The sequence below is a fragment of the Cupressus sempervirens genome, chromosome 1 (assembly GCF_028749045.1).
Source record: "Cupressus sempervirens isolate cs-2001-9-10 chromosome 1, ASM2874904v1, whole genome shotgun sequence".
Classification (NCBI taxonomy): Eukaryota; Viridiplantae; Streptophyta; class Pinopsida; order Cupressales; family Cupressaceae; genus Cupressus; species Cupressus sempervirens.
Genome location: NC_143118.1, coordinates 238,041,091 through 238,113,179, shown reverse-complemented (window position 1 = coordinate 238,113,179; position 72,089 = coordinate 238,041,091). Strand labels below are relative to the sequence as shown.

General features: G+C 33.7%; 2 pseudogenes; both read right to left on the bottom strand.

Annotated features, from left to right (window-relative positions):
- Window positions 1–19,215: 19,215 nt before the first annotated feature.
- On the bottom strand, window positions 19,216–40,038 carry LOC149577041 (DNA (cytosine-5)-methyltransferase DRM2 pseudogene; annotated as a pseudogene).
- Window positions 40,039–41,151: 1,113 nt separating this feature from the next.
- On the bottom strand, window positions 41,152–44,987 carry LOC149577040 (AP-1 complex subunit mu-2-like; annotated as a pseudogene).
- Window positions 44,988–72,089: the final 27,102 nt, after the last annotated feature.

Sequence of the window (72,089 nt, the reverse complement as noted above, 5' to 3'; positions counted from 1 at the left end):
AATGTTTTAGGTAGGTTAGATGAACACTAATCCCATAATAGAACTCTTTCTCTATAATCATTTGGGGCATAAATGTTGCATACCCCAATTATATCCTCCTCATATTTAAATGTCACCAAAGTACCCTTGGACATCTTGAGCATCCATGTTACAAGATGGATTTAGCCTAATTGGGACCAATTAAAATGGCCACTCCACCTTTTCCTTTCTCATGCTTAGAATGAAACCCTACAACTTTATCCCATAAAAAATTATTTATACAAGATGCTTGAAAATTGACAACATTAATTTCTTGCAGACATATGATATCCTTATCTTTTAACTTATTATACCACTTTCCAACAATATATTTCCTATTAGTCATTTCCAATCCTTTAACATTCAAACTATGAATATTGATCATCATGAAGGGGGTGGAATAGAGGGAGTCTTTGGAGCCTTATAGAGCCTACTGAAACAATTTGGGATGGAATTCTTACCACCAAAACTAAAAGAAATCAATCTTTTCTCATATGTTTTTCTTTTTCTTTTAACAACATTAATGAATTCCACCCCTCTCCCCTGACTCTACATCTAAAGTTTTTTGAATCACAAGTGAGGGAGAACTGCTCTCCTTAGGGATACCAACCTTACTTTTAATAGCATGTGCCTTTTCCTTAATGGATTTGACGGCAAGCTACTGAGCATTCGATTTGGCAGGGATCCCCCCAAGACTAATCTTAGTCACCTCTAGGGTTGTAGCAACACATGCCATGGGATGAACTTTTCCAGGAGTATGAAAGGCTTGCATAGTTGGTATCACCTCAAATTATTTATCATATAAAGGTTTATCTAATGAAAAAACCCCACCACATTCCAATGAATCAACTTCAAAAGAAACTTTTGATGGCATGGACTGGTTAGGCACACTGCTATCCAACTTTTCCTTTGGAGTAGACGGTAAACCCTCCTTGTCTGATACTTCAACAATATTAACCCTCTTCAAGATTTTTTTTTGGTATTATCAACTTTCACCTTAGCTTTCTCAAAATGCATATTACAAGTCAAATAATTTTTCTTAATATGACCATTAAGTTTATAATGAACACATGCATGTAAATTTCCTAATAGAGAAACATCCCAAGAGAAATTTTCTTCTTCTAATTTTAAAGACATAATATTAGGAAAAATCACATCAAGGTCTATGGCCACAAGAACACGCACATTTAAATGAGGGAGAGTAACTGTAGACTCTTGAATCTATAAAATTGGCCCTAAGGGTTTCAAGATATGAGAAACAAATGGACAAAATTCAGCCTGGAGATTCTTAATTTCTACCCAGTTCAGCATGAATCTTTTTTTAAATTCTTCAAAAATTACCTATAGATGACCATGGATATGTTCTAAATAAATAATGATCAACATTCCAAAAACCCTTTTTTAATATTCTTTCCTGCATATTATGGGTTTTTAAAAAAATAACGAAGAGCTCTTTTTTAATCATTCTACAAAAGTTAACATGTAAACCAAATTTTTTTCCCCACACAAAATTTAACCAATCATCAAGAAATTTATGTGAAGGAAAAGCATTATCATCTAAAAAATTAAAGAATATGGCAATATTTCTTATCCGACTCTGCTATGCTCTAACAGCTTTAACCATATCCTTATTGGGAGACAAGGTTAGGGTTTTCAAATTGTCAAAAGGGCTCCCACCATCTTCATGTTCATGAGTGGCTCCTCCACCATCTCTGACATCCTATCTATCTCCATGGGTTGTGGTCCTTCCAATTCCATTAGAACGCTCTTAAATTGCTATCCTTTTGAACCTGCTTTAAAAACAAGTTGACTCAGGGAAAAATGGCACTAAAATATTAGTAAGGACCGCCTTATATGAAGGTTTCTCAATCTTCTTCTTAGAGCAACCATTTCACATGATAACTTCATCAAAATCATCCTTTCCATCATTACCAAATATCATTGGTTTATCATTGTTTGGAATGTTATCCTCCCTCAAAGTTTCATCATTTCACACATTGGTTCACCTGGTGACTCACTTGCTGCAGCCTCATCATTACCTTCCATCTTCTCTACATCACATGCACAAGCCAATGAAGGATCCAAATAGCCTACCCAAATTGGAAAAAAAATGACGCAAAACTACACATGACCTATAGGCAAGTGCACACAAAAAAGGAACACAAGTTAAAGATACACAAAACCAAAGAATCACGAAAGACCACAATCATAAAGAAGGAAATGATAGACAATATCATGCAATGTGGCAAGCCAACAATGCCATACAAATTTTGATGCATTGTATTTGTACAGAGTTGTAAACTGCCCTCTTGTCTAAGCTCCAAATATAAAAAATTCAAAAAGGGAGATTTTTGGAAATTATAATTGAGACAATTCTTATGTTGTCATTGTTGTCAAACCTTATTGGTAAGAAAATAGTATTTTCTTTGAGTTACATATCAAGATGATTGATGAAGAGGATTTGAGTGTAGAACAAGAATTAGTATGCAAAGAACATTAACAAATAAAGTAAACATTCACAAACCAAAAACTAAATTCACATATATGCTTAGACTAAGAAAGAAAACAAGAAGTGCAAACCTCACAAGAGGAAACACTCCATGTTTTCTTGATTCTGTAGATGTGTCCTTTTGCTGTGGATGTATGCTCAAGATGCTCAAAAGCTGCTTCAATGGAGATGGGTAATGGCAAATTGGTAGCTTTGTGAGCTCTCAATTTGGCATTATAAGGGTATGGTTGATGGCTTTGGTTCTCAAAATAGCATGGTAACTTTAGCTCAAAGATTGTTGATGAAATGGCTTGGGATGGGATTCAATTTATAGGCTAAGGGCTTGAGAGATGGAGGGCTTAGATGCAAGGATGAGGAGATGGTTAAGGAGGGCTAAGATGCACTCAAAGGGGAGCACATGGATTGTGCTTGTTTAGCACCAATGGGAAAGTGACACTTGTCACAAGGAGGATGAGTGTGAGAGGGTAGGGTAAAGGGTTGGTTAAAGGCATGATGAGTGGGGTTGAGTATGTAAGAGGGATGTAAGAGGAATGAGTGTGGAAGAGGGAAGAGTGTGGAAGATGGGTGTAAGAGTCATGAGTGGGCTTGTAAGAGTCTTTATGTTTTGTAAGAGCACTCATGACTTAGTGGTTGGGTTTTTTGAGGGGAGACTTTGGTTTGGATTAGGAAAGTCTTAAACTTGATTAAGGAATGTGACAACATTAGGGGGCGGATTAGGCTTGGGTTTAGGATTATATTAGGGATGTTAGAGATGTGCAAGTGGATGGCATTAATGAAGGTGGGTGAGTTAGTGGCTAAGCTTGGTTAGTATGGGTGGATGGGGTGGATTAGGCTAAATGGAGGTTTAGAGATAGGTTAGGGGTTTTTGAATTTGAGGATTTCATTTATCAAATAGATTTATTTAATAAATGGGGATTTTTGGAATTAGATAGGAGAAAAGGATTTAATTGATAAATAATAGATTATTTGATTTATCAATTAGGACTATAGATGATTAATTAAATTAATCAACTAGGGGATGACAAAGGATTAATTAAATAGAAATTTAATTAATAATGCCTTTTTAGATAACTAAATAGGATTATTGAAATAGTGTAATCAAATTTAGGTGTCTACATTGAGAAGATGGACCTAACAAAAGCACCTAGAGGAAAGGTTGATTTATGAGGAATTACAATGTGCACATGATTAGTTAGACCTTGACAAGATAAACTGATTGTTCAATCATGCTACTAGTGAAGATAGTTGTACTAAAGGCTAGAAGAAGTGATCAAAGATTGACCAAATGCATAGGCTTGACCAAGAAAAAGAGTGGAAGATTAAGGAACTTGAATTTTATGTCAAGTGATGCTAGTGTCAATCGAGTGCTAGTATAAGCCAAGCAAATAAAGTGTTGACCAAGAATCAATATTGATTAAGTGTGAGTATATGTATCAACACTAGTACATTTGCCCTTGATTTTTGACCAAAATTTTTAACCAAAGGTCATTTTGGCTTATGATTTCTTATTTTTTTGTATATGTCCTAAAAAGGTCAAAATTTTGACCTTTGTAAAGTTTAATGTTGAAATTATTTTTTTGATTTCTTCATGCTCGTTGAGATCACTCTCCACTCTCATTAGATCAAGCCATTTCATTCTTCTTTCTTTCACCTCCTATGTTTAAAGGAACTTCCTAATAAGTCTTCTTCTTACAAAGGCTCATCATTTGGAAAAGCTACATTTTCCATTTACTTCAAAGTTTCTTAAAAGAATCCTAGTGGATCACACATCCTTTCATGTCAACATTTTGTACTGCCTTAGGAACATGTACATGTCATTTGATGCCCACTTTCCTATTGTAAAATCTCCTACAACACACAACCTAGGGAGAAAGTTGCCCCTCTTCTTCCACGAACATAGATATTCTTTATCCATGCTAATGTAAGTTTCCAAATAAATTCAATTATACCTACCCTACATCATTTTTTTTGGAAAAATATAGGGTGTCATTGGATAGGCATAAATCCTTATCATAGTGAAATGTTAAAACATAAAGATATGCCCCTGATTATGTTTATATGGAAAATTACTATCTATATGCAATGGTTTGATTATTTTCTGTAGCATTGCAAGAATACTCTCTTCCTTAGTACTGGTATGTAGTATATATCTAAGAAAACTTGGATAAACAACAACATTGCCAACCATTTCTATGTCTTTGCATCTTCAATTTTTTAAGGCATTTGTGGATGACTCATATATTTTTCAATAAAAATTCCTTCAACTAGCTTTGTATCCTCTAGCCTTCCACCAACTTTTCCTTCAACTTTAATCAATTCCAAGTTAACATCTTTTCTTTCCAAATCTGCAACAACAAGAACTGTTTTGACTATAATCTCTACTAACATGCATTTGCATCTATTAACACTATATCAAAGGACAAAAAACACTTCAATACCAAAAATTTGACACTCAGAAGAATCAGTTGTTAACATAGTTGTAGGTATAGAACTTATTCCTTGTGAAACGAGCATACAAAATTATAAGACATCAGTATCTCCAAATGTCAATATAAATATATCAAAATTAGAATCACATCCAACATATAGTTAAAGTTTCTCTAGACTTTGATAAAAGAGAATTTGCAAACAACATGTGGGCAATTAAATATTTGCAACTGACTTTTTACCATTTTTTCTCTTCATATAGCACTTCACTAAGCTATTGCACACTTCTATGGAACTGGAATATCCCTAATACAATTATGATAGGATTAACTATCCAATTATTAAAATTAAGGAAAGAAGATACATGAGTACCACTCCCCCAAATACTGGTCCATTTTTTAACTAGCATAGGTATACCCATATTTACTTTCATTAAAATCAACTCAACATATATGATATCAAAAATATAAAAAATAGATACATAAGGATAGAATAAAGCATGAAGCCTATTTTAGTGGAATCAGAATCTTATGTCACACTCTTATCACAATCCATCCAAAAACTTTATCTAGTCACTAGTACATTTGGGCTCATTTTTTGACCTTTATTGGTCGAATTTTTGACCAAATTTGACCAAGCCATTGGCCAAAAATTTTCTTGTCAAAATTTTGACCAACATATTGGTTGGTCAAAATTTTGACTAATCCATTGGTCGAAAACCTTCCACATCCATTGTCCAAGTTCAATTAGGAATTGGTTGAAATTTCAACCAATGAAGGTAGAAATTTCAACCAACAAAGGTAGGAAAAATTCATGCGTTGGTGGAAATTTTGACCAATGAAGGTAGAAATTTCCACCAACAAAGGTACAAAAAATCTAGCCATTGATGGAAATTTTGACCAATGATGGTGGAAATTTAGACCAACAGCTAGGTGTAAATTTTTTTTTAGGCATTCTATAAAATAGTTCACATGCCTTGTGTATGATATGACATTTTGCATGCATCTTGCACTCTCTCATCCAGCTGATGATGGATTATGTAGAGTGATATGAAACCATGATTCTAAAAAACACACACAATCAAATCCAAAATGAACTTGCACTACAAATGGCTTGTGGACATCTGATATTGTTAATTTTGCATGCATGTCTACTAGGACAAATATATGTTTAAGTTGTGATTGTCCTAGTAGACATGCATGCAAAATTATCAATATCAGATTTCCACAATCCATTTGTAGTGCAAGTTAATTTTGGATTTGATTGTGTGTTTTTTAGCATCATGGTTTCAGATCACTTTGCATAATCCATCATCAACTGGATGAGAGAGAGTGCAGGATGCATGCAAAATGTCATATCATACCCAAGGCATGTGAACTATTTTATAGAATGCCTAAAAAACACCGACAGTAACTAATATGAAGAATATATAATTAGTTATATGATTCAGACAAATCATGTACATTGTATGAAGGTAGTCCATGGCTGACAAGGCCCACCAAAAGATAAAACATATGATAAAAAGACTTGTTTTCATGTTTTGAACATATGGGGTACACATAACATGACTTATTATTGCACAATTCAACTAAGTTCAATTAATTTCCATAGGGATTGTCCCCATTTAATGGTGAACATTTTGTCACATTTCAAGCCTTTTGATTATATAAAGAAATGGATAGCATGAAAAGTTTAAGTAATGTCAAGCCATTTATTTACTTGATATATAATGTGAATATAACTATTATGTTGCTCAACAACAACCACCAAATAAAATTATCATCATGTACCCAAAAAGGGATGAATGGAATGTTGGAACTGACCTCCAACTAACTACTATCACCATCCCTCTATATTATAAGTTATAGTGGTGCTCTAGATTTGCTGTATTCCATCATACACTTACATATCATACACTTTACCATAGTCCATATCAACAAGGTCAGAGAGATCAGTTTCATTTGATTTGTATGTGGAAGACCTTGATGTTGAGAAGTTGTGTGATTCACATGGAGTGGAAGGTGTTTTGGCCCCTTGGAAGGAAGCTTCATCTCTTTTACTAGCTTCTTTATTTTTACTTGGAGAAGCATATTACTTTGAATTGTCCCCATGGCTCCTTGCAGATGATTCCAAGAATGTCCTTGCTATTTTCTTCTGCCATAACATAATGTTCACAAAGTGTTAAAATTGTCTCTAGATGAAAAGAAACTATAGAGGCTTAATTGACACATGATCTTTGTTAATGTAGAAGATAGATTATGAAATATCTTCTGAAAGGTTGATACAAAATTCTTCCTAAAATAAAAAATGTAAACTATATCAATTAGAAAAATAAAATGTAAACCATATCAATCCTAAAAATTATTTATATCATTAATCAATGTAAAAGAGAGTAGAAAGAAATCATAACTGATACCTGAAATGTGAACATTGTGGGCATTTGATCCTTTGAAATGAACATGTTTTCCTGATGAAGGCTTAAACTAGTCTAGATCCCTGTAGAAACACATGACATGTAATTGAATGGATAAAAAATTATGGTACAAGCACTTGAAACACTTAGACTAGATACTGCAGCTCAAGTTCCAAGGTCTTGAAAAATGTTGAACACATTTACTTATTGGTGAAATTTATATGCAACATCAAGCAAAAGTTTTTTATATGGTGCAACACATTCACTCAAAGCCAGTGATCAAAACAACAATCATCTTATAGAAGAATACCAATCACATTAAAATTGCATAAGATTAATGTTAAAATTGGCCATCTTCCAGGTAAAATATTCTATTTAGCAAGAAAAACTCTTTACTATTTTTCCCATTGTTCTTTGCACCATCAAGTTTTATTTTAACTATTCTCTATGGAAAAAATGTAATCTGGATAATAGTTTTTGTTCTACCAATAGGTTCCATATAAAAAAATGTCAAGGATTTTATATTATTCCAATCTAAACTGATTAGAAAATTTACCTCAAAGTTTTGCAGATCTATCTTCGACCAGGTGGAAGCTATGTAATAGACTAGTTAGAGCTAAAGCAAGCTTCCATATTAAGATGTTGAGGAAGATGTTGTACCTCTATCACTGGGAGCTTGTGTGTCTTCCTCATTACATGCTTGGGCTGAATATGTGACTATAGAATCACATGTATCACCTATTAAAAAAATATAGTACATCAGCGTGGCAAGAGGGCTTCCATCTTTCGACAATGCATTTAATGAATTGAACATCTCAATTGCAACTAGCACAATTTTGAGAGCTATGTCGGTGCAAATAATCTCGCTAGAAGTTGTGTTCCAAGCCCAGATGCTGCAAATAACAACCTATTACACAATGTCTTTCTAGTTTCTTTCTACTCGCACGCCCATTTCATTTCATATGATCATCTAAAAATTGTTTCACTCTAAGCTCTCAACTGTTTCCTCTTGATTGATCATCTGATAACTGCTGAATGAGAGCTTTGGGATAAGCTATAGGCATCCATCAAAGCATAAAGGATTTTGTCAGATGGTATAGATGAAGTAGTAGCATAGATAAGTCATGTGAACTATTTGATAGGATGCTTGAATGTAATGTGGTCATCAAAAGTCATGGTTGTTGGATATGCACAAAATAGATATATTGAGAGAATATATTTGTTTAAGTTGCAATTGCCCTAGTAGACATGCATGCAAAATGTGGAATCCTAGATGAATAGTTCAACTAAATTCTCCTAGAGGAAGGTGATGCAACAACATCAAGGCCAAGGATGAAGGCATAAGAAGACCCTAGAGGCAACAAGATGTCAACATGACCATGATGGGTCATTGGTTGTAATAAGACCATGAAATGGTCCTTCAAATATGTTTTATGATCATTTTGTATTAAGATCAATTATGTAAGCCTTAATGGCATTATGAGGGTTAGAATGTACCTAGGGGTCATTTATAATATGTTAAGGGGATGGGAGTCCTAGAATATACTAGGAAGTATACATGAGGTCAAAGAGTTATAATGTACATATAAAATGCAGTCAATTTAATGTAATGGCAAAATATGTCAAATTGTCAAAATGGTAACAATAGGACACATACGGAAATCCAAGAGGAATCAAGAGGATAAGTGAAGTCCTTAGGTTATTTTAAGCATAGTTAGTCATTTAGGGAAGTTTTAAAAAGTTTCATATTATCAAATGTTAAAACAAGAGCAAATTAGTAAAATGTTAATAAAAGGTGATAAACTGTCAAGTGATTGTTATGAGATAGTTAGGGAGTTTTTGGTCAGTTCTTTGAGGTTTGGGCAGTTAGAAGGAGGAAAAGAAGTCAGTAAATACAATTTATTTTGTGTTTAAGAGATATTATGGTCGAAGATCTCATGTAAAGGATTGAAAGAATCAATAAAAACAACCTCTTTTTCATTGTTATGTTCAGACTGCTGTAAAACACTGACTATTCCTTTCATTATTTTTTGGATTGGAGAAAATTTTATTTTGTTTCAAAGCTTTATCTTGAATCTAAAAATTATTTAGAATATTTTAAAGATTCCTTTCGTTTGAAACAGGCCATTTGTTAAAGGATTTTGTACATCAAATAAGTAACTGCCACTGTCACGTGACATAGAAGTTAACTATCTCAAATAATTTAAGATTCTCACCTCTCCGACTACTTTGATGGATATGTAACTCATGGGAGAGCATGTTATAATTTCTAATGCACTTATATAATGAGTTTGTATATAGGATATGCAAGAGATTGAATAAGGAGGTCTCTAATTGAGACAAAGTGTTGTCTTGGGGTTACATGGTGATTGAACTAGTCAAGGTCAGGAGATTCCATCCACATAAGGGCTACATTTTATTGTATAGAAGGTCAAGATATGGCCATTATATGGTTTTAGATTGATTAGGAGGATTTGGAAGTGAGTGGAGAAGTGAGTTTGGCAAAACCCTAGGCTTAGGCACCTAAGAAGGAGGGTTTGATGATTGGGCAAGAAAAACTTGATGGAATCTCCTGTGAATGGGAAAATCCTTTATTTGGGATGGTATTAAAACTCTTTTTGAGGTTAGAATGTTTGTGGGATGAGACCTATTAGTGGTTTCTTTGTGATAGGAGGGCTAACAGAGGGCTAATTGTGGAGTAGTAGTGATGGTTTGGGCATTTGGTCCAAAAGAATAGTATGAAACTTTAAAGTATGTTGTGTAAATAGGGAAAGGGTATTTAGATATGGTCTTATATTTCTAAGTGTTTTGGGAAAAAGTGGAAGAAAACCTTATAAAACTGAATAGGCAGGGCTAATTAGGAAATAGGCCTAGTGAAGGGATATAATTGAGTTTTTGTATTAGATGATGAGTTGAGGGTTTTGGAACCTTGGGAACATGTTAGTTGAAGTCTTTTGAAGTGTGTGGTGGAGGAAACACCTAGATAAAGAGAAGACAAGTTTGGAGCCTATTGAGGCATTGTAGGCATTTGATAGTTGTTGGAAAACATTGCTTGGGTGAATCCATTTGAGGGACTTGGGGATGATTTCTAAGATGTAGAGCCTTCGGTGGCACAAGAAGTTATATGTGCACTTTGATATGTGAACTAGTTCAAATGGCCATAACTCATATACATTTGTCAGTGGCAGTGAGCCTCACATAGTTCAAAAAATTCACACTCTTCAGTAGACTCGCAATCAAATTAAATTTTTTTATCAGCCCCATTTTAGCCCTTGAACTCTGACAACATTCATAGTATTGGCTACTAGCTTGTATGTTCATAGTTAATGTTTTCATGGTATGATCACATAACACGTACTAAAATAGCTCGCTTCCTACCAAAACATGAAGAGCCTGCCTGTAGTTGCTTCTCCACTAGCATCACCAATAATCACCACAAGAATAGATCCCATCCTTGAAGTGATGAAACCGGTTACTATCCCTTAATACAATTTCTTGCTTAACAATCTTGCACATAAACTTGATAGTAGTATGGAAATCACCACACACGTGAAGGTTTTTCATTATTTTAAGGGGTGTACCAGCCGGGGTGTTTATGAGCCCAAAATCAATTGCTAGCTTTTCACTATGGTAGTAAAGATATTGTTCCTTTTCATCCATCTCAACTTTATGAAGCACATAGTTTGTATCAGGCAAGTACCCTACCTTCTTCATTTCTTCTATCAATTTTGCCAACTTGGCATATATTTCCTCCATTTGTGGGTTCGAGGGGTCGCCAACCATGAAGAAATGAACCTTCTTTTTCACTTCAATCCAGCTGCATCCTGCTTCCTTTCTAATCCCATTATCTCTCATAGTTTCCTCACTTTTGCTACTTCATCCCATTTCCCTACTGTAGCATAGATATTAGCTAGTATCACATGTGATACATGGTCTTCTGGATCAATTTCAAATATATGCTTTGCAACTTGGGGTCCAAGCTCTAAGTTGTGATGGATAATTTTGTTGCAAGAAGTGCTCATGGTAAAGCTAAAATGCATTAGCTTAAAGTTGGTGACTATGCATTCAAAGAGTTCTTTCTTTTTCTTGATGAATTCCATTCTTTGTTAGGGATAATTTTTTTTAAAGAAGGCTAAGTGGTGCTTTTTGAGCTACCACATATTCACCAAGGTCTAGTTAAATGTTATGGACTGCAAAAAATCATTACTATCCTCAACCTTATGCTTACATTCTCCTTATGCAATGATGTCTTTACTACTACCTTGGGTGTATGCCCTAGAAGAAGTTCTTGATTTTCTTCAATCTACTATCTACATAACATTCAGAAAAGGTCTAACAAAGTAGATATTCAAGACACTAGAAGCTCCTAAATATTTAGGTAGTACTCCAAAATAACTCTGAGTGTCCTTGCTACTTTTACTTTTTCATGAAAACTAGATAAAATAAGTCTTTATATGCAAGATCTACATCAATCTCCATAACATCTAGTAATTCATCCTTGTGATTCCTTTGAAAATTTTCAACACTCACTTGTACCACCCATTAATATTTTTGAATGCTCCCTTCTGAACCCATGAAACTCTGTCAAGATCTAACAATAAATTAATCATACCAGAAAAATGTAGTGCACTAAAACATATAATTAAGAAGGTATGGTCAATACTCACTGGTTAAGTGTCTTTACATCCAGAGCCTTTTCATCTACCAAGTTGAAAATACTTTGATATAAAGTTTTGGTGTCAAAACTATGATGATCTACAACCTATCATATAAAACCATAGGATGTGTCAACCCCCATAGTATTCTTAAATGATATTTTTCCTCAAATAGTTCTAACAAAAAAATTAATACCCATGGATGCACTTAAATTTTTACTAAGATGGTTAAACGAGCATGTTAAACAAGCATGTCCTTGATGGATGCACTTAAATTTCCATTATCATCAAAAGTTGTCTACTATTGTTATCATCATCCGTTGCCTATTGTTGCTAGAAGCACTGCAAATATATAATTTTTCAAGTGTCAAAGGAAATGATAGAAACATAAAACATGACTAAAGATTTTTTTGCATTCTTGTGCTTTGCCAGTGCATCATTCTATAACATCATGTTGGAGAATAATGTTGAATCATTTTTGATGATCCATTTTAAAGATATTAAGAGAAATTCTTTTTTTTTCTATCAATTCATTATGGTAGTTAATAGAGTTAACCTTGACTATTTATGAAACAAGCTCACAATCAAATGCAAAAACATTTCATGTTATAACATATAGAAAATCATTGAAATAGAATAAATTTTGTGTTTTTAATTAAAAAAACTCTTCATACATATTGAATCTTTCAACAATCATAGCTAAAAAAATTATTGTCTTGCCCTAGATTTTATGTACTCAAAGATACAAAACAACAATGTACTTGAGCTAAAATTATTCTATTGGGAACCAATTGAAAGGAAAGAAGACCTTTCATTTTGTTCAACTATAAAATTATGCATAGAAAACAATAATGAATTCATTGGCATTTACAATAAGAGAGGGTTTACATTCTTACCAACTCCCAAGCATTGGTTGCATTTCCTGAGTCTCTGCATGTAGATTATATAACCACAAAATTCCACATTTTAAGATCTAAAACAAATGTTTGTCGATAAAATTACAAGATGGTTAAACGAGCATGTCCTTGATGGATGCACTGAAATTTCCATTATCATCATTCATTACCTAATGTTGCTACAACATTTACCAATGGAATAATAAGACTAGTTTCTTTATCCTTTCATTATAGATGGAGGGAAAAGTAGAACAGTTATAAAATGGTTTAGTTTAAATAGAACATTCTAAGTATAGCATATGCTATGTTTTAAATAGTTAGATGAGATATATGTTATTAGAGAAGTCCTTATGTTCCTTGATCACCTTTTATGAATTCTCCTATTTCTAATATTTTAGGATATCCTAGTTTCTGTTGAATATAATTTGATGAAGCCCCATTTTTCATTCATTAATTTTTTCAACTTCAGGTTTAATCACTGTATGATATCATTATACTTAATTTTTTAGGATGCCTTAGTTTCCACTGAGTATTACTTGATTGAGTAAAATCCACCCATGATTCAGAAGCAAGAATAATTGTATGGAAAATTATGAATAAGGAGATCATCAAACATGACCATGGTCAAATCAATAGATTTAACACTCAATATTGAAAAGGTGGCAAAGAAGCTAGCTATGAGGCAAGGAATAGAGAATGATACCTTAACTATGCCAGGTCAAGCAATTGGAAGAGTATGGAATTTCACAACATACTCCTATGCTTCCAGCCCCTGGTAATCTGTCAACAAAAGATGCCTTGAAGATGAGGCATGACCTACCAAAGGTCAGAGTGAAGAATAGAAAGCCATGCTGATATGTATCCTGAAGAGTATCTATATTAGAATGATATTTTCTTATCATTTGGTGGACAATAAGAAAAGTTGACAAATATGATAGATGAAGGGTCCTTGATAAAAAGGCACTTGGCACAATATGGCTGTGCTTGGCAGCACCAATGGTTTTAATTTATCACAACAAATAACAATATAGGATATAATGTTGATGTTGTTAGATTAGGCATGTTTTTCATTGATGCCAAAAGGTTCTATCTCAGAGTGTTGTTTGTGAGATGTTCAAAATGAATTCACTAGTTATACCACCTTATGAGGATGACAACTCTTGGGCAGTGTTTGTGTGTTTCAAATTTGTTCATGACACTATAGAGACAATGTGAAAAGTGTGTTTCAATATTGTTCATGGAAATATGGTGACATCATGATGGAAAGACAAGATCACTGGATGGTTGTCAATGGTGTTGAAAACATAATGTGTTTAACACATGATGTGTTTTTCATTGAAGTCAAAACCAATAGTTCTCAACAAAAGATGAATGGACAGCTGTTGATTATTTTCAAATTCCAAAAATTAGTAGGTAAAGAGTCTCATGGTCATGTAAGGTTTCAACAGAAGCTCTATTAAACCAAACAAATCTAAAACTTTCTATGTGAGAGGATTTTGATACCAAATCTAAAACTTTCTATGCCTAGTTTAGTTAAACTAAACAAATATGAAACTTTCTATGTGAGAGGAGTTTGATACTAGTCCACTCATTACTCTTGGTAAAGTTGATTCCAAGAATCAAGTTTGATGACTCGAGCCCAAATTCTCTCAGGGCAGCTATCACCTATTAGTCATATTCAACAATAACAAGTTTAGTAGGACTCAAAAGTTAAAATTGCTAGACCACAATGACTTTGCCAAATCTACCTTGAGAATGTAAATATATAAAGGGAACAAATTGATAAAATATCAAACATTGTAGGTAGCCACACATAAATCCCATATCACATTTGCATTCTATGTTATGGGCAACAGTAGTTGTGGATCATTTTAGACCTACCACATGCAAAGTGTCCATTTTATGTTAGTTTGAGCTTCGCTTGGTTTCAAGAATACTATAATATTCTCTACTTAACAAGGCCAACCAAATGAAGGTGGAAGCTCATTTGGCCTCACCCCCCTCCCCCTAACATCAATCTAAAGTACCCATTATCATCTAATTACATAATTCATTCATTCATTCATCCATTTATGAACTATAACATTCAATCAATACAATCACATAACATTCATTAATATGATATAAAATTCATTAATACACAATACTAATCAAGACTTCACTAACACATAACAATATTCATTAACATAAAATAAAAATCTGTATTAATATGCATCATTCATACATAATTACTTAAAACAAAGTTCTTTCATTATCCAACAAGGTTTATCAAAGAAGATTTTTAAAACATCATTTCTTTTTTTTGTTTTTCTAAGCTCTCTTAAGAAATGCGCTCATAGGAGCATCCATATCTGCATCATTCTCCTCCTCTTCTGGCACATGTAATGTCAAATAATGATGGCTCCTTCTCTTTGGAGGAGTAGGAGGCTATTGCACTAAAGGGGGCTTTGTTGCAAGAACAAGTGAATGGGATAAATTGGCATACTCTTTTTCTTTTTCTAACTGTTACAAGTCTATAATTAAGTATGAGTACAACATAACATGCATTTTTCTTACCTAACAATGCCACATCATGTACATTAACATTTTGATCCGCCGCTATGTCAACATGTTGAACACTTGAAACATGGTCCACTCCTTCAACATGCTCTAAAATATTCAAAAAAAGGATACACGTCAAATTGCAATTGAAGATGTTAAATTGTATTCATAATTGCATAATTAATTTCCAATAGAAAATTAATACCTCCACCCCTATAATGCACATCATGGCCTTCGTCATGAGCAGGTTCTATGGTAGGATATGAAGGCTGTAGTAAGATATTATGCACATTGTTATTTAGTCAATTTACTTTCAAAACTAATACCAAAAAAAATCTTCTCAACTATTCAATTTCATTTACTTTTCATTTGCCCAATTTACCTATGAGATATCATTTGGTGCACTGGATTTTTGGGCAAGGCTTACAGATTCTTTGCATAGTCGTGCAACCACAACTTTATAGCCTTCCTTCAAGGAAATTTTTCTATCTTCATTTGTGACCTCCACATTGAATTTTGTACTCTGTATTTATATTTATATTTTCTACAATATTTGTATCATAGAATATTTATATTTTCTATAAGAATATCAGTAACAAGCTTATTTACATGTATTTCAACTTTAACTATCTCTGATTCATACATAACATCTTGGTGCTGATATCTAACCAACACATTATTGAAAATAAGTCCAAATAAATGTTTTTTACTGGATTATAGTAGCATAGAGAATATAGAGGTGTCCTCACAAGGAATTCACTTTGTTTTAGCATATGCAAAAATAAGGCCTTTAGCTTGATCAATTTACATCTGTCAATGTACTTATAGCCTGTACACACATTTGGAGCTCTACAATAGGCTATGGATATCCATGAAAGCAAAGACATCTTGTGAGATGTTTTACTTGCAACTACCCTCATATGGGGAAGGGTAGATAAGGCATTTGAACTATTTGATAGAATGCCTATCCAAAAATGTGGTTCTATGAAATGTTATGATTTTAAGCTATGCACAGAATGGGTTTCATGAGAAAGCTTTAAACAATGAAATGCAATAAGAAGGTGTACAGATAGACTTGGTGACCTTTGCCAAAATCTTTCATGCCTAAGCAAATTTAGAGATTTGAAACTGGGTATGGAAATCCATCAAAGCATGAAGAATACAAATATGTTGTCAAATGTTGTAATTATAACTACTCATGTAGACATATATGTAAAATTTGGAAGCATAGAAAAGGGACGTGAGCTGTTTGATAGAATACTAGATGCATTCTTGTCGACTACAATATTTGCAGATTATGAACAAAATGGATTTATTGAAAAGACTTTAGAAACATTCAAGGAAATTTTGATTGTATGGATATATTTACTTGGTTCTTGCAGATTTCAAATGAATGTAGGATTAGGAGTATTCACAATTAATCTACTTTTAAACCCAATTCTTAAAACATATTGAAGCAGAGTGCAAGCTCTGCCCATGAAACAAATTGACTAGGAAAAGCTTCTAGCCCGGATTATTGGTGAATTGATTAATATATAACATTGAAATATAATCAAATGTTGAAGACATGATACATCAGTAATCTTTTAAGGCTGTCAATGTTGCTTGGGCTTCAAACCCTTTTGATATGCAAGCAACAGGTAGAGAAAGGGGGTGAGGTCAACTAGATTTGCTATCCCTTTGTCATAAGAAAAGCATAAATGGTTGATGAAAATTCAAGTTAGGGTAGAGGATACGCTAAAAACAAATCACAACATTTAATAATATTATCAAATCAACTATTGATCGTCGCTCCCAATTCTTCCATGACCCAGCAGATATGGTGGTAAAAGTACATGTGCATTAAGATCCAACCCAAAATCAACATCTTCCATGAAAGAAAACGTAGCATTAGAGGAAGTAGTAGATTTGATCATCACATGAAACAACATCTGGCAACAACCTTGTGAAAATTGTACGGCTTAAACTTTGTCCAAAATAGTATAGAATCTGCATAGCCCTTGCCATACAAGCAATATATAATACATGTATGACCATAATTAAAAGAAAGAAACCGGGTGTCAAATTGAATCAATAATACACCCTTACAAATATTTCCATCAAAAATTTAGAACCCTTAAATCTTCAACGTGTTGCATTCATTCAAAATTGATTTCTTGCCCCACTTACATCTTCAATTACAAAACTTAAAGAAATAAAGCTTAACTCCTAAATATTGTTATAATATTTGAAGTGAATAGATATTTGATCTATTGTATTCAATGATTTCACAAGTAATTATGAACTAACCTATTCTTTAGGAATTTTTTTTTTAACAACTTGAACAAAGACATTCAAATACTTAACTATATGTAAATATAGCACTAACCTACCAATGCCAAACATCCAAACCACAAACCTATAACATAAACAGTCAAATATTGGAAGATTAAGTCACAAACCAGTTTTAGGCACTTTGACCATTCATTCTTTTTTTTTCTAGAGTCCTTCATGTTTTTAAATCGGGTGGTACAAGGAGGCTCCTGTTAGGTGAATCCAAAAACCATGAGGGTAGAACATCTGACAGTAATCCATTTCATGAAATTTTGAATTGAAGATATCAATATATCAATATGAACCAAGATATCAATATGCTTGCAGTTCAAAGATTTACTTTCCCTTTTACTAATACTATGATGTTTCCTCATAAATTTTTGCCACTGTCATTTATTGGATAAATGGCGCAGTCATGGCTATTCCATCTAGTATATCCTCTGCAACAAAAATATGGGATCATAGATAACACACTTCAATCTGATTGCTATTCATTCTAGTAGAGTGCCGAATATTGTTGCTGTAACAAATTTCATTTCTTGATCACACTGAAAACCCTCGCATGTGAGACCCTTGTGAAAACATTGAAAACCCATGTGCGTGAAACACAAAGTGAAAGTAAGGAATGTTTTTTTAAAATTATGTATAAGCCTCATTTTGGTCAAAATTTTGACCAACACGAGGCTTATACATAAAAAAAGAAAAAATTTTCTTAACATTTTGACCAACCTAAACTTATTTAGTTAATGGTCAAAAATTTTGGTAGGAAAATGAGGTTAAATGTAGTAGTGCACTAGTACATTTGACCCCATTTTTAGACCAAAATTTTTTACCATCTAATAAAATGGGGTCAAATTGGTCAAAATATGCAAGGCAGCATTTAAAAAAAAAAAATACAACCCCATGTTGGTCAAAATTTTGACCAACACGGGCTTATAAACTATGTCAAAATAAAATAAAGCTTTGTTTGATGCCCTAATTTCATTGTTACGCGACTGTGGGAAGATAGCTTGTGCACTTAATCATTTCCTACATTGCATTTTGTGGCTAGGAGTACGTGCCAAAAGGGTTTTACAACTTCAGCTCCAATAGAGTTTGACAACTTGGGTTCTTTGGTGCTTGATTGTAGCAAAAGAGAGGTCGTGAATGCTTCAAAGTTGACATTGAAAGAGATTTCAGAAGCGAAGGCTCTTGCAGCATCAAAAAGTCATAGTGAAGCTAAAAGAAGGCAACATAAAAGGATTAATTTACACCTGGCAACGTTGAAGAGCCTCCTTCCCAACGTTAGAAAGGCGAGTTGAAGTTTTGATTTATAGATTGACATTTGATTAAATTTTGGTTTATAAATTTTGTTAATGTTTAGCTATGCATTTTTTTGGTTTGGAAAGCCAATTTGTTGGACATGTTAGCTGGACCACACTAACACAAGCTACATCATTTAGGCTAAGCTTTGGTCAATTCTTGCACATCTTCCTTCTAAATCAATATGCTTGTTTCTTGTGTTTTTTGCCTCCATGAACTAAGTGTAAGCCTATTTTTTGGACATATTTCGATAGATACAACATATTTTAAGTTTATCCCTAATTGATGGAGAGCAACCTCTGCTCCACCTATACCACAAAATAAAGAGAGGACTTTGATTCCACTGAGATAATATGCTTTTAGTGTAGAGAAATGGTATGCTACTGTGTCAATTTGGAATGTATTTCCCAAACACTAAAGGCATTCTGTCATAGATGACACTCCCCAAGTGTGATCTTTTTCAAATCCTAGTACGAGCTCTATCTTGTGAGGTTCCAAAGGGGCCATCTGATCTGGCCCCACCCACATCAAGTTGTTCTTCTTGCACATGTGAAGTATGTATGCTTGCTCACTCAAAGATGGTTTACCATGAGATCTTTTAACTATTGACCTGAGTTCCTAGCATTGTACATCACTGGCTCATGAGCCACATATGCAATTAGTATTTTCCCTATGATCCTAGGAAGACCAATACTTCTTTGTTTGAGGAAATGCTTCATGAATAGTCATAGGAGGCAGAGGCAATAGATGAAATCTACCTTCTATTGGAAGGTCATGTACATAGCCTCTTGGTCTCTTTGAAGCTGAAAAGTACTTGGAGTCAACAAAATCCACCTCTATACCATCAAAATGCCAAGATATAGTCTTCCAAACATCCTTTGGTGCAATGGCAACATTTTTGAAATAGAAGAATGGAGGCCCTTGCATAAACTCCTTCAATTGCTTGGAATGGCCTTTTGCCAGATAGCCAGGAACCCTAAAGCCCATTAACCTCTTATAGAATAAAGGGGATTAAGTTTCCAAGCTACTTATGATAATATCTTCCTTCTTTCTTTTACGAAATTTACTCCTGCATGCCTCTCCATCTTGTTTCTTCTTTCCTTATAGATGAACAAATTATTATATACTTATAATTAAATTAACCACAATGAAAAATAATTGTAATAGTGTTGAAGGACATGTATGATCTTAGAGCATGGAGGATAAGTGGAGTTACTTGATTGCATTGGGGAACATGGATTCTAGCAAAACTAACAAAATTAATAGCATGGATAATTGTACAAACATTTAAAAGTAGTTGTAAGCATGGATATGTTTACATTGCGATAATAACATTGTAACATGTCATTTGTTCCACTTGTTGTGTGTATACAAAAGAATGAAAGTTGGTACCAATTGTATGTAGCAATGCGAGAGAACTAGAGCATTCACAGAATGAAGAAGGGAAGCTTTGGATAACATAAGATGAGGAATCCACTTTTAGCAATGAAAAGGGCTTCATAGTGATTTGTCATGTAGTTTTCATTGTTGTTGTTGCTCAAATATTATATGATTTCAATGGTTGTTTGGTGTGGATGGACACAGTTTTGGCCTTGTAGATGCGATTGTCTTGTAGGACCAAACTTAATACTTTGATGGCACTCAAATTTGAATACTTCTACTTATTCCTGTTCTTTTCAAAAAGCTATGCAATTCCAAAAAAGAGCACTTTATTTAAGTCTATATCTGAAAGTTTGGTTTATGGAAGATGGAGGAAATTACTAAAAGGACAATTTGTAAATATCAAGTGGTAATTTGAAATTGTCGGATCCTGTCAAGGCAGGCTATAATGGCCAAGGCAGTTTTGAAACCATTCAAATGATAATGAAGTTGTATGTTTTCATGAAGGGGGGTTTTGTTGATGACAAATGAAATTTGATGTCAACTATTAGATGTTTGCTCTTCCAAATGCAGTTATAAATTCTTATGCATTGAGAGAATCTTCCAACATCTATTTAAGGACATGAGCAAGTTGAATTGGATACTGTGAGGAATAAAAGGAATCCCATAGTGAATTGGATCATGAACAGATTGTATTACAGGATTCAGGATAGCAAAATACCAAATTACGAAGCATAGTATAGAGAAAGTGAGAGCACAACATAAAAACCATGCTAGGCAGACTATGATGACAACCAACTTGTGTGGTAGAAGTATTCAAAACTCGAGAATTCTTGAAAGATAGAAAAAAAATTGTTTGAATTTCTTAGATGTGTAATTGTTTTAAGTAATCTAAAGAAGCTTGAAAAAATGTGTGATTTCCTTTTCCAATTAGTTGTCCCAATCTTGAGGTTTATATAGTAAAATTTCTCCCTCTTTATAGCTTGATTGTTTCTTTTATCTTCCTATTTTGATTTCTAAATATAAAACTCCACAATCATTTGATTGAAAATTGAAATAGTATGGTTTGGAATTAAAATAGTTTGAGAGCTAATAAGCACAAGCATAGCCCGTAGATGATAACAGATATATATTTGAAAAATGTTTTGCATTTGACTTGATTATTGAGGATGGTGACCTTATATTTATGGAGGATAACCATAGATGAGTTGACTCAAGCTGGTCATTAGGTAGTGATGGAGCGATTTGGGGAGGAGTGATCTTGTACAACTAGAGACGAACAAGTCATTGAAGATAATCTTGTTTCTACCTTTTTTATGAATAGGATGGTTGCAGCTACTTTTATGACATATGTAAAAAATGGCAGGTTCCAACATCTTTGAACCAATTTTGGGAGGATTGGTTCTTCTCAATTTTGTACCTTTCTTGTTGATTCTGGCGACATAGATTTCTAATTCCAATTTTGTATACAAGAAAACAATTTGATGCATAACAAACTTTTCTTTTAAATTAACTTTCAATATCTTATTTTAATTTTATCCCTTCTTGTATGCATGTTTGTATGGTGGATGTAATTGATTAAATTTTGTGTTTATTTGAAATTGATTTAATATGGAATGCATTATGTAAAGTACCTTTTTAGTTTTTTTTGCCCTAAGTTTCTCTATTTTTGAATGAATTAAAATTATGTTTTTTTTTACTAGGATTTTACACAAAGCCTACCCTATGTCAATCAAAATTTTGTTCAACTCTCAAAACTATGGACTTTTTAACAATTTTACAAAAGTTACCCAATTTATTTTAGAAAATGATTGATGATTTCCATATTTCAGCAAAAGGTTTGTCTGAGATATTTAGATATAATAATGTGCCTAAATTTTTTTTATACTTGATAAAACAAAATAATGATGTCAATGTTTTGGATTATCTACAAATAGCGTTAGGGATCAATTTGAAATATAGATCTCCTCATCACCTTGAGACCAATGGTCATATAGATAGAATTGACCAAGCTTTGGCATATTTAGGATGTAATATTGCATGGATAAATATACAAGAGAGACGAATACTTTCTCTTAGTAGAATAACTTTTGTTATCCTACTCTTGGGATAACACTTTTTGAGGCATTCTATGTTATAAAATATAATATTTTTTTAATTCTATGACATGACAAGAGATAATTGGGTAAATGTGATTAAAGTAATAGAGGAACTCAAATTATTAAGAAGAGTTTAGCAAAGAAAATATACAAGAGAAGAACTTTTAGATGTTTTTCAATTAGTTAACAACATTTCATCATGTATCTTCAAAAGTTCTATCATTTCTACCATTGTAGAATGGATGCCTACGACAGTATTGTCTAGTTTCTAGGGAAAATGGTCCAAAAAATTACTCAGCAAGTCTATAAAACAAGAAAAAGCATATGCTTTTGCATGGACCTATGTAGCAGCCAAAATGATTGTAATTAGGATACAATGAATTACAATCGAGATCTACATATCAAGTGATTTAAAGTTTTGAATGAAAGTTTGGTGCACATGCTTTGACTGAAATATGCATTATAAGCAAGCAACCTTGATGTAAACTAGTTTATAGCCTTAAATTGAAAAATCAATTTTTTTGTGGTTAAAAGTTGTATAGCCTACAAAGTTAGAAAATATTCAATTGTGCATGAAATCAATAAGAGGAAAAATAGTTAGTTGTGTCTAAATAATGCTTTGAAGTAAATGGTCTAAATTGGCCTCTTGAATTAGACATGTACATTCTCTTTTCAATAGATAAGGCTGTTGGCATAAAGTTATTTGCCATTAGTGACAACACTCATCTCACAATTCTAACCGAGCACTGAAGACATAGTTCAAACCGAGGACTGAAGACACAGTTCAAACCGAGCGTCGAAGATACAGTCCAAACCGAGTGAAGATGCACTTAGTGTTAACCTAATGAAGATGCACTTAGTGTTAACTGAGTGAAGATGCACTTAGCATTAACCAAGTGAGGAAGCACTCAGTGATGACCGAGTGAGGAAGGATTCAGTGATAACTGAGCTCAGGAGGTCAACGAAGAAGTTAGTTTGTACCGAGTGACACTATATCTACTGAGTCACCAATGGTTACTGAGTTCCATGAAACGTTGTATGACTAGTATGAACCGAGCCCCTACCTCTACCGAGTGCATGAAGATGCCGAGTAATGTAGTGGATGCCGCGTATTAAAAGGTCATCAAGTCTATATGAAGAACTTGAGTTTATTTTACCATTTGGCTGACTCAGTTATATTTTGTTTACTTGTGTTTGGCCAACCTTGCATGAATAATTATTGGAATGGTATATATATAATGTATTATATCATTCAATATATAGATACAAGAAAGATATACAAGATATAGAATATTGCAAAAAGGAGGGACATAAGATATGATATGCGAATTCATCAGCAGAAAAGAATACTTAGCAAGATCTACCAGAAGTAAAAATGATTTCATCAATCACAGAAGGTGATCTACAATAAAGAATCTAGTCAAGTTGTAAGTTGATCTGTTGGTTCATCCTAACAGGTGAATCATTCTTGTAAATCCTTTAACAAGGTAGACTTAACCGCCTTTATTCAAATCTCCTAACAGAGTGCATACTTGTAAAGTATGTTTGTAAATCCTCTAACAAGTTGGATCTAGCAATCCTCTGTGCTCCTAATAGGGTAGATCACCAGAAGTGATCATTGTAAGCCTTAACCGACCAACTTCATACTGTAGTAACAAAGCTTTGTGGGTATCATCCCCACCCCAGTTTTACTTTCTATTTTGGAAGGTTTCTGGGTCACCAAATCTCTGTGCATATATGGTTTAAATGTTTAATAGTTCTTTTATGTAGCAGGCTAGATGAGTAAATGTTGTATATGGTTATTCTAAATTGACTTAAAAGTTTTATTGTTACTGATTCACCCCTCCCCTCTCAATAACCTATTATATCTTGAATATTTCCAAAAATTGGTATCAGAGCTTTTTGGTTCTCAGGACAAAGTTTGACAGCTTGAGCAAAGATCTAAGATATGGAGATATTCAGACTAGAGAAAGTTATTGAAAATGAAAAGTTAGATCTAGAAATGGCCATGGTTCAACTCAAAGAAGAAAAGGATCATCTTTCTCAATCCCTAAAAATAAGAAAGGAACTTGAAGACAAATGAGTGACCATCACTATGTTGAAGAAAAGATTGAAGATCTTTTACCATCAAGTAGTTCAGAAGAAGCTGACAAGGCAATCAAAGAACTCTTAGAAAAGAATGGATCTCTGCAAGAAGAGGTAAGAAAGCTTAAAAGAGAGCAATAAATACAGTTAATTAGGCTATGTGAAGTTTTGGAACAAAGAAACAAAGCACAAGAAGAATTGGAAGATAAAAGCCATAATCAATCCCATCAGCATGAAGACCTTATAGACCAACTCTCTAATGCAAATGAAGAAATCAGGATTCTCAGAGTACAAAATGAAAGTCTACAAAATGATTTAAGAACTAAGAGACAAATCAATCAAAGCTTGGAAAATGATCTAATCTCTGAAAGACAAGTTAATGAAATAATGATGAAATCCCAAGCAGATATGAATCAATTAAATCAACAAAATGAGGAAAATCTGTATAGACATAAAGGTAAAGCTGGTCTTGGATACAAGGAAGAAGGTGAATCCTCCAAACAAGGTGAACAAAGGAATCAAAAACCCACCTGTAATCACTATGGCAAGTTAGGTCATACATCAAACAAATTCTGGAGCAATGGAAAAGAAAAATTCAATGTTAAATGCTTCAATTGCAATCAGCATGGTCACAAAGCAAACAAGTGCAAAGAAAAACCAAAATTTGAAGGCAACTGTCACAAATGCAAAAAACATGGTCACAAGGCATTCCAATGTAGATCCAAATCATTCAATCTAGCTGAACAACTTGTCAAAGCCATATTTGGATGGGACTACAACACCTAGTGTAGATGTCACTATTGTGGAGAATATGGACATATTGGCATAAATTGTGCAAGACATCACCTAAGGAAGAAGGACACTACTATAAGGTGCTATATATGTACAGAACTTGGTCATATAGCTAGAAATTGCATGAGTATAGAAAGAATTGAAGATGAGAAGAAAATCAAAGCAGACAACATTCGAAAGCAAATGAAGCAACAATGGATTCCAAAATCTACAGAACAAGATAAGTCAAGCAATCCCAATATCACTCAAGAAATGAGTGATTCCACCATTTCTGATTAATATTCATAAAAGAAAGTATGGAACTGCATCCTCTAAGAATTATCCTAAATAGTTCCACAAGAAGAAAGATGATCAGAACAGTATTCAGATACACTTTGATCCTAGACTTAACCGAGTTTGGTCGGGTGTAATAAAGTTTCACTTACCGAGTTATATCAACTGAGCAAGGTAGGTTCGTGACCTTACCGAGTTAGGTTGGTACATCAATGTTTTCTTTTGATCACCAAATTGATAGTATCTACCGAGCAAGTGGATGAAAACCTACCATTTCATCTACCGTCGTACCAAGCAATTATGATGAATTTTTTGTCAAAAAGGGCAAAATTTGATCTCATTCTTCACTACAAACTTAGAGCTAAGTTATCTTCTATGATTCTAGAGCAAGCTTAAAGCAATTTTGAGAAAATTTTAAAAGGGCGTAGAATCAATTCAAAATTTCTCTTCACTTACCGAGCAACAATGAAATCTGAAAGTAGCAACTCCAAGGCAAAGAGAGGCTCAGAAATGCTGGTTAAAGGTATGGAATGGAAGGCACCAAACTTCAAATTGACACCAGCAATTGTAGAATCACTCGACCCTAACAGTGCTCAGTCTCAAATTCCTCCAAAGGTACTCCTTATAAATGACATTCGCTCTCATTTCAAATGTTCCATTCAAGAACTTGGAAACCTAGAAATTGATAATGCCATAGGTGAAATGAGCGTAGATAGAAATTTAAGACCCGAGCATAAGCATCTTGAAACAAAAGGGTTAACCCACATTTCACATTTGCCAAGGAAATTTCAAGTTAAATGGGTTAGGTATGTACTCAGTTGGGTTCACAATGAGCAATTGTGGTTAGAGCAACCAATGCTTATCACAAAGAAAATGATTAACAAGATTACTGGCCTTCCCATGTTGAGCAAAGCTAAGACTACCAAAACCCTAGGTCGGGATGAATTGCAAAGGCTAACCCAAGCAGAATGGGATGGTAGAGGACTTAAGCTCAGTACAATAGCTGACACTGAATTAAGATTTGGTATTCAAATTATTGCTCATAAAATTTATAGTTCGAGCTATCCAAATAGTGTACCTTGTGAAGCAGTAGATTTAGCATATAAGGTAGTAAAGAAGAATGTTGAGTTTGATCTGTCTGAATTGCTTTTGTCTCAATTTAAAAAAAAATGGAAGCATAAGGACTTCAAAGAACAACTCCTAAAAATTTGGTTCACTTTTGATCTGTTTATTTTTCTATGTTCAAAAGTCTTTTCCATCAAAAGGATTAGTAGTATGGAGAAAATATATTCCCATTCTTTATCAAATAAATGAGTTCATTGCAGAGTTAGGTGAAAATTTTGATAGTGTTTTGGATAATTACTTTGAAGATTTTAAGGAAAGAATGAACAATAGGTTCCGGATTCCACCTAAACTGGTTGAGGAATATAAAGAAGATGTATGCTTTATGGTAGATTGTGACAAAGTATACATACAGGCAGTCAGGCCCTGAGTTGCATGGGTGAAACCTCTTCCTTATGAGGTCAATATTGATGAAACCAGAGATATCATAGAAGCATTGGTGAATGAACTAGTAGACCCAAAGAAACCAGTCTTTGGAACTTATGATGAAGCAAAGGCCAGAATTGAGCTTTCAATCAAAATCCCTCAGGTCATTAGCAAAGGAAAGAGGAAGATTGCAAAGCTAAAAATAGAACTTGGTCCTCTGATGATTACTAAAGGGAAAGGAGAAGATGATGAAGAAGAAGAGGAAATCGAGTCAGAAAAAGCAGAGGAGCCTTAATGGAAGAAAGATAACGTGATTATCACCAAAGCTAAAAAGCAAGCTACTGCAGTCTTCTCTAGGAGAACAAGATAGGGGAAGAAGGAACCTGTACTTGTCAAGCCTCCACTCAAATTTGAGGCAAGGTTGAAGCAATTACAAGAAGGTACTAGCTTCACAAACTTCAAAGCATTGAAGTTTGAAACAAGGACAGAACAAGAGAAAATACAAATTGAAGAACTAGTATTGAATAAAATGGGAAGATGGAAATACTCTCCGGATGAGATTGCCTCTTAGATCCCTAAAGAGCTATTGGAGAGGTTGCAACCAAAATGGGAAATTGCAATCAAGACTGTTAAGGATATCTTTGAGCAAACCTTGAAAAATCTCCTGCCGAGTTTCACTGATGTAGAAGTGAAGAAATCACTGAAAGATCATGAAGGTAATATGATGATTAGATTCCACACTTGTTTGATACTAATCAAAGACATTGAGCATGTTGTCAATGATGCAACAAACATGTGGAAACATATCTATCATCTACATAAATCCAGTGAGGATATTGTTGAAATCAAGGACAATGACAGTAGCGATGATGATGATATCAAAGATATTCCAGGGGATCTGCATTCAATGATGATAAATGTTGAGGAAGAATTCAAGGAAGATGAAATGGAGGAAGAAGACAAGGAAGATGAAATGGAGGAAGAAGAAGCTGAACAAGCTAAGGAGGAAGATGATCCTGTAAAAATTGTAACCAAAGTCATTGCATCTCTCCCTCACTCTCCACCTAAAGCAGCTACATCGACTGTGGAGATAGCTTCTACTGGTGAGATTGTGTGCACAATAGCTTCATCAATTGCTCAATCTTCACCTGTCTCCTCTCAGCTCTGGGTACCATCTATGCAAGTGTCTACCACTTCATTAACCGAGCTACAACCATCCTCATTAACCGAGTCATCATCAGCTAAAGTAGTAAGTTCATCAAGCATATCAACTTCTACTGCAGAGTGTACAGTAAGTGTACCCACTAGTACTTCAATTTTGACAATTTCATCTGCTCCAATTTTTGCATCTATTAGTTCTCCCGTTCCAACCTGTACATCAATCTTGGGAGGAACATCAATTTTTGATACTGTTAGCACTTCTCTCAGTTTTCCTCTGGCTAGTCCTATTCCAATTTTGTCAGCTAGTCCAGCCTCATCAACTATTGTTTCAGATTCAAAGGGAAAAGGTGAAGTCACTGTAGGAAAAGCAAAAAGATACATGATTTCCAGCAAGGTAGTGGATGAGAAAATAGACTTGGATAAGGACATTTTCATTCCTAAGATAGATCTGGATAATGCATCAATTGATGAAATGAGAATGATCAGTCAGCTATTAGATCATAAGGCAAGGCAAAAATAACTGAGGCATGAGAGAGACCAGGAATATAGTATTATTGAAAGTGCTAAGAAAATTCTAACAAAGGCTATAGGTGTTGAAGTAGATTCTACTCAACACATTTTGATTCAGTTAGAAGAGGCTGTATATAAATTCAATGAGGATATCTCCGACCAAGAAAAATTGATTGGAAAAGCAGAGAAGAAATTTGACAATAAGGTGCTTGAGCACATTGCTCAGCATATTGCATTAAAATAGGTAGAATTGTCTACAATTTTGAGTAATTTTGAACATTCTTTTGATAATGTAACTTCACTTTTAGCAAACTTTCTGATGTTACCGAGTATACTAAGGAAATCAAAGAAAAGTTGAATAAAGTTGATGAGGATATGAAGGTCAGTGCACAAATGTTGCAGCTTGACCACAGTTCAAGTTCATCCCATCATCTCAGAATAAGATTTTTGTCAGAGAAATAGGCAGAATTGTTGAGAGAGGAAGCAAGGATCAGGTGTACTATGATTGACATCCAAAATATGATCCTTCTTGTCATGGACACAATGCAGAAGCATATTGCCCATTCCAAAACATTGATTCATGACAAAAACTTCTCAATTGCAGATCATATGATTAAACTCTCTGTAGAAGTTCAAATAGAACTCTCCACCAGCAAACTTTTGCAAGAAAATTGGGATAAGACATTGGCTCTTATTCTCAAGGTACATTCTGAGTTTATCTCTCATTTTGGAATCTCTGTGTAAATATATATTGTTTAATTTGGCATTATTGTCAAAAAGGGGGAGATAGCACACTCCCAGAGATACTTGTGCAAGAAGTATGCGTAATGACTTGTAAATAATGTATATTGTATGGGGAAGATACATGTAAGAAAGATATGTGTAATAAGACTTGCAAAGATCAATTTTAAAAAAATTCAGAATTGTATGTCAATTTTTGCACATAAAATTTGAACCATAATTGTTTTTGTCACTAATGCCAAAGGGGGAGATTGTTGGCATAAAGTTATTTGCCATTAGTGACAACACTCATCTCACAATTCTAACTAAGCACTGAAGAAACAGTTCAAACCGAGCACTAAAGACACAGTTCAAACCGAGCGTCGAAGATACAGTCCAAACCGAGTGAAGATGCACTTAGTGTTAACCGAGTGAAGATGTACTTAGCATTAACCGAGTGAGGAAGCACTCAGTGATGATCAAGTGAGGAAGGACTTAGTGATAACCAAGCTCAGGAGCTCAACGAAGAAGTTAGTTTGTACCGAGTGACACTATATCTACCGAGTCACCACTGGTTACCGAGTTCCAAGCAACATTGTATGACTAGTATGAACTGAGCCCCTACCTCTACCGAGTGCATGACGATGTCGAGTAATGTAGTGGATGCCAAATATCAAAAGGTCATTAAGTCTATCTGAAGAACTCGAGTTTATTTTACCATTTGGCCGACTCAGTTATATTTTCTTTACTTGTGTTTGGCTGACCTTGCATGAATAATTATTGGAATGGTATATATATATAATGTATTATATCATTCAATATATAGATACAAGAAAGACATACAAGATATAGAATATTGCAAAAAGGAGGGACATAAGATATGATATGCGAATTCATCAGCATAAAAGAATACTCAGCAAGGTCTACTAGAAGCAGAAATGATTTCATCAATCACAAAAGGTGATCTACAATAAAGAATCCAGTCAAGTTGTAATTTGATCTGTTGGTTCATCCTAACAGGTGAATCATTCTTGTAAATCCTTTAACAAGGTAGTCTTAACCGTCTTTATTCAAATCTCCTAACAAAGTGCATACTTGTAAAGTATGTTTGTAAATCCTCTAACAAGGTGGATCTAGCAATCCTCTGTGCTCCTAACAGCGCAGATCACCAGAAGTGATCATTGTAAGCCTTAACCGACCAATTTCATACTGCAATAATGAAGCTTTGTGGGTATCATCCCCAACCCAATTTTACTTTCTATTTTGGAAGGTTTCTAGGTCACCAAATCTCTATGCATATATGGTTCAAATGTTTAATAGTTCTTTTATGCAGCAGGCTAGATGAGTAAATGTTGTATATGGTTATTCTGAATTGACTTAAAATTTTTATTGTTACTGATTCACCCCTCCCCTCTTAGTAACCTATTATATCTTGAATATTTCCAACAAAGGCAACATGTACACATTCTTTCAATGTATTCTATTATCATCTACAAATAGCCATCTAAACACTGCATGTTTGTCATCAATGATTTGAGGCATCTTTGTCCTGCTAGGCTGAGGAAATAGAAAACATCTCCTACCTAAACCAGACTACTTATCTAATTCTATTAGTTGAATCTGCTTCTTTTAGTTAGTTCTTCAAAATGGTAATGTTTCATCTACATTTATGTGTTTTTATATATTGAAAAGAAATTTCCACCTATTGACACAAAATAATGTCAAATCTAGAGGAATTGTGAATGTGTCTAGGCAAGTGTTTGAGTAGTTTACATCATATAGTATGACCAAACTGTCAATATATATAACTCGCACATAGTTGCATCTAGATGCATTCCTGATCAATAAAACAATTGAGGGAAGATTATGTCTGAAAATTCGAAGGACTCTACTTGAATACAAGTGATGGGAGTTTCTATATTTGTTTTCCCTTGTAATTTATTGATATGCAATGATTTTGTATTTCATACTTTTCATATCTCACAAAAATTGGATGAACATTTTACTTCTTATATAATGTCAACTATGCACAGAAATTTATGTTAAACTAGTAATCTGCAGATGAGTTCCCACAATAAATGGTTGGATCACCTTCCTTCAAAAACTAACACTAATCACACAACAACTACAACACAATTTCTTAGTAGGAAAGGCCATTGATATGGGACTAGTTATGTGCTGGTGTCTCAGGGACCTGCCACTACTTCTTGTCAATGTAAGATACATGCTAGAAGCAACAACTTCTCATTCAAATGAAATGAGACCGCAAACTGACATCATTTGCTTCTTGCATATTTTTCTAGGCCATGTGTTAGAAGACATTCAACAATCATTTCCACAAACTTTCTTTTGATGGTAGATAAATGTAAAATGGAAATAACATCTAGTAGTGTATTTCTATCAGTGCAACCATTTCACTAACATAGGCTTGATGAAAACAAAAGGAGTGGCTTATTCCGTGTGTCATCATATACAACAGTCTCACAATTGTGCAATGGTTGTGTTATTCAATTACATTTTAATATTTTGGATTTTGAAATTATATGTGGTAAACCAAGATCAATGAGGTTGTTCCCAATGGATCAAGGGTTGACTTGTTGGTCTAAATATTTGTTTAGAATAAATCCATCCTACTTAACTACCAATCATGGAAATCCATGCAAATGCATGATAGGTTTGTGAGTCAATATCAATGATTACAAGGCCAGTTCTTCACCTGTTCTAGCATAAGCCTTATTGTAAATAAAAGGAGGAAAAAAGAAATAGAGGAAATAAAAGAAATGAAGAGTCTCATGCTCAACATATATCCTCTTATAACTGAAATAGAGCTTTATGAATCATGGATCACTAGTACACAAAAGTAACAATGATAAAACACATATGCATTAGACATTCATAGACACACTTAAGAGTTAGAATTTTGAGAATAGTCATCTACAATGCAAGACACATACACTTAGGTTCCTTTTTTGATTAATAAGGAGTCAAAAAGTGTTATATATATGAGACTCAATAGAACTTTATGAATCATGGATCACTAGTCTACAAAAGTAACAATGATAAAAAAAATACACATTAGACATTCATAGACATAATTAAGAGTTAGACTTTTGAGAACAATCAACTACAATGCAAGACACATACACTTAGGTTCCTTTGTTGATTAATAAGGAGTCAAAAAGTGTTAAATACATGAGACTCAATAGCTCATTTACATGAAGTGGATTCTTGATCAACATCCAATATTGTTGCTTAATAGGGTGCAAATTTGGAAGATCAGCAAAATGTATCAAGCATATGATACTATTGCTAAGATCATTAAAATGTATGTAGCATATGATACCATTGCTAACTTTATTTCCAGAGAGAACCTCTAGTACTTGAAACCCAGAATATTTCAAGAATGAGAAATTTAAAAAATTATATTCTTACCAGTTTCCTACTAGTGAGCCCAGCTATAGCTTTCACACTACCAAGATGATGAATATTTGAGGCAAATTGTGTAGTAATAACTCTTCCTTTTGCAGAAGCAATCTTTCTCGATAATGCTTTGGCAACATCTATTTCACTGGTAGTTCTTCCAGGTGAAAGAATGTTTGTGGAGTCACTCATCATCTGACAATAGAACAAATTTCAGCAAGGAGCATAATCTAACAACTATCAAGTACATTTGATATTCCAAGCACTCTGATGGGCCATAGAGAAGCTGATCAATTCCTAAGCATGGTAAATAAAATAGCAATTTTATAATTCACTGATATAGATTAAATAATAATTATCTAAGAAGTATTCAATTATATTAGATGCAAAACCTTGATCCTTGGGAAACAACCATCTATTCATTGATTTTATGCTAAGACATTGAGTCAAAGGTATTCTATTTTCATTTTTCATTTGACACCCTACTAACAAACAAATAGAAAATATTTTTAAAACTATATCCATAAAAGTCTTCATCAAATGGGTCTATGAAACTTCAATAGAACAAAATGTTATGTGAACTATAGTTAAATAATACGGCTCTAGTTTTTGATTAAGATTTGCAACTATTATACCCCATTACAATTTTATTTTCAAGCTTCTTATGCGAAAGGATTTGCTGGAAAATGGTTAGAGGTCATTCAGTGAACTAGAAATTGAAAGCTTCTTGAAATCCAATCAAAAGATTGATGTTAGATATTTTCTAGGACAATTGAGGGATACAGATCCGTATAATCATCTCAATCCACATATATGATGTGGCTTTGAAGTTTTGAATGGTTCAAAAAGATACACATTTAATGAGTAAGCTTCTCAAATATAGAGTAAAGAATTTTTTGGTTTGGCATCTCAAAATTTTCCCTTGATCCCCTAAAATCAACAACATTCTCATCTTCCAGGGAGCATATATGTTGGCAATCATCTCAAGCCATAAAACATAGAAGACAATAGCATAACATTGCTAAGATACATGTCGGTAAGGATAGATGGGAGAAGGGCGTGTGGAGATAGCCAGACCTTTTATTAGACTGAGATACAACACCCATCCAGAAAAATGCCACACTCTTAGAGTGGTGTAGGACATTTGTGGCATTTTCTACTTGTAATAATAGCATACCCATATTAGCCATGGGTAGAGATAGAGAAGGTCTAGAACAAATGACTTCAAAGCCATGAAAAAAAAAATTGTTTCACTTCAAACCCTAGCCAAAAAAAATTGTTTCAGTACTTACCCTCTGTGATCCATTATATTCAAATTGAAGAATCACATGCTTAGCGACCAATCCTCATCATCACATGTTCTCCCTGCTTGAGGTTCATATCATATCGATTTGCAGGTCAAAGAAATGCAAAGGAAATTTACTAAGAAAAATCTCTCGCACCTATCAAGAATACAATGACAATGGGCATCAGGAAATTACCTTTTTACATATTAAGCTCGTGTTTGTAAAAAATTTGACCAACACGAGCATGTATTTAAAAAAAATATATTTCCTTGCATATTTTGACCAATTTGACCCCACTTTATTAGATGGTAAAAAATTTTGGTCTAAAAATGGGTTCAAATGTATTAGTGAGTCCATATACAATGTATCTCATATGATTATAGAAAGTTTCCAACTCAAATGGTGGTTTGACATCATTTGTAATTAGGGCTATCCTTCTACCAAGTCTAGGCATGTACCTGGGTATAGAATTTCTCTTTAGCATAGTCTTGTGGAGATTCTATTTCCTTATTTTCTCCTCTAAATTGATATCAATATTGGGTGCACCGCTTATTCCAACAACTTCCATAAAACTTATTCTATCAATCTTCACCAGGTTGGACTTGTCCCTTTTCCTTATCAATTTGGCTAGAGGGTAGTAATACTTTAATAGGTCCCTAACTAGGTCCACATCCATGAATAAATTAATCATAATCAATTTCTTCAAGTTTATCCACCAAGAGTTGCAAATTGGTACTTCCCTCACTCCATTATCCAATATATACATGAACAATGACATACCACTAAAACAATATCTATACTGGTAGCATGTGTCCTTCCATGTGTGATCATTTCTAGAGATACTATTAGAAGTTTTTGATAGAAGCTACACAAATTCTTCAGAAACTTTTCCAACCTTAGATCTAGTGCTAACACTTGCATCTGCCATTGTTAAATTCTCAAGAGCTTCTACAAAATGCATGACCATAAGAACTACTCTACAAATTAATCAATTTGAACAAACCTTTACTATCAACACATAAATCTAAGCTCAAGGTTGGATATGGAAATGGTGAAACTAACTTTGCAATCGACCAACATTACAAATTTTCCCATTTCATGCAACAAATATCTTATAGGTTCTTGGCCAAATCCTTTATCAAAATTAGATTTATGGTGTGAATCTGTGCGAGATAAATCTCAAACAACAAGTAATACCTTTAAACCTTCCCTAACTCAAAATAATGAGATCATACAGTCAGCAAGGTACTTCACTTTGAATATATACACAGTTTGTTGTCTAACTAGTGAGCACTGAGATCTTGACAATAAACCAATAATGCTAGATACACCATTAGCATTAACATTAATTGTAGACTTAATTCAACTATATAGAAATCTTAAGAATGCTCACATCGATGAGGTAAGGGAGTGTTGATCTCATATTAGTTTTGACTAATGAGTGTTTATACACTTAAGTCATTTACTTAGTTCATGCCAAACAAGTAGTGTATGGAAAGAACAACATGTATAAGATAGAGCATATTTAGTCCATAGTGAGTGTTGAGTCACTCATGTGCCAAGTCACTCAAGTGCCAAGTAGACAATGTATGCTGAGTGATACAAAAGTTGAGTAAGAAGTATATGCCAAGTCATTTAGATGTCGAGTCATTGTATAGAAATCAATATATGCCAAGGATCAAAGACATCAAATGTTGAGTGACACAATTTTGTCATAATTGTTTGTATTAGCACAAACTACTATGAAAACCATTTTTGAGCTAACTTACAGATTGAGTTACAATATTTTTGTGATAAGGATGAATCTTAAGTTGGAATCCTTATGAAGTACATGCATCCAATTAGGTAAAGGGAAGGTTTAAGTGGCAAAATGGATGGATCATAGCCATTGATTCACACCTAACCCTAAGTCACCTAGGTATTCTTAAGGAGGACAATCCCTAAACTTCATATGCATGTGGAAGGTGTGAAGAGAGAAGTTTTGCATACACAAACAGAGCATTCATGGTGGCTAAGAAATTGTGCATTGAAATTACATTGCAGAATCAATTAAAAGAGAACAGAGGAAGGGAATAGTATACAAAAAAGAGACATATGATCAAGAAGGATCAAGAATACATCAATTTAGAAGTGATTTTTCATTAAGTAAAAGAGTACTAACTATAGGATCAATGCTGAGTCATTCTAATAGGTGAATCAGTTAAATATCTTAACAGAGTACTCCTAACAGGTTGTATTAAAATCCTCTAACAAGGTGCTTACTTAATTATGAGTTAAAGTCCTTTAACAAGCCACATTTTTAATAGGGTGTTGAAATCCTTTAATAGGGTAAGACCTAATAGTCATTGTAAACCTTTAACAAGGTAGACCTTTCACAAGGTAGATCATGTCTCATGATCAAACATTGTAACCTTCATTGGATACACTTTATTATTGTAGTAGTGAAGATTTTTGGGTGTCATCCCCACCCCAATTTTACCTTCTCACTCGAGGGTTTCTGGGTAATCATATCTAGTTTCACATATGTGTGAATGCTTACTTGTTTAGACAATTTAGATGTACATGCTTTACATGGTATTTTAGTTTACCTATTGAATGTATGAGATGGATGTGTGGTGAATGTTTTATGGGTCAAAGTTTAAACTATTGATTCACTCCCCCCCTCAGAAGTGTACCTTTCTTATTGTAATTCCAACAATTAGTATCAAAGCCTTATTCTTTGAAAGAGAAGCTTTGTAGCTTTGAAGAAATATCTTGAAAATGGAAGTCTACAAGTTGGGAAAGATCATTGAGAATTAGGAAAATAAAATAAAACTCATTCTACATCAACTGAATGAAGTAAGAGAAGACCTAAAGAATTTTTTGAAGAGAAAGAAGGAAATTGCTATTGAGGAGAATGATACACAATAAAAAGAGGTGAACACTAATAAACTATTTGCTAATGGAGACTCCAATGAATTTGATGTAGTAGTTGTAGATCTAATGGAAAAGAATTGAGCCCGAGCTAATGAAATCAAGAATCTCAAGTTAGAGCAAGAATCACAAGCCATACTACTATGTGAGATAACTAAATAGAAAAAGAAGTTATGGAAGACATAGCCATGATTGAAGATGATAAAAGAGTTTTGACCAATAGACTAGAAGAGAAATCATCAGAGCTAACTAAGATTTCTAACATGCAATTGGATACTTTGAGTCAAATGATGAATGCAAACTATGAGTTGAATATCAAGGACATTGAGATAACAATACTGAAGTTTTAGAATGAGCAATTGACCAATGACCTAAGAAGAGAAAAGGAATTTGTTGAAAGTTTCAACAAACCAAGTGAAGCCATCAAATAATTTGAGCAATTAATGAGATCCCCTAGACCTAACAATGACACATTTGGACTGGGATACACAAGTATTGAAGAAGGAGAGTCATCTAAAAGTACTAAATAAAGGAGTAACAAAGGTAAAAATTCCAAACATACTTGTCATAGTTGTGGTAAGAAAGGACATACTGCTAATGTGTGTAGGAGCAAGACAATAAATCAAAATGTCAAGCATAAGAGCATGGTTCAATGCCATAAGTACAACAAATAAGGTCATTAAAAACATGAATGTAGAACTAAGACCATGCACACTCAAAGATTTGAAAGATATTGCTATAACTATCAGAAGTATGAATATAGAGCTTTTGAGTGTAGATCCAAACCCATGTGGTCATCAAATAGGAAAACAAAGGTAAAGAACAATGGCAACTCTTATAATTGGGATTATAATACAAGGTGAAGTTGTCATTATTATCAAGAGTATGCACATGTTCCCAAGAAACACACTAATACATTTGGCATCAATTTGTGATGGCTATGTGTCGCAATTACGACAGCTATGTGTCACCACTGCGACAGTAATAAATGTTGCTATTTTTTAGCCTCAAAATATGACGTCTACCCTATTCCATCACAATTATGACCATAGCTGTCGTAATCCAACTGCTTTCTTGTGACACCAACCTTGTCAAAATTTGTGGGGTATCCATCACAATAGTGACGCCTCCAAGATTTTTGTGATGATAGTTGGGGCATCCACTTGTAGTGACTCTAACAGCAACCCTGTCGCAATAATTCCATTTTGTGTCACAATTGCAATGGTGATGGTTGAATTGTGATGGAAGGGGGCATTGCATTTACAACAACCCCATCAAAATTCATCATTTTTGTGTCATAATTACGATGAGATGCGATGGAACATGGCGTCGCCACTACCGCTCTCAAATTGCAATTGCGACGGTAGCGGAGTAAAACATTAAAAAAAAATTGTTGGCTTCCAGCTATGTCAAACAAAATCAGACCTCTTAAACCCTGTGTAAATTCATTTGGTCACATCTTATATTTGAGTAGGATGGTGTCTTATTGGTGCTCCCTCGATTATTTCATGAGATATTATTATCAGGCCATGCAATCGGCTATAGGACAAAGATGATTCCTGAACAATTGAATTAGCAATACGATCGATATACATTGCATTTGGACACTTGGTTCGAGGTTCATCTCATCGATTCCCATTCATCACAAGATCTTTATTTGATTAGAACTCAATAGAAAACATTGAGATTTCTTGAGCCCCAAGCCCAAATTGTGCAGGCTTCAATCTCCACATATCATAAAGCCTGTATATAGAGTCGACCATCCCATAGCTAGAAGCTTCACTTGCATAAGCTCTCAAATGGTGTGAGAATGCTCAACTCTATATACAAGCTTTATGATATGTGGAGATTGAAGCGTGCATGATTTGGACTTGGGGATCTAGAAATCTCAATGTTTTCTATCAAGGTCTAATCAGATAAAGATCCTGTGATGAATGGGAATCAATGAGAAGAACCTCAAACCAAGTTTCCAAATGCAATGCAGATCAACCATATTGCTAATTTGATTATTCAAGAATCACCTTTGTCCTATAGCCAATTGGATGGCTTGATAATAATATATCATGAAATAATGGAAGGAGCACCAATAAGACACCATCCCGCTCAAATATAAGATGTGATCAAATGAAGTTACGCAGGGTTTAAGAGGTTTGATTTTGTTTGATGTTGGAGGTAGTTGAGAATGACGTAGCTAGAAGCTTCACCTCCCTTGTCTCCTCCCTTTGCCTCACTCCTTCTCAGGCCTTAATATGTCATACTTATGTTGCTTAAATCATTGAGTACTAAAATTTTTGCTAAAATTGATTCCTTACATTTCTCTTTTCAAAAGCTTTCTTATAAGGATAAACTATGATAGAAACAATCTCTTGAACATGCACACACTTTTCCAGCTATGGTGGACTAGGAATGTGCAATATATATTTTGTGCACTACAATATCATGTAGTGAAATTGATTATACAAATACAAATATAGAAGTAGTGAAACCATGGAAGCAAAAGCCAGTAAAATTGGGAAGGTTCAATGAAAACAAATATTATGAAGAAAGATTGCAATTATATGGCATTAGATTGAATACATCAATATATGTAATTGGATCAAAAATATCTCTAGATATTAATGCCAGTAAAGTAGCATCATAATTTTTTGAGATGTGTGTATTGATCTCATCATTTTTTATTTAATTAATGTTATTTGAATGATTTGAACAAAAACTTACACAGAATAATAAAGCTACTTTGATTTTTAATCCATGTCACTCAGGTAGAAGAAAAATAGAACAACTTTCTTTTTTAATAATATGTATAGCATACCTGAAATGCACCCATAAAGCCCCATCTCAGTTAATTTGTTGCCAATCTTGGGATGACAACAAAAATTACTGGCATAGTAGGCTTGTACTTAGCAATCAACTTGGGGCAAATAAAACATAAATATCATGCTGAGAATCAAAATTCATAGATGTGTTATCTATATATCAGAAAATCAAATTCACATTGGCATGGCAACAGATAAATCTAGAATTGACAAAATTGCCTGCATTATGAGCTAATGATAATGATAACCAAACCCCAATAGTGGCAAAAATGAAACCAAATTGTAACTTATCACCAATTTTTGAAATTTGATAGTTTCAAATGTCTAAGGAATATATAATGTAGAATAAGAAAATAATTACTTTGCAATTCATCTAGATGTTGTAAATACTTCTATGACAAAAGCTTTCACTTTGATTGCTACACTTCCCTAAAATTATCATACAAATACTTCTATTAAATTTATATCACTTTCCACATATCAAACGAATAGTCAATTACAACCAACATTAAAATTCATCTATAAACAAAACCTAAATCATGGCAAAAGGAATTAAAATAATTTTATGTACTTACTGTAGAGGTTGCAATGCATTCCAATTGAGGCATCGGTTCACTTTGACATTTGAGAGTCTTCTTAAAATAAACAACTTGATTGTACACTTTCTCTGCCTGTATGAAATAATTAGAATATGTTATCTTTTAAGCAATTGTTCAGATCATAATATGATATCACAATACATATATTTAGAGAAAGGGGAGAGAAGGTTATTGGTTGACCTCAATTCTGATGATCAGTGGCTAAAACAATCGACTATAACTAATTTCTATAGCCTCCCACCCAATGCTGAAGCAAAGTTTGTTCCAAAGATTTTTTTTTCCCTTAGAGAGTAAATTAGGTGAGATCGAGAAACCACGATTGAAAGCAATCAGAATATATAAAAGAAAGAATGATGAACACATCAAAACCAAATTTGTGATGGGTTTTTAACAAGACATAGCTATTAGGCGGATAGTCAAATAACATCCTTCTGCTTGATCCTTCATTTAGAAACTGAAAACAACTTAATAAGCCATCAGAATGATCAAATACCACATTCTCTCTTGTTTACAACATTTCTCAGTTATCACTAGTCTAGATCATTCTTAGTTCATATTCACCTACCATTTTAATGTACCCGACCCATGGCAATGCTTGATATCCACTCTTTTCAATGATTTTCAGATACCTGACCTGCAGTAAATAATTGGAAAAAAAGAAAGTTGTTATAAAGTAGCAGCCTAAATCTAAATGAACAAAATGTAAATTCTCAACCATTTATTCAATGCATCAATTTACTTGTGGAGCTAAATATTTAAAAAGCATAATGATTTTCACTAAGGCCAATATAAATATAAGCAATGAGCTTGTTTTCATTAGAAATATAGAAGTGAACACACAAAAGGGTCCAACACTGTGATGAATTTTATGGAGTACGTCAGTCCAAAATGACCTAAAATGACTCAAATTTTAGATAAGTTATAAATCATGGTAATGAGCTAATGATACTCGCAAAAGCAATAATCTACATTTGTAAACTAAAGTTAAGAAATGACCTGAATTCTTGATACAGTAAAATATGGTATCTCAAATTTGACATGAATAGGTGCCTACTTTTCTGGGGTTGCTTCTTCAACAGTTATGCTCGAAAGGCTAAATTTAGCCCTCAATATGTATTCATGAATCAAAACCCACATAATAAGTCAATCAAGAAACTAAAACATTAGGGTCCAGAACCATGGTACTATTAACCATCTTTGAACAAGAAAACCAATGAAAGCTGCAAGATACCTTTCCACCAAGAAATGATTTTATTTTCCAAAGCAAAGCATGCCTCTCTGGGGAGTATGCAGAAGTGCCCATTGATGTGTGTACATGAGGTGTAGATGCATCAGTTGGTACTGGTAATTCAATTTCAACATTTGTTTCCATACTGCAAAGTTAAAGAAAACCATGAGACAAATTAGCAAATACACAGAAATATCAGTCATACTTAAACCATTCCCTGAAGCTAACATGTTAGAAAGATCTATCTAAACAATAGATAAATCAGATCTAAAATAGGCATACATAAGCCAGAGAGATAATTTGAAACCTGCGATCTTTGTATTGGCTGCGTGCTCTCACCAAATATTCTACCTGGCTTCTTGAATGCTTTTCTACTTGAGCTTCAACCCATATCAATGGCTTTACTTGCAAAGTAATAAAAGCATATGATATGAAACCTACTTTAGAAGGATATCCTTCATAACAGAACTTCAAAGATTTGACAACAACTGCATTCTCTTGAATATATGAACAAACCTATGTGCTAAGTCTATAGTTCATAAGATCAAAAGTCCCATCATGAGGTACGAAGGATATAGTTCTATCATTTTCAAAATGAGCAAGATGAACACACCTGATAGAAGAAATAGAAATTAACATATGCCTTTTCAAGGGAAAAAAAAGACCAAGTACAACATTAGAGGAATTTGCAAGCACTTCAATACAAGATAAAATTGATAGTTTAAGGAATTGAATAAGAAAATGAGCTTGATTGCATATTGATGAAACTTGATGTCATCCAAATCAATTGCTTTACCCTTTGACACTTTTCCTTGAGCTTCTAGTAGCACCCTATCATTGAGTCCAAGTTTGCATTCTATCATTCTGCTGAAAAAAAGTGAATCAAAATACACTTTTCATTAACAGCTAGCTACGTAACATTTTAGCAGTCATGCTAAAAGTACATTATAAATAAATAAAAATTAGAAACAACCACATTTTGCACAAAACAAGCTAAATTAACCATGAAACACAATCAATAATTCAATGCCAAATATTAAATCAAAAGTTATAAAGGTTTAATACTTATGGCATATGTATAAAACAAAGAAATCATTAATGGTCAAACTACTTCCAACACTCAATAATTATATAAAACATCTAAAGATATATACATATCAGTATTTTATTCTTTTTTTGCAATTTTTCATACTGTTTTATTTCCAAGATCAGCTGTGGGGATCTAGCTTCAACCTTGATATGGCAAGTGCACGGGTGTCTTGACCAAATTATTCCACATACATCTATTATAGACCCAGGGAAGGCCTACAAACTATATGAATTGGACCTAGTCTGGGTATGGGATCTAGTGCAGCATAATCTAAGCTTCAACATTTGGTCATTACAATTTGACTTTTAATCTATCACTCTAAACTCTCCAAGAAATTGGACTCTATTCAATCATCCACCACAGTTCATTATTCTTCTATATTTGTTTTATTCTCGTTGAAGCATGTAATTTGTTGAAATGCAAGTATCCCGCAACAAATTTGGTTGTATCGTGACCAAAAAATTGTTATTTACTAAATCTTAACAATGAATATGAACATAATATTTGTACTTATAAAAGTTGGACAATTTGTAGATTCTTTGTCTGATGGTAATTCATAATTCTACCACGTAAAAATAAACACAAGATGTTTATTATCTGAACTCTCATGAGCCAATCCCATTTTCATAATATATGTCTATTCGTTTAGCTGTGTATAAGCATACATGGGCCTTTCAGCTTAGAAAATGGGGTTTGTCCTATTTCAAGGTGTTCCACAAGTAGGGTACATATTCAAGAAAATAGGTGTGCAGTAACATTATAATGTTCTCCATGAACCTAGCTGGAGTTCACAGTGTTTCAACTTAGCAGAGATTATGGGAAATAGTTCCATGTTTCCTCTCTATAGTCTATTAGTTTTATTTCTAAAAGAACTCAATAATAAAATTATGCATGGGGTAGGAAAAAACTACCTCAAGTACCCTCTCATCTTCAACGCTCCAACCACATCAGATCGCACTATTTGCCCATTGCTACTCACAAGAATATTTACACTTTCTACTACATCCAAAAAGACCTTTAATAAAAAATTAAAAGCACAAAATTAGTTAAATATCAATTGCCATATTCAAGCAAAGCACAAAGTTAAATCTGGATTAGCCTTCAACCTCATTTTTTTTGTATTGTATTCCTTCACTTCACTAGGAAACTGCATTTGTAATAGCCATTGGAGGTTGTTGAGTGACTTCCATCCTATAATCATCCATTTTGATGAATTCACTAAGAATATTTTCCTCTGTATATTGAGGGTACCCGAAATCCATTATTTCATCTAGTAGTTCATACTACACAATGGTAAATAAAAGTGGTGAAATGATATACACATATTTTAAATTTTAAGTTCGTGATAAAATATTCTCAAATAGTTCATTACAAGGAATTCTGAACCCTCGACCCTCTGTGGCTCAGATTAAAAATAGATGTGTACACTCACAACAATGACAAAATTGTCTCTCAAAGACTCTTCGTCTAGCTCTTCAAAATAGTGCTTGAATACCTACAGAAATAACACACATGACAATCCAAAACTGAACCTAAAGTTGACATGTGAATTAGTTATTGCAACACACTAATCATAGCAGAAAACAAAGAGGAACATTAAAAACTCTTGATTACTGCAATTACACCTAAATATGCATGCAATAGCTACAAATAAAAGAATTATATGCATACACTAGAATCCCTGGCTCTACAGGTTTAGTAAGTTCCCTAAATGTAGTGTTCCATTTAATAATTGAAAATAGAGCCTCAGATAAGAAATAAATTGTTAATGAGAAGTGTAGATTGTTGAACTTACATCCACAACTTGATGAAAAAATAATAGTAAGCTACTTGCATTAGAGTTCTATCTTGATGCTACCATAAGGTAGATATTGTTATGTTGAATGAACATGTAAGTCACCCCATTGTCATAGAGTACTGGATTTTGTAACGTGGGATCACCCTGTCCATGTAATTCCATAAAAAAACTTTTCAAAACACATATGTTGAAACCATCCTCACAAATGGCCAATTTAGCCTTATAAGAGACAAGATATAAGAGAGGGTGGTACATTTTAATGAATATATTCATATGAGACAATGTAATTTATGTGACATGGACCACCTAAACATCTTTAACTTTTAAGTAATTTGCATGCCTCTATGTAAATATTCCATATCTCAGAAGCTTCTTTGTACAACATTGCAATTTTTAACGTCATGATGCACATAGCACAGATCAGTCAACAGAAACTATAGTTTCTTGTGTTCTTTCCACAATTTTAAAAGAGTTCTTATCGATAGATCCATGTAAGAATTTTATTCCTCTAAAAATGGTTTTATTACCAGTTTTAAAGAAAGTGGACACAAACTAACTAAAGAATCTTCAAATCGAGGACTGGAAGTTACATTGATGCAGAGCCTTCTAATATCCCCTTAAGGAACCCTATTCAACTTGAGGATTCAACAACGTCTTGGAATCCACTCAAGGAACTAGAGTTCAACTCAAGGATCAATAAGAAGTCCCTAACTTAGTAAATCTCTTCCACACACCATACCCATGAATTCACTTCCTACCTCATTACCACAATATCTTATTGTATCAATTTCCTTCTAGGTCACCTAGTGTACCTAGCACCTCCATCATACCAAAATCCAACTTTGGCATCTCTCACTGACCCTAACACCTTAGACCATCTTATCATGGCCTATCTACCATGCTTCAACTCTTCACCAGCTTCCAAAAACCCATCTTTCACCATTTCCTACTTTAGCCCTTCTAGGCCTGTTTAGTAGCCTTGTCCTGTAGCAAATTGCACTTTTCTCTCTAAATCCCCAAACAAACTAGTGACTTAGTCACCTTTTCAAATACCCTTTATGGTTTTTTTCAAACCTTGCAAATATCAGTTTCTCAACCTGTGACTGTTGCACCTTTCTATGGCTATCACTACAACAATTAAGCCTAATTAGCCCTTGCCTAACAAAGAAACTATGCTTTGCACACACACCCAACTCTCCAAACCTTGAAACAATCTTAAGGCATCTAATAAATGATAGGATTCCACAATTTTTTTGACCCTCCATGCATTTCTAGACACCTTTTCATCAAACCCTCCCTTTAAGGGTTTCTAGCCTAAGGCTTCCTAGAAAAGACCCTAAATCAACTCATAAAACCTTTCTATTGGCTCAAACACCTTTAAACATACTCCATAAAATGTTTTCAACACACATTTATCCATTCCAACCTCCATTTTCTTATATTCACCATATGGTAACTTGCAAATACACCTTCACAGTTTGGTACAATAGTCACCTTGTTGTTCTTTTCTTTGTTCACTGTCACCTGCATCCTCCTGCATTAAAATTTAAAAAAACAACATATAGATACACTTAAGTTCCTCTCCCTCAAGTTATAGTCCATTCACAGAAAGTGGGAGAGGCTTGTCTCCATTAATGACTACAAAACTGTAACAATCAATCACGTTCCCTATGATAGCAGAGATTTCAAAGATAGTTTAAAAAAAAAAAAGAAAACTTACAAAGTCCTTGCCAAGAGTTAACAAATAATGACAATATTTTCAAGGATAAAAACCAATAAATCTTGAATATAAAGAACTTTATTGGATTACCAAGTCGAATCTTGCAATTAGGAAACTGTCACTGTGACATTGAATAGCATATTTCTTTGATTTATTTATTTTCTCGTTACATACACCTCTCTTCAACTTCTTCCCTTGTGTCTTATAAAGACATTTCTTTTCTAAACATTTTCCCATCTAACTAACTCATAAAACTGAACTAAAGCCCCCTTGGATGCCAACTGCTCTTCTAACTATCTTATGACAGCAAATAGATAGTTTTTATAACTTTTTTAACATCATTACCTTTGATTATCTTTTGTGACCTTTTCTCGGCTAAAGACTTATGAAAACTATAATGTCATTGCTAAATGACTCTAAAAGACCTTTTAAAACACTCTTCACACACCTATAACCTTAACTAACCCCATTCAAGCCTAAGTTGGCTTATGTTGCCAATGTTGGCAATTTTACAAGATCTTGCACTTTGAGTGCATTTTACATCATTTAGGGGCTTTAATAGCCTATTACATCATGTAAAAACTACCATCCACCCATAACTCTTCCTAGGACACCCTAGGACTTCAAATTACCCCTTACATCATATTGACTCCCTATTTGTGCCAATTTGCCTATTCTTGGCAATACCTTACATTTTGTCAACTTTGTGAAATTTATTACATTTAATGGCATTAATAGCCATGATTCATCATCAAAATACTCAATAGGTATCCATTAGGAATTGATTTCCCTTGTACCTTCATTATCTCCTACATAGCTCCTGGTGTACCCTGTAGGTTCAGTTTTTCTTGGGTGCCCCTACACCATACATGGATTGAAATGAAGGATCGGTAAAATATGGACAAGAAATTGACAAGTATTAATAGTGATACCTCCTTTAATGCTTAGTAATATCAAAAGTGAGGTTCACCACTAAGTATTTTGGTTAAGTGGTGGTGGTGATGGTGTAGGGGCCAACAAGGTTCAAACAGCCACTAGGCCATCCTCATTGTAGGCTTGTGCCAATTTTCTCTCGGGGCTGAGCCTTAACTTTGTTAATTATGGATGAGGTCCCCCATTTGTGGCCTCACCAATCCATAGCTCCATGTCAAAAGCATTTTTCTTGGGGCTGGAGTGTGTGTTGTGTTGTGTTAGCATCACTAATATGATCAAATCCTGATTCCCTTTGCTTAAAATAACCTCTTCCAAGCAGCGACATATTTAGATAACACAGTCCCAAAACAATGCTAATCAAGGGTTTCCCTAGTTAATTATGATAATCGTATCATTGGTGATAAGATAGTCCCAAGACAGTGTTGAGATCCAAGGATACAATAAAAAAGCTACAAGTTTAGAACTTCATGACAGTTCAAAGCATGAAGCCTTAGATGCATAGGACAATAGTCTAAACATAGTACAAAATAGTGAAATATTTAGTATCTTATTGAGCTTCACTTTGTTTTGAGAATAGTTTAATATTCTCTACTAAATAGGGCCAACCACGTGAAGGTGGAAGCTCATTTGGCCCCACCCCCCTCCCCCTAACATCACTCTACATTCCCCATTAACATCTAACATTCATTCATTCTTTCAACCATTAATAAAATGTAACATTCAATCAATATCACATGATAACATTCATTAACACATTAGATTCATAAACATGCAACATTCATCAATATTTTGCATTAACACATAATTCTTGAACATTCATTAGCACATAATTAAATTCATTGAGACATAAAATTCAATCATTATCAATTAAGGTATGTAGATGACAATCATTTCTTTTTTTTCTTTCTATTTCTTTTTTCTATGTAAGCTCTAAGAGGAGCATCAGTGTCATCATCAATTCCCCCCTCATCAATTGTTCTTTTCTCTGTTCTTGATGATCTCCAATTCCTATGCTGTTGCAAAGGGGGGTCCTCTGCAATAAAAAATAAAAGAGTTAAATTAAAAATAATTTATTATAATTGTTACAAGTATTTAATTATTTTAAATAACACAATTGTGGCGCTCTTTACTTGATCTAACCACATCATTTTGTCTAGACTCAATGTCAACACACTCATGAACATCAACCCCTCGATCTTCTACAACTACTATACAAAATGTTACGTTAATCCAAACACAAATTGCAATTACATATAAAAAAAATTAATAGCAAATGTATACCTCCACCACTGGGATGCATATCATGTGAACCTTCAGCATTCATAGATTGTGTAGAAGGATTGTCGGGCTGTATTCCAACATCCTACACATTGTTATCATTGCTTGCTTAAAATAGATATACTCACTTTATATTGGAACTTAACATCAAATAGACTAATTGGTAAAGTATTCAATTTGAAATAAAATTCATTTAGCTTATTTACCTATGGTTCAGATGCATCATTATTAGAACCTTCCACACTAATTTTAGCTTGTAGCCATTCAGCTAGGGCTCTATAGCCTTGTTGGAAGCCAATTCTCTTATCCTCTTTTGTGAGGCATCTCTTGAACTCTGAGCCCTGCATTTTTGTGTGATATGGTCAATTTTACTTGCATTGTTTCATCAACCAATGGAGGGTAGTTAAAATATCAAAAGGAAGTACAAAAGTTGCAAAAGTTGAGGATGAGGAGCATAGATAAGCTAGTCTATCCTAGCATTTCCCATCACAATATATAAAAAATTTGATACAATTTTTCATTTACTAATACTTACAACTCGTGCTTGAAGTTTCAAAAAACCACTAGAGCTGAGCTTTTGTGTCCCTTTCTTTTCTAGTCTTGCCTTTGTTGCCTTTGTTGTGTCAGGTAATCTATGAAAAGTTTAAAATATGTTAGATAGCATAAATATAGAGGTTAATTAGTACATAATTACATTCTAAAACAATATCACATACCTTGGTGTACTCTCTACTGGTGTAATTTCATTTTTCTTGTCAGCTTTATACTTCCCATCCAAAATCAAAGCCTGCCACTTAGCCTCAGGAACATAGGACAGATGCTCATACCTAGGGTTATCCTGTAAATTTTTTCTGTACTGGCCCCTAATATATTTCAAACATAAACTAGCTTTTTCAAGGAGCTTGTTTCTCTCGAATGCACGAGGTCCAAAGAGTTGGGTCATGCTCTCTATAAGATCATTCTTCAACTTTTTGTCTTGGTTATTCCATTTTTTAAGTAAAAAAAAACATGTTAGACTCATAAATGAAGTGAAGCTACCTTTAATATAGTTCAAGAAATGGATGAAAAGGAAAACTATTCTAGCAATGATATGAAATAAAAATAGTGGTTTGGGGTTTTAGTTAGGATATGATGTTCCACCAAGTATGCACGGTGGGCCCGAATATTTGCAAACACTCATCACGAAGTTTTTTCCAAAAACATCATTCCCTACAAAACAATCATGTGATCAATAGTCGATGAAGAGTGATAAAAAACTAAATTACTATTATATCACTATAGAATAATAACTTTTAAGTACCTGGAACTTTGGCTACTTTTAATGGAATGCCTTCATCGTCGCTGACGATAAATATGACATCCTTCATAGTTCCCATACTAGGAACATAGGAACATCTAGGAAATGATGCTGTAGCTCCTATTGCAAAAAGTTTCATAAGTTTCATAAGTCTTTGACACGAAGTATAAACACATAACACTTAAACACATAACAAAAGAGAGAAAAAGAGGGATTTGTGTACCAGTAGATGGTGCAACAGTCAATGCCTGTAAGTTGCATGTTGTCGACTCAGTAGTTGGAAAGAGATTTGTGGTTGTTCTAGATGGAGGCGGCGTCATCAAAGGATCTAAAGCTGAAGAATAAAATTGTTAGAGCATGCATATATATAGAACGTGTGGACTAGCATGGACAAGATTGTTAGAGCATTAAAAAAAGGATTGTTCAAGCATGTATTGTCAATGATTATGATAATTCCTATATATATTCAAAGGAAAACACAAGTGGGGAATGGAACATGCGATCTACCTGAACCACTTGCAGCACCCTCATCATGGGACTGGGGCTTGAAATCATGCAAAAAACTCAGTAAAGACAACGCATCCAAATTTTAATTAATGCCATAAAAGAGCATAACATAAAAACCATTATTGAACTCTTGTTATAATTAAAAATATCATTAATACTTACTTTTAAGGTTTCAGAGGTGTGCAACAATTCATATGCCCTATCTTTTATTTCATGAGTAGTAGGCTTAATGGTTGCCAAACATATAATTTCTTTGCCAATTTTCTTTAGAAACTTTTAAATTGAACCGATCGGGTCATTGGTCTCTACTAAATCAATATAAAAAAGGTCCTCCTCAAGGGCAGGCTGCTGAGGGACTGCAGGTTCCTTTCCCTCCCTTCGACCACTGGCCCTCTGTGACAACAAAAGTATTAGTATTATCAAACTTACTCCAAAAAAATGAAGAAAACAAAATTAAAAAAATAACATTTTGCTTCTATCTAGTTTGCACAATTACAATGAGTTTTACCTACTCATGTGTAGATGAGCAAGGAACATCGCCAGCATCCCCTCCAGGTGGTTGCTCCATATTGTGCCCCTGTGTCAAAGATCAAGTATAAAAATGTTAGCCAAAAATTTATTGACTAAATGGTATGTTGGAGTCATTGATTAGAAGTTGGTTTAATAGTATGTACCACCCCCATTATAGTAGCCTCGTTTGTATCTATCCGGTTCAAATTGTAATTAATAAGAAGCTCTTCCCCTGCACGTATTGATTTTATCTCACAGATGAATACACGATTTCCCTCATGTGCCTCAAATATGCAATTGGGTTGCTTTATAGTTGACCCAGGTTGTGTACTATTTATAAAAACTGCAATATTCCCTATTTCTTTTGGCCTTCCATCAATATATATAGCCACACTTTTACTTTGATTATTGTCTTGTTGTTGTATATAATTTTCTTAGAGGACATACCTATACATACTTTTTTTATATTCAACAATATGCATCCAACTTTTGTAATCGTAACATGGTCCAACATACTCCATCAATTCAGAAACTTTGTTGTAAGACACCTTTATGCCATCCATAGAAAATAGGCCCAAACCATGTAATGATGATGGTGCTATGCGATATATCCTCTCGTTAACACAAAAATCAATGTTTATTAGAGGAAGTTCCTTGGGTACCCAATGTTTCTGTACATGTTGGTACCTCAAGGGCACCTTGATGTTGCCTTTTGTCTCATCATCATAAGAACATGACCCCCCTTGAGCAAGGAAAAATTTCATGCATTTATTGAATTTCCTTCTAGTCCTTTGACCTCTAGTTAATCTCCCTGTTCTAGATAAACTACATGTCTCACTTTCCTCTTCTATTCCTATATTTCCCTCACTCGAGGAAGACACTTTTGACAAATACCTATTCTCTGGTACCTGCAAATGGGAGAGATCTTAGAAGACATCAATCTTACTATTGATAAGTGTATTAAATAGACTATCTATAAGGAGTATTGACTTATACCTATAGATCCATGAGACTATGCGAGATGCTCTTGAAAGGGGTTCAATTTCCTGCAAATGTAATTCAATTATCGTGAGCATAATCACATCATAATCATAATCACATCCATCATAAGCATCACATAAAAATTAAAAACATTAAAAGGTACACAATATAACACTTAAATCAAGCTCACATTATAAGCCTACTAGGGAAGTAGGCATAGTGAAGGGCTAAGCACTTATATTATGTTTTCCCTATGAATTTTATTCTAGGTAAAACTCCCTTTTATAGATATTTAATGAATTCCCTTTTCTAAACTACTAAACACTTACAAATGATTTTGACCTAAAAGAAAATAAGGCTCAATACATTCACGCATCAATATGTGTTTTAAATAGTTTTATTTAATTAATTTAGATTAATAGTTAATTTAGATTAGCAGTATTTTATTTCTAGTTAAAACTTGTAGCTTTTAAATAGATAATGAATAAATTATGTAACCATATAAGACAAATATATTTCTATCAAGAAATGAATATTAAATAGATTAAGGATTGATGACATACCTCTAAATTTCATCATCATCATCATCCTCATCATCGTCATCATCATCATCATCCTCCTCGTCATCATCCTCGCCATCATCATCATCGTTGTCATCGTCATCATCATCAACAACATCATCATCAACATCAACACCATCTTCATCATCATCATCAGTAGTAGTATCTACATCATCTTCTACTTCTTTGGTATCTTCTTCTTCCATCACATTATACTTTATTGGCCTTCCTCTCGGTTCATGTCTAACAACAAATGACCAACCCGATTTATGTGGAACCTCTGAGTAAAATACCTGCTCACATTGGCTTGGAAGAACATAGGGCTCATCCCCAACTGGCTCAAATAGCCTTGTATTAACCATTGTAAATCCATTATCATGTTCAATAACAGTTCTATCAGGATCATTTGGATTAAGTCATAGCCTATACCATTTGACAACAAAGAGTACTAATTTGAAGGAACTAAAGTCACACTCAAGTATATCATCCAAAATGCCATAGTATCAATTTTTAGACTCTCGAGGATGTAAGTCATTTCTAGATGAAATATTAGTCACTTGAAAGAGTGCAGTTATTCTTGAATCACAAGTTTTCTTTGTGTCATCCAACACTTTGACGCGAAATTTTTGACCATTACAGAACATAGCCTTGTGGTGTTTAACCTGCAATAATATGTGAAACATGTCAAAATTATTGTATCATGAGTTGATAAACATATGGGTGATTAATAAATTTGTACGTACCTAGAAATCTCTTAAACCACGTGCTAAATCTATTTCCCTTTCTGTAACATTGGAATCTCTATTATGATGAGCTTCTTTAACCAATGAAGATACACCTTCCCATGTTAATGTCTGACCAGAATGTTGACATCGTTCAATCCATACCATTATCCAATCAAGATTATTTGCAATATACAAATGTAGTGCATCCCACTCTCAAGCACCTATACAAAAAAAAAATAGACAACTTACAACTGATTTATTTTGAAGATTAAGAAATAATTTATTACAATAACATCTTATAATTTATTACCTTTCACTTTCCTCAATGTACCTTTCCCCATCAAGTACTCCCCTTCTAATTTTTAAAAAGGCTCGAGATCCCCAATGCGATCTACATAGATATTTGATGCAAACTTAGGAAGATATTCACTAATGTACACCATAATCTGGTATACCATATATCCCTCTACCATAGAACCCTCAGGATGTGCTCTTTGTCGAACCAAAGCCTTCAAAGATTTCAAGTGCCTCTCAACCATCCACATTGACCTAGTGTGTACAGATCCACACAATTCAATCTCCTCAACTAGGTGTATGAGGTAGTGTTCCTGTGCATTGAAAAAAGTTGGAGGTAGACACTTTTGCATTTCACACAGTAAATGAGGAATTCTTCTCTTCCAATAGTTTATATCTTCTTTATGGATTTCTTTAGATGACAACCACCTACATTAAGAGATTCAAGTCACAAAAAATATATAGATACTAGAATTTACAAAATAATATACAATAGATTACATAGCAAGAAAAAAAAATCATGAATATAATAAATATATACAACAAATTGAACATATATTACTGCTTACCTCATGTATTTTCCAAGATCGTATATCACTTGTTTGATGTTATTATTGAAGGGCTCTGGGAGAGATAGAGGAAGCACGTACTACAGTAATTATAAACCAATCATTTCATTGTTTTCTAACATAACATAACAAAAATTACACATAGTTTATGAATATATTGTAAATATAGAAGAACATAACTTACCTTGATGAAAGTTTTCCAATCATGCATTTTGAGCCCTAGCCCAAATTCACTTTTTTTTGATATGAGATTTTTTAAGTTCGCAACAAATCCTGTGGAAAATCAAATTTTTCATATGACTTGTTTTATGGCATCACTTTGCTGCTCCGTTAATAACCAAGGAAGGGCACTTATATTAATTTGATCTCTATTTCTATTTGAGTGAATGAAATTCTTCAATGCATAATTGGATTCATGAATGTCATTACAAATTTTGAAAATTTTTTCTTTGTCATCCACAATGTCTCTATTATATTCTTTCCAATATGCATAGAATCAAACAAATGCACAATTTGTAAGTGCTTGTAGTAGGGAAACCTACTAAATTGTCTAGGATAGCTTTTTAGTCCCTTTGGAAGGTTGTCAGTACTTCCTTGACGACCTTCATGATCATTAATTATACAATTAGTAAACAAAAATCACAATAGAAATATATAAATTACAAACATAAACCATTAGGTGGAATGACATTACCTCAATGGTTAATTCTATGATATTCCAACTTCCATAGGTGAGGTGTCATTCTTCGTGGCTTTGATGTAGTCTCTTCTTTCCCATTGAAAAGACATTTTTTCATACTTTGATACTTATGATTCCTATGGAGGAAGTGTCTACACTCATCAAACACTTTCTTTCCTAAACTTTTTGAATGACGAGATTTCATCTTTGGACCACAAACTGGACATGCAAATTTTTCTTTTGTTTGAAGACCTACAAGATAATGATATAATTGGATTATTAAATATGTTGATTTCTATAACTAGAATTATCGTGCGCAACTTGAATTCACTATAACATACCACAAAAATGTGTTAGCCCTGGGGCATCATGCATTGTCCATGCAAGTATTGCATGGAATTGAAATTGTCTTCGTTCTATTGGTCTAGATATGCCATACATAGTGATATTGTTCCATAACTCCACCAACTCATCGATAAGAGGCTCAGTATATACATTCATATCTTTAACTTGATATTTACCTACTTGAATGAATAGTAACATTATATAATTATTGTGACCGTTTTACTACAAGATTTGTAAGTACATGCAAATTAATAACTATCAAATGATAAGATACCTAGAACAATCATTTCCAACATAATTTTCTCCCTCTTTATTGACATCCATGGAGGAATGTTATTTTTAATAACAAAAATAGGCCACATCGAGTAAACAGATCTCATCTCTCCAAATGGATTGACACCGTCTGCTGCCAATGAAAGCCCGAGATTATGAGGTTCTTCTTTGAAGTGTTGCCACTTTTCCTCTATGTGCATAAATTTCAAACCATCCACAAGGATTCGAATAATGTCATCTCGACTTCTATTGCATGAATGATAATCCATAAATTGAGCCAAGCTACTATACCTGAATAATTGTCGCATCCGTGGAATAATGGGGATGTAACGAAGAACCTTTTGAGGCACCTTTTTTGTTAGTCGATCTATTCAATATCTACTCGTATGACATACAACGCATTGTGTTGCAAATTCATGTTCTTTATAATATATAATATGATCATTGGGACAAGCATTTATTGCTTGATACTCCATTCCAATATCTTTCATAATAGCAGATAATTCTCGATATGAGCACGGTAGAATATTTGACGATGGTAATAGAAACTTGCCTATCAGTCTACAGAAAAAAAATAAGTTGTTAATATAAAAAATATTAGTGGTACATTATTCACCCTTTTTTAACTATAAAGACATATATGACATACCTTAACATATGTGACATTGTTATGTTGGATAAACCATTCATAACCTTCAAGTTCAACAAAAACAATACAGCAAAGAGAAGAATCATTTAGGAGTCTTTTTATAGGGGCTCGTATGCCTTCTCAAGTAGGGGTACATCGAGGCTATCATCATCATCATGATCAGATATGCTTGGACTAAATGTGTCATGGATCAATGTATTTATACCATCATCTTCAATAGTGTTTTTTGGCACATGATCATCATCTTCCATGGGATCATTATCTTCACCTTAGATATTTGCACCTCCATGTTCCTCCACTTCGAAAACCATATTCTTCAAATTTTTGTGGTTCATATCATGTACTTCCCTGGGGAGATCAACCTATATAAAATTGATTAACATAAATAAACCATGATCATCAACTCATCATCAGGTGATTTCATATATATATTAATTGTTAAAATGATATAATGAACAAGTTACCAGTGGATGATAGTCATGCCCCCCTTCAATGTGACCATTCTCCCTACAATGTCTCTTAACTATTTTGATTAGCAATCTTCTATGGTTTAAGCCCTTACAAATTTTGCACGAAAAATAAAATTTTCCATCACCTTTTATTTTCAAGTTAGACCACAATCTAGCGATTGTCTCCCTGTTTTGTTCTTCACTTATATTATCTGACATGATCGTTCTTTGCAGGAAGCAAAAATTGAGCTATGAAAACTTCGGTCTACAACTTTCACAAACTAAGAAAAACTGTGGAAAGTACACAAATCTTCTTAGACCTAGCTAAATACTTTAATATTTGAAAAATACTTTCTTTGAATTTATTCCTAAGACATTTAACCCAATCACCTTTTATAACATTCAATCAATTGCTCTAGGGAAATTTGTGGATAAGATTGTTTGTAAAACTTTGACCAACCGCCTGAAGGTCTTATTTCAAGAGACATTACAACATTAAGCCACGAAAAGAAATTTCAAAACATATAAGATAAAAGTCAAGTTAAAATATACATTAGATTAAAAAATATACAATTTTCATACCTGAGCGCGCGGCTATAACTCGTGCAATGTCCTTCTTGCTTAGCTGTAGAAGCTCTCTAGCAATCAAATTATACAAACTACAAGGCTTAACAGCAATTTCAAAACATATAAGCTACAAGTATAGTTAAAATATACATTAGATTAAAAAATATACAATTTTCATACCCAAGTGCGCAGCTATAACTCATGCAACGACCTTCTTGCTTAGTTGTAGAAGCTCTCCAACAATCAAATTATACAAGCTACAAGGCCTAACAACAATTTCAAAACATATAAGCTACAAGGAAAGACATATTACATGACATGGAAAAAGGAACAAAATTTACAAGCTTTAGCAAGACATATTAAATGACATCATAGTGCTATAGAGATCACAATTATATGAGTCAAACATAGTCATGAAAAAGCACATAAATTAGTTATTATATGCAATTAAAAGATATAAATTTAGATAGGGACATCCATAGGGCATATTGAAGAAATGAAATGGTCATATAGATTTCATATGAGATTTTGAAGATGATAGTGTTCTAAGGCAAAGAATCCATTCATATAACCATAATGACATTAAATGTTTAAGCATGGACAATCATCAAATACCAAAATAGAGCAGCAATAGTATTTGCTTGAAAGTTTCTAAAGCCTTTTCAAAAAATCCATTTTGTTCTTTTAAATCTTAAATCATTTTCTTTCATTTCTGTGATGATACAATAACAAGCAATGTTATTCAAAATTTGATTCAACAAACCTTAGCAGTGTAAATAGCCATCTCCTCTAAACTAGACTCTAGACATGAGGGGGCATTCACATACTCTTCCCCTAAAGCCATCCTGAAAAGAAAAAGCCACTATTCTTGAGTTTGTGAATTGCACCTCGAGATGAATGAAGCTTAAAAGGAATGAAATTTTTTTTCATACATTTAAATCAAGATGTAATACTATTCATAAGTATATACCTTGCAAGCACTTATAATTGTTGTTATATGTGTTGCAGAAAAAGAAGAACTTTGCATTGCTTTAACTTTCCATTGATGAGTATCATTGAAGACTTTTAGCAAAATTTTCCTAGAAAATTTTATCAATTTTGCCTCTCCATAATTATACTTATTAAATAAAATAAACCACACAATTATCGTTAAGTACAGGAGAGTTATGTTCATATGTTAAGAGACAATTCATTTTCTGTATGAAAATCTGGGGATGCCAAATGCTCTCAAATCTGTTATATTCACTTTTGTTCTAATTTTATTATAGTTAATTTCAATGTAAATTAAGGTTATTCTTTTTCTAAAGAATGATATTGAATGGTTTGTCACAGGTATGTGCTTCATCACTTGGTGAGATTTTTGCTAAGGCTCAATTAGATGAGAGAGCCATGATTGAAGAGGCCTCAAATTCTATAGCCACTGATATGCCAACTATTTGTCCAAGTGCTACTAAGGAACATGGTGAAGTAGAGAAACCAGAGTCTTCAAAAAAACCAAAGGAAACAAATGAACCACTTGAGGAAGATGGATGCCAATTAGGTAAGGTTGATTCTAGTGAAAAAAGACTTGAAAATTTTGAAACTCCCATGCAACAAGATATAACTAAAGAGGTTGAGATGCACCCAGTGGAAAAGTAGGAATCTCCAACCATAGTTCAATCATCAATTGAGATCCTGTCTCGAAGTGATAATATTGTGAAGCAGCAAGAAGAAGGGTTGCTAATTGTGGAGCTGATGCTAATGCTTCTGCTTCTAAAGAACTCGAGTCTCAAGGGATAAATTTTGGTGTTGATGTTTAGAATGAAAAAAATGTGACAGATAATAGTGATATTCAATGGAACAGTGATATTAAATGTAACAATGATATCAATAGTGCTTTAAGACAGTACGCATCTCTTAGACAATGAGATATCAATAAAAGACAGTGATGCTCAATAGATGTCACTAGTATGACAAGCAAGGTCTTTTACATTATAGAGATCTTGAAGATGATAAGAGCAGTTGGGAGCAACATTATGAAGAGTCGTGACAAAAGGAAGGAAACTAAGAAATAAAGACAATATCAAGGGCACTGATGAAAACATTGAAAGAATGCGATAGCTATTAGAGAATATACGAAGTAGATGAAATACATTTTTACACAAATGTTTCTAGTATAGGAGTTCTTATAACAATTTTCCATTTTTATTAACTTTCATTAAATAAAAGAAGATTTATCTAGGCTACATTGCTTGCAAAGCAAATCTTTATGATTCTGGTAAACTTACTATTGGTAGTTGGGTAAGAATGGCACCTTACATAAAATGTAGGATGATTAGGTTGATCTAGACATCCATGGAAAATATTGTGACTCAGAGGGATTTTACATGAATATTAGGTCCTAAATGATATTTACCACTATAGAATTTTGAAAAAAAAGTGATGGTCATGACAACTCAGTCAAAAGGATGTTCAATAGAGCATAAGGTCTCGTGAATATTATAGCAGTAAGAAAGAGATAAAAAAGGCATGTGTCTTAGAGAAAAAGATACAAGTTTGTCTAAGAGCAAAGCATTACATAAAATAAGACAAGAACATTGTTGTTGAAAAGAAAAATACTAAAATCTAAAAGGAAATCCCAAAGAACGAGAATTCCAGTGCAAAATAGTGATCAACAAATTAAAGGACAGCAATAGTCAAGAATCATGCAATTAAGATAGTAAAAAGAAAATTAATGGACAAGAGCCAAGTCATTAAATGGTGCTCATCCAAAGACAAACACAAGTGCTGCAAAAGACTAAAAATAGTGAGAAGGAATTGGAGATATCTTGAACAGAGATCAATTAGAAGTCATCAAAATCAGTCACTGTTATCTAGGAACAATGTTAAAGGACAATGATAAAGAAATACGGCATTAAAGGATAGTGATGAAGAAATGTTGACACACTTTTATATGTATGTTCAGAGAGCACACATCAAGAACAATGGTAAATGTTGAAAATAACAAAACAGATATGTCATCAAATGGAATCCATAACAGTGATGACGAGATAGTGAGATGGACTATTATAGAAACTCAGAGATGATAGGAGATGACAAGATGTAAATTTACCATTGTCTAGAGGAGCATCATCATTAGAGGTTACAAAAGAGCTATCAAAAATGATATGAGTAGATTTAATGACATTAAAACAGCATGATCAAAATTAATTTTAGTGAAGAAGAAGATCAAAACTATGATAAATATTAGAAAGCATGACTCATATGATGAGGGGCAGAAAGAGAGCTAATTTCACCTTTTGGTTAAAGGTATTTAGAGTGTTTGCAAGGTGATTCACTATCCTTGGATACATTCATAGCTTTTATTTGAAGAATATTCACCATATAATGATCATCAATTTACTGTCTTGTCTAAGGGGTCCAAGCACTAATGTCAAAGACCATTTTCTATTAATAATGGTACAACACTTTTGGTGAAGATACAATATCTGCAATTGTATGAAACAATGCTCTTGGTTACACAAAGTAGACATAGAAATACAGTAAGAATATTATGATGGCCATTAGACAACTAAGAGCAGTGAGGTGGCCAAGGGTAAAAAAAATGTGTGTGCCATATAAAAGCAGCAATAATATATGTATAAGAGAAAAATAGTGATAAAACAATGTAAGGAAACAGTGAGTAGATATGCATCCAAATAGCGCTACTACAATGCAAAAAATAGTGACATTAGAGAGAAAGATAGTGGTGAATATACATGCAAAACAGTTGTTGATGTTATGAATAAATTATAAAAAATGAATGTGAATAACAGTGACATGGAAATAGTGAGTAAATAGGAATATCGATATCAGAGGATAGGAAGATTGAAAATAGTAGTCAGAGATTAGTAATACAACAAAAATGGGTACATTATCCAGTTTTTGAAGTTCTTGATTGGAGGGGTTTAGATAATTGGCCTATTAAGTTTTATGCTACTCGAGTTGTACTTCCTAAGAATCCTCCTTTTAAGTTCCAACCAATGTGGCTTCATTTCATGGCTTTGTGGTTCTGAGATGGAGGCCTGCCATATGAGCATATGATAGAAGTAAGAAATTTCAATATGTTTAAATGGCATATCAAGAAATGGTCATGTATTGGTAATATTTATGCTAGGAAGAGGTAGGCACAAGATCGTGTGTTGTCACTTACAAAAATTCAAGATCTTGTCTTTTCATAGGATTTGAGTAGACAGGAGTCTCAAGTTGTTTGAGAACTTAAGTAAGTAATGAGAACTATTTTTAGGAAGTAGAAGGTAAGGGTTGATTGGCTTTAGGAAGGAGATACAAATATAGTCTTTTTCTATAATTATGTGGAAACTTATAGTTAAAATAGGATTTATATATCTACTTTGGTTAATTTAGATGGAATTTATTTGATCTTTTCATATGTTTTGTCTTGGAAAAATCTATGTGGTACTATTTAGAAGATTCATCCCTACTAAGGATGAGGGGAATGATGCAGAGATGGGTAAGGGCTCTTTATCAAATATTAGGCAGTCTTGCAAAAATATCAAATTGCAATCCAAACTAACAATTTTCCTTAGGGCTACTAATGGCTCACATATACAAATACAAGGACTCAACTTCACGAGGGTTCTACTATGGTTTCCAAGGTCCTCAAAAACCTAACCCAACCCAAAAAGTTCACTCACCAAGTTAATGGTTATAAAGATTAATTTGAACTTGTAAACATTGTTTCAGGTTTACAATTTTTTGTTCTCTAAATAAATAAACCCTCTATGATCTGGCATTTGGAGTAGGAAAACATCAAATGCTTGGAGTGTATTTGTAGTGTTCATGTTTAATACTACTGGCGGCATCAGTGCTCTTGAGTTCTATTTACATCTTTGCAACTCCAATCCTAAAGCTACTATGGTAGGAGGAGAATGTAGCAAATCTATTAGGAGAATATGCACTTTGGATGCTACCAAAAATATCTGGCTATGCATTAGGTTTCCCAATGCAAAAGTTTCTTCAAGCACAGAGAAAAGTCATGGTAATGGCTTGGATTGCCTTGGCGGTGTTGATGTTCAATGCATTTTTGAGCTGGTTATTAATCTTCCAAGTGGATTTAGGGTTAGCTAGATTAGCTATTACATCAAACATATCATGGTATATTATCGATATGAGTCAGCTTTTGTATATAGTTTACTTTTTCCAAGAGGCTTGGAAAGGGTTCTCTTGGCTTGCTTTTCATGATCTATGGGCTTTTCTTCAAATTTTAGTGGCTTTGAGTGTCATGCTATGGTTAGTAGCACAATCAATCTTTCTATTTTGTGTTCTAAACTCAATTTTTGGTATAAATCCTAATTAGGATATGCAATGATGGGTAATTTTAAAAATGCAACAATTCAAGTTTGATGCGCTATCTATTTGGTAAGGAACTCCTCCACAAGTTTGTTTCAAAAATCCAATTTTTTCCTCAAATGCAACTTATCTAGTAGTAATGGACTTAGATTTGGGTATTTCATAGGTGAAAATGTTTGTTACCAAATTGGGCATCTCATGGTGTATATGGTTGTTTAAACTTATAATAAGTTACAATAAGTAGTTACATGTTCTCCTTTTGATAGTTCACTTTGCTCTATTTATAGCATGATTTTGAATGGATGGAAAACCATGATCTTCGTCAGTTTCAATGTTGGAATTACATATGAATTATTCTTATAGTATATATTCTGTGATGAGTGTTAGGTCATTGGTTGTCAATAACATGATACTGGCTGTAATAGAAATAATTACACTAAATTCGCTTGACCAATCAATCAGAATATGTTACTGGTAGTGTTGTATACTCAAAACCTGTGTATATGAATGCAACTAATTTATCATTTAGCAATAAAAATTCCACCCACACAAATTGCTAAGTTGTGGACATTTCTCACTTGTAGAGCCTGATAATATACCCTTCTCCAAATGAATATAATGCAAAACGACGGTGTACGTACCCTTCTCCAGATGCATATAATGTACGTGATGGCCCCTAGTTTTGTAGGTAAGTTTGAGGGTTTTTGAATGTGGAAGAAGTTGGAATGAAATCCACGACCTAATTTAGTGCCAATTAAGTTTTATTTGGGTTTGGGAGATTGTGAACACGGATGAAGATGAGGATGAGTTGGGATAGCTCTCCCTTTCCCAAAGTTTGTAGAGAGATGTTTCTCCTTTTGTTCTTTCTAATAAGTCTCCCTTCAGTCTTATGTGATTACCAATGGTCTATATGCAACAATGCCTCAACTTTCACAGAGGGGAGTGCATACTCCACAAACTTGGATCGAGTAATTGCAGATTTGTCTTGCAATGCACCTCAAAGTTTAGGTTTTCAATGTTTGAAATGTCATATAATGTGACTTGATATTCCATAGAAGAAAACCCACTGAATGACCAACGTGGGCTTTTTTTTTTTCAATTATAGCCCAATGACATCGCAATTGCAACACCTACATTGCCTGATGTCGCAATTGCGACGTCGTCGAGCTATAATTGAAAAAAAAAAGCCAAAAAAAATAACATTTGCCTGTCGTCACAAATTGACCCCTAATGTATTAGTGACATATTACAACACACTTCAGAAGCGACAACAAAAGGTGTTTGAGTCAAACTGCATGTTTTAGTTGTTGAAGATTGGTCACATTAGTCAATATTGTCCAACAAGATCAAAGGCACCAAGTTGTGAGTTCAATAAAGGTAAAGGAAAAGGCAAGGTAGATATTAAAAATGTCAGAAATGAAATGAACAAGACACGAAAGAAAAAAGAGGATTGTAACACAACAAGTGAAGAAGGGATCACTTCACCCAATGGGTCAGGTGATCACACCTCATCAAACTAAGAAACCAAGATGTATGTGGGACTGATACTCAAAATTTATATCATACATTAGTTCCAAAGAATTTAGTTCTAAAATTTTTACATAAGCATGAACAAAGATGCAATATGTTATTAGGAATCAAAGAAAAATCTTTAAATTTTTCATGTTATTGTCGAGCATGAAAAGTTTCCTATGATTGCTGAGAAAAATGCTAGAGCATGTCGAGCTAATAGGTTGGCTAGTTTTTTTTGAGCTCGTAATGGTTGCCAAAAAAATTAAAATATAAGTGGATGCCAAGTGAGCCTAAAATTAGTCAATTCTAAGCTTACAGCTATGTAAGCACTCAACATTAATTGCAATACTTAAAAGGGCTATTTGATCAATTTCATCTCATTCTTACATCATTTCAAAATTGAGAAAGAGAAAAGAGAGCTAGAGGCAATTAGTAAATTCATCCAAAGCAATTATAGGAGATCTAAACAGTAATTTGGCACCATTTCATTAGATTTTTCTAGGTATTTATCATGTGCCAAGCTATGCTATTTCTAATTTCAAAAACCCTAGTGTTGAAAAATGGCATCTAGTTTAAAGGGTGTAGAGGGAAAATAGGTTTTGACTGTCCAGTTGGTTAGCAACGAAGTGAAACAACTGATTTTCAAATTTTTTCTAAACATTGCATACAAACAAGATCCCTCTAGTGCATTAACCATGATATTACTAAAAGTTTTAATGATTCAGGATGTCAAAAAATGTTACAATTATAAAATTGGGAGTATTAGTGACATGGAAATAAGAGAGGCATATGAAAAACTTTGTGGAAACAAAATGTTAAGGGAAGAATTTAAGATTTTTGAAAAGAAAGGGTTAACTTGTGCTCTAGATTTCCCTAACGTCTTCAAAACTAAATGGATCAAGATTGTATTGAGTAGGATTCATGATAGTTCACTATGGTTAGACAATGGGCCAATCAAAATCCCCAAAAGAATAATCCATAGGGTAACGTGATATCCAAACCTAGATTGGCCTAAGACTATAAGGAGAAAATCAAAACATGTTATTGAGAAGAACACAAGGGCTATGTGGAATAAGAGGGGAATGACAATAGACACCATCACAAATCCATTGATAGAATATGAAGTAAGGGTAATTGCATATAAGTTTTACCAATAAAGTAGATTAAACAGTGTGCCCTATATTATAGTGGATGTGGGTTACAAGATTGTGAAGAAGGATCATACATATGATCTTGCTGAGTTACAACTACAACAATTGATTGAAAACCTAGGAACAACAAGGAAAACAAACAGTGCACAATGCAAATTTGGATCTATTTTGATATGTATCTTCTTTTATGTTCAAAACACATTTCCTATATTTGGCACTATGGTATGGAAGACAAACAGGTCTATGGCAATTCAAATAAGATAGTTCATTGAACAATTAGGTGAAAATTTTGAGTCACTAATGACCAGCTACTTTGAAGACTTCAAGAAATCTATGAAGAAAAGATTGAGGATTCTAGTATCACTAATGGGAAAACATTATGATGATGTTTGTTTTCTAGTTGATGTTGACTATACATTTGTTCAAGCAGCAACCCCAAGAGTGAGATGGCTAAGGCCATTAGGATATGAAATTAATGTAGATGGGGCCTTTGTAGCAATAACAACATTACTTGCAGAAGATATAGATAAAGATGCCAAAGCATTTGGTAATTATGAGATGGATAAATCTAAAATTAAAATGGAACTAAAGACTCCCTTTGTCCTTAAGAAGAAGGAGAAGTTGGTAAAGAAGTTGAAAGCTAAATTCAGTGAAGGTGCTAAGCAGGAAGAGGAAGAAGATAATCAGATCCAAGCACCACTTGCATTAACACAAGGATTGGGTGAAGATTAGTAAGAGAGAGGAGTAGAAATTGTAGAAGGTGTTGAGGAAGAAGAAGCCAAGGAAGCACCTACTCCTACTGATCAAAAGAAGAGAAAGGCTAAGGCTCAAGCAATGACAAGATCTAATAAAATTTCTAAACCAAGCCAGCCCAAACCTACTACACCTACCACAAGGGCTAGTGCATGTGTTACTACACAAAAGGCTAAAGAGAAAGCAAAACCTAAAAAGTAGGAAGGAGGAGCACTAAAAATACCAAGGAGAAAGTACATTGCTCAAGCTGAATCTAATGAAAAAAGAACAGAATCTGATGGTAATAGCCAATTCGAAGTGGTGGGTCACAATCCATCTTTAGATTTAGACAACCTATGTGAGAATGTTAGAAATGATGTAGAGTTATCAAGATTTTCTTGCATTGATTTTGATAATCTTGGAAAAGTTGAAAAGAATCAATTAGAGGAGGCAATATATGCCATGATGGAAAATTTTAAGAAAGCCCCACTAGAGATTGCCAACTCAATGCCTAAAAGTTTATATGAAAGAGTGGAGCAAAAATGACATTATTATTTGAACCTAGAAAGAAAAATTAGGGACACATCACTTTCTCAAGTTATGCCTAAACTCAGTAAGGAAAAAATTGCTAAAGCCATAAAGAAATATGTTGTTAGATTTTTTCCCAAACATAGAGCCTTTAGCATATTGCAAAACAATATTGAAGATGTTGTAAAGAAGACCACACAAATGCAAAAAATTACATATGGGCTAGCTACAATAAAAGAAGGAGAACAAGAGCCTATTGAGGTTAAAGATGATGAAATTAATATAGATGAACAAGAAATAGTTGAGGAAGAGTAGCAACAAAAGAAAGGATAGCAAGAAGAACAAAGTGTACAAGATACACAATTGCCAAATGTCAGTCCTCAAAAAATATCAAGTTTAAACATTGAAATAGTCATAGTAAAGGATTTCTCTAATCTCACTGATCAGAACTTCAATCCCCTAATAGAGGAAAACCTGAAAAAGATACTTGATCAATATACACTACATGTTAAACTATGTGATAACCCTGTATTAGTTTGTGTAGATGAAATTCAGATTTCAATGACTGACACTACATGGGAAAAGGTGAAAACACAAGAACCACCTACCATCACCCCTCAAGTCACTAGTGTACAACCTTTAGATAAAATACCAAAAGTTACACCAACAAAGTTTGATATAGTTGGAGAGGATAAAGTGGAAACCAAGCCACTATTGATACACAGAGTCAAACAGGTTAGATTTATATACACCTCTAGCACAAGTTCAAGGTGCAATTCAAGGCATTGAGGTAGAAAAGGAAAAGCTTGAAGAGATCGAGGTGAGACCCAAGTTGAAGGAGCAAGAAAAAATTCAAGCCCTAGTAACTTTACCAAAATCTGGCACTCCTTCTAGTCACACTCTTCAGAAGCTGAGCACAAATGTAACACCTTTGCAATTCTCAGTGTTGAGTCCAAGTTCATCAAAGGCAGAAGAGGTCATAAAATATAGAGATGTAAGCCTAGATGAAGAGATTGTTTTTCCAAAGTATGATTATGCTACAATGCTAATTGAGTATATGGGTATACTACAAGAAGCCCTAGCTAGAAAGGAATGACAAGAACTACTCAGAAGGGAGCATAGGTAGAAGCAAGTGTTTCTTGATATTAAAGACATCTTCCTAGATCAATTCAGTCTACCTACTCTAGATGAAACCAAGCCACTTATTGAACAATTGACAAAAATAGTCGAAAAGGTAAGTGATGTAGACCTTGATACTAATGCAAGATTATAATAATGGTTTGAAAAGAAATTTCAAAGTAAAGTGAATGAGAAAATATCAGGTGATATAGCACTTACATAAGTTGCATTGGAAACCAAGGTAGAAAGTGTGAAGAAGGTACTTGAGAACATTTTCTTACTGTACACCAAACTGTGAAATCCCAGCTTGGAAAGTCAAACTAATGCATCAAGTGCAAAATTTCCTATGACTCCAACTCAAAGTGAGAAGAATTTTAGAGCTTTATTGCAAACCCAGAGTCAGTTAGCAACATTATATGCAAAAGAAGCCAACATAAGGGCCAAACTAATTAGCATCTGAACCACATTGACTCCTCACATGGAGATTTTGTATAAGGAGCTAGGCTATGCAGAAAATCTTATGAAGAAATACCCCAATATTTCTACATTAGATGGCCTAGTCCACCTTGCTGTTGAGATGGCCATCCAAATTAAGTCTTTGGATATAGCTTTTGAAAATTGGGATGCAACTCTTAAAATTATTCTTGAGGTCCATAAATCTTTCTTGGACAAACACACTATTAGTGTATAGCCTATTGAAATCAATGTCAAAAAGGGGGATAAAGTTAGCTTAAGCAAAAGGAGAGCAAAGAACAACACTGACAACATGAAGTGAAAGAGTATTAATGTACAACACAGACAACATGAAATGAAAGAGTAGTAGTTGAGGCATATCTACTTAGCAAGAGTAAAATTTTGAGTATAGAACTAGATCTAACAACTTAGGAGGAGTGTAAGATTTTGAGGTATAATTTGTTGAAATTTTTTGATATTTTGAAATTTTGTACATAAGCCAAATAAGAGATATGTTATGCTCGTAAGAATAAGGATATCAATGCATGACCAAGTGTTTTTGACACTCATGTCAAAGGGGGAGATTGTTGATCTCAAATTGGTTTTGACTAATGAGTGTCTATACACTTAAGTCATTTACTAAGTTCATTTCAAACAAGCAGTATATGCCAAGAACAACATGTATAGGATAGAGCATGCCAAGTCCACAGTGACTATCAAATAACTCATGTGCTGAGCAAACAGTGTATCTCGAGTGATATAGAAGCCGAGTAAGAAGTGCATGCTGAGTCATTCAAATGTCAAGTCACAATATAGAAATTAGTATATGCCAAGTATTAGAGACTTTAGATGCTAAGTGACATAGTTTTGTCATAGTTGTTTGTATTGGCACAAACTACTTTGTAACTATTTTTGAGCTGACTTACAAATTGAATTACAATATTTTTGTGATAAGAATGAATCTTAAGTTGGAATCCCTATGAAGTAAATGTATCCAATCAGGTAAAGGGAAGGTTTAAGTGGAAAAATTGATGAATCATAGTTGTTGATTCATACCTAACCCTAAGTCACCTAGGTCTTCTTAAGGAGGACAAACCCTAAACTTCATATGCATGTGGAAGGAGCAAAGAGAGAACTTTTAAATGTACAAATAGAGCATCATGGTGGCTAAGGAATTGTGAATTGAAATTGCATTATAGAATCAGTTAAAGGAGAATAGAGAAAGAGAATAGTATATAGTAGAGGGACAAATGATCAAGAAGGATCAAGAATACATCAATTTAGAGGTGATCTGTCATCAAGCAACAAAGTGCTAACTGTAGGATCAATGTTGAATCACTCTAATAGGTGAATTGGTTAAATATCTTAATAGAATAGTCCTAATAGGTTGTATTGAAATATTCTAACAAGGTGCTTATTTAATTGTGAGTTAAAGTCCTTTAACAAGGCATACTTTTAATAGGGTTTTGAAATCCTTTAATAGGGTAAAACCTAACAATCTTTGTAAGCCTTTAACAAGGTAGGCTTTTCACAAGGTAAATCATGTCTCATGATCAAACATTGTAACCTTCACTAGATACACTTTATTACTATAGTAGTGGATATTTGTGGGTGTCATCCCCACCCCAATTTTATCTTCTCAGTGGAGGGTTTCTGGGTAATCATATTTGGTGTCATATATGTGTGAATGCTTACTTGTTTACATGATTTAGATGTACATGCTTTACATGGTATTTTAGTTTACTTATTGAATGTATGAGATGGATGTGTGGTGAATGTTTTATGGGTCAAAGTTTAAACTACTGATTCACCCCCTGACCCAAGAAGCTTACCTTTCCTATTGTAATTCCAACAAGGAGAAAGTACCAAAATTGTAGTCAAATACAAGTACCCAAATATGATTTTACCACAACCAAAAATTGATTAACTTATTAAAAAAACCACATCTACCCATCTTCATTACAATGGATTGCATAATATATGCCATAGAAAATTACTTTTCAAATTCCTAAAGACTCCCATCCAAGCGTACAAGCTTGATGACCCTTCACATTCCAAAATTGTCATTTTGCAAGAAAATGTTGTTAGCAACATTTTTGACAACTTTGCAATATTTTACAAATTTTTCCATTTTTGACATTTTATGCTACCACACGCCTACTTGAAACCTAAAATAGGTCCAAAGTCTTACAATGAGAATTTTAACATTACATTTTAATCCATCTATGGCCTTGCATGGTATTTTACACCTTTAGAGTGAAAGGCCAATAGAGTGAAAGCAGAGCAGCTAGGTATGGCCTAAGATGGTAAGTGTTAAGAGTAAAGGAAAATATTAGTAAACTATTCCAAGTAGTCATTTCTAGATAAATCCCTAGGTTAACGTGTGGGATTAAATGTGACTGGGGGATTCCATGTGCTTAGAAGATAAAAACTATCCATTGGATGGTAGCACTAGCATCATAATTTCAATAATAATGATTTTTCATGTAGAGATATCTAGAGTAGTCATTCTAAGGGATACATGTAGTCACATGGATAATCAATGGGATTTGAAAGAGGACTAGAGCTCAAGAGACTACATAAACACTAGAACAGATCACTATAAGGAGTTTGTTGAAACTAGATCTACAAATGTGTAAGCTTTGGAAATTGTGGAAAAGACATTTCAAAAATAAAGGGGAAATGAAGATGATGGAATGTGCAAGTTGGTTGGTCTAATCTTGTGAGCATGATTTATGTGTGTATTTATAAATCTTGTACAATATTGTAATATTTTATTATTTTCTACTATTTACAAGATACAACTAGTGCTTGTATGTTTACATTTTGTATATTTATAGCCCAAATATTTTCATGTTCATCTAAGAAAGACCACCCCTGCCAATATAAACCTAGAACAAAATAACAAGACAATTGCTACATTATGGTCTTAGTTCTGAAGAAAAGTTGATAAATGTAATTATCCTTGCAAAATGTATAAGGGCTTAAATAATCAAAGAATTTTAATCACAATAGCCTAGAGTCATTGTAGGCATTACAGTTATGTTGAAGGGGGAATGATTTTTGTCAATTGGTCAATGCATATTTCCAACCGGAGGAACATGGAGGTGTGAATATCCAATCTAAGGATAACACTCACAATGATAGAGGTAGAGAACACAATTGAAGATGAAGGTATTTGCGTACTTGATAATGTGCTAGAGGATATGATTGAAGAAGATGGTATTGGCACAACTGATCAAGATGATCATGATGATGGTACTAGTACATTTGATTATGATGATGAAGATGGTCTTGATATACCTATACTTGAGAAGGCAAACGAAACCCTATACCAAGGCTCCCAAAAAACTCTTCTCTCTACTATAGTGTTGCTAGTGAACTTGAAGGTTATGAATGGTTTATCCAATGTAGTAATGTTACACATGCTTAGGTATGTCATTTTTGTCATCTTCAATATTAGCATACAATTACTATTCATTATATTAACAAATCATATTTTTTGTTGTAAGTTGATAGGTGAATTTTTGTTACCACCATCAAACATTCTACCTCATTTGTACTAAGAATTGTCTACTATTATTAATCAAATTGGAATGAAGTATCAGACAATATATGCATGCCCCAATGATCACATTCTATATCATAAACAACAAGAATTTTTCATAGAATACCCTAATTGTCATGTTAGTAGATATCAATCAGATCAATTTTTTAAAAAAATGTCTCACAAGATTCTTTGGTACATTCTCATTATTCCATGTCTTGAACAATTATTCAGGTGCACTAGCTTGGTACAATTTATAGATTACCATGCATTTAATAGAAGTCAAGATGACATTATGTGAATGCCTACAGATGGTTCTTTATTTAAGGACATAGAAGATAGGTGGCCAATATTTAAAGAAGAACCTCATAATCTAAAGCTTTCATTGGCAATAGATGGTGTCAATCCATTTGGAGATATGAGATCTATTTACTTAGTGTGACCTATTTTTGCTATTAACAATAACATTCCTCTTTGGATGTCCATAAAGAGGGAGCACATAATGTTGTCAATGATTGTACTGAGTATTTTTTAATGTAATAGTTATCTAAATTAATTTATGAAAATAACATCAAAATGGTCATAATACGTAAGTATCGAGCTAAAGATATAAATGTGTATATTAAGCCCCTTATTGACAAGTTATTTAAG